This window comes from Ambystoma mexicanum, chromosome 10 (genome assembly GCF_040938575.1).
Source record: "Ambystoma mexicanum isolate Mex_15411 chromosome 10, UKY_AmexF1_1, whole genome shotgun sequence".
NCBI lineage: Eukaryota > Metazoa > Chordata > Amphibia > Caudata > Ambystomatidae > Ambystoma > Ambystoma mexicanum.
The window spans coordinates 448564707-448636795 of record NC_090932.1 but is presented as its reverse complement, the minus strand read 5'-3'; the positions used below and the strand labels follow the sequence as shown (position 1 = coordinate 448636795).

The window sequence follows — 72089 nt, the reverse complement described above, 5'->3', positions numbered from 1 at the left end:
CCCCGTACTCTGCAGGCAAGGCAAAGAGTGGCCGAGGAGCTCTATGATGTCACATAGTGTCAGTCTAGAAATCTAATTTGAGACCGCAAACGCATTTTGGTGGCCGTGGGCCAACCGTCTCATGCACGATACGACAGAATATAGGTTTTCGAGTTTTCCAATGAGCGGCCATTTTGATGTAACAAGAATCGCCATTTTGTTTTCTAACCATTGCTCATTGCTTTCTGTTCCTATTGCTTCGCAGTATATTTTCCGCTTACACTGCTCGACTGTAGAACATTGTTGTCTGTATATGAAAAGGACAAGGCCACAGGGCCGAGAGGATAACAAGAGTTTTGCTGAAACACAAACGTAGGCAGCGCCAGGAAGAATGCTCGGGTCCCTCCTTAATGTAGCCTTGAAGCAGAGCCGCAGGGCATTTAATCATTTCACAGCTGCCAGCCAGTCTCGTTATATGATAGAATATGTTAGAATAATACAGCTAAAGGCTTGAATTATGCTTTTCTAACGGCCCCCCTTTGCTGAGCCCGCTAAGAGCATGTCGGCTCCCAGGACACGAATAGCACCTGATAGATAGCAAGGTCCGGAATGCAACTCCCCCCTGTATGTAGTTTGCTTCCAAGAACAGAAGCGCCGTGTTCTATTCAATAACCGAAAGATGCCTACGCACTCACAAATTGCAAATTGTTACTAGAATAGATGTTTGAGGTCGGAGATGTCCATCATCACACCAAGTTCAAAGAAACCCAATGAAGAGGGGTGATATACATGTCATAGGTGATTGTTTGATATGCATTTTGTATATATGTAACTGATGTACGTAATTCACTCTCTTGCGTCCCTCGAGGTCTAGAGATACACGTTGCGGGGCGTGAGACCGAGTTGGCCAACTGAGACTTTTGCTTTGCAATAAAACTCTAGCTTTGGGAATACAACCTCGTGTCTGGCGTCTCTATCGTGTGTGGTGACCCGCCTTGTTTCCATAGACGTCAGGGTCCCCTAGGGGCCCCTGATCCTTCCGGGTCAGCAGAGCCTTGACTGCACTCATGTTGTGCTGCAACCCCCAGAATGATATCGCACATATATTGCAATTAGAAAAATATGCATTTCATCAATGTGCAAGTCAACTCCTATGCAAATGGCCATATAATGAATGTGAAGACCAACTTCCCCACATGTATGCATGACAGCTACATCCTATGCCAGTCCTACATACATCAGGGTCTGGTATCCGGGAATTTTGGGAACATGTGGTTCCTTGGTGAGTATCACCCATTACACACATCCAACTACACACACAGACAAGCACATGCAAAACAAACAGCCTCCAGAGGACCCACACTAAACAATATGTACCATATAATCATTTGCAGGGTACAGTGGTCCTCATCACAAGTTGTGTGGTATCTGGGCTGTAATACCCCTCTGCGCGGGGGTTAAAGCTCTGAGCTGGGGGTAAACACACAGACTCATGATAGGGCCAGCCCTTAAATGCGGTGGTAATATTGTTACTGCTGCATTTAAGGGCTACTGCCCAACTCGTGATGAGGCCCAGTGCCTATCTACTCTCAGCAATCCTCCTGACACCCATCAGCAATCCTGCAAACCCAGGTGAGTCCTGTTAGAATACAGCCCATATTGCTAGTAGGTGCACAGTGGAATGCACATTCAGAGTGTTCAAGTCACAATTCTGCTCCCTTGACCACTAGGGTGGTGTAGTGCTGTATACACCACCATTGTATATAGCAATATGTAAAATCATTCTGACCTTGTATCCTGAATAACATTGTTACACACCATGGCACACCTGTGAGGTGCAGGAGGAGGTGTGCCCCAATCCATAGGACCCACCTATACCGCTAGCGGGGCAAAGTGTGAACTTTTTTGCATAAACCACATTCTTTGTAGTGGACACACTACAAACCTGCATACCTGATGGGTTTCAATGCTAAAAGAGGGCAAGTCCTGTCGACTCAACTATAACAACCTCAAAATGCCTGTCTTAGAGCGGCAATGCGTGTGCTCAATATAACAGAAAAAACACACTGTAACTCCAACTCCCTCGACTTGCTGCAAACATACATAAACGCACACAAGATACTCACAGCATCACTACCCAGAAATAACATATGAACACATGCAGTGCCATCATCATTCATGCATGTGACCTACTGTCAAGGCTGCTTTGCTAACCCTACACCAACATTATTCCCTGACCTTCTTCCTCAGACATCATACCAACTTGTGTAAAGGGTTCCTTCCTCACTTTAGCTCTGTGAATAGCAAACAATGGGTGAGACAGCACCTTCCCCCACTGGGCATCACCTAGGCACATGCTAATCCTCAACAACCCCGCCCTCCTTTGGGAAAGACAGCCCTTAAAATCTGCATAAAGAAAGTATGGCTGTTCTTGACCCGGCTCTATTTATTTATGTATTTATGTATTTATTTATTTATTTATTTATTTAATTTATTTTTGCATTTATATCAGCACACAAAGCCCTGAGGCATCTAGGTGATAGAGAAAGTGCAGCGTACATATCATAAAGTGCATGAACACACAAATGAGTTACATCGTAATGGAAGGTAATGGACGCACACTTTGGCAAACAGGCATGAGAAACAAAATCAGTGTACTGACACAGTCTGGCAAAGCCTCACCTCCTGGGTCGAGGGACTTCTTCAGGCGTGCAAACGAGCTTGAGATTCCAGGGCTAAAAGTCAATCAGGTAGGGTGCAATAGCATTGCAAGTGTAGCGCAAGGCTAAGGGTCAATCAGGTAGGTTACAGCAGCATTGCAGGTGTAGCACAAGGCTAAGGGTCAATCAGGTAGGGTACAGCGGCATTGCAAGTGTAACAAAAGGCTAAGGGTCAATCAGGTGGGTTACATTGGCATTACAGATGTAGCACAAGTCTAAGCGTCAATCAGGTAGGGTACAGCAGCATTGCAAGTGTAGCAAAAGGCTAAGGGTCATTCGGGTAGATTACAGCAGCATTACAGATGTTGCACAAGGCTAAGGGTCAATCAGGTAGGTTACAGCAGCATTGCAGGTGTAGCACAAGGCTAAGGGTCAATCAGGTAGGGTACAGCGGCATTGCAAGTGTAACAAAAGGCTCAGGGTCAATCAGGTAGGTTACATTGGCATTACAGATGTAGCACAAGGCTAAGCGTCAATCAGGTAGGGTACAGCGGCATTGCAAGTGTAGCAAAAGGCTAAGGGTCATTTGGGTAGATTACAGCAGCATTACAGATGTTGCACAAGGCTAAGGGTCAATCAGGTAGGTTGCATTGGCATTATAAGTGTATCACAAGGCTAAGGGTCAATCAGGTAGGTTACATCAGCATTACAAGTGTAGCAAAAGGCTAAGAGTCATTCAGGTAGGTTACAGCAGCATTACAGATGTTGCACAAGGCTAAGGGTGAATCAGGTGGGTTACAGCGGCATTGCAAGTGTAGTAAAAGGCTAAGGGTCATTCAGGTAGGTTACAGCGGCATTGCAAGTGTGGCAAAGGGTTAAGGGTCAGTAAGGTAGAGAAAGAAACAATAGTGTACATGCACCATCTGGAAAGCCTCACCTCATGGAACGGGGGCTACCTCAGACGTAAGGAGAGGCGTAGAAGAGGGACATTTGGGTGGCTGCAAGGGTTATAACAGAGTTGTAGTGAGGGAACTGCAAAGAACGTGTGTAAGCAGAGATACTTGCAGACACAAGCAAGATAACAATGACGGCGCAGCACCAGAAGGAATCATGCAACTGCTGTACTTTAAGACAGGCTCCGCTACATGCATGGTAGCAGCAGGCAAGCCAAAGCAAAACAAGCAGTGGTGGATCCTTAATCCCTAAGGTGAGAGATTTGGGAATCGTAGCACAAGGGACGATAGCTCAGCGGCAACGTGCTCGCCTTGGAAGCGAGACGACACACACAGGTTCGATACCGGGGTCCGTGCTTAGAAACCTCTGGGTATTAAGTGCGTTATATATAACCTATCATATCATATCATATCGTACGGTAAAACATATCAAGACAAGAAAAAACTGGCAAATCAAGAAAAAAGAAACTGGCAGAAGCACACCCAATGTGAGTGGGGGCCACATCAGTCATGCTCATTTTTGGCGGTAACGAATAGTTGTATGTTACAGGCGTACTAAAGTCAGATAATGTAGTAGCAAGGTTCGTTTCAGGTGCTTTGTAGTAGGTAAAGCCGCGCTCAGCAACTGAGGGTTGAGTGCTATGTCCGCATTGAGAGTCAATATGAGTGTGGAAGGAATAGTACGGTGGCATTGGTGAACAGTCGTGGGGCAGTGGAAGGCATACAACAGGGTAATGATGCACTTACCTGGTGGGGCACTAGACAGGGTCTGAGATTTGTAAAGCAGTGCAAGCAAGTTTGTAGCAGCGGTGGGGTAATTATGATGGGGTACACAGATCGACACAGTAGAGGCAGGGTCAGGTGGACATGAATGGGTCCGTGGGCCTGCGGCCATTGCTGTACAGGGTCGGTCAGGAGCTGCATCAGGCCTTTGTCGGGGGCCGGCGTCGCCTGACAGCTCCCACGGCCAGCTCCCATGGCCATGATTGGTTGTAAGGCACAGAAGCCAATCGGCAGCGGTAAGGGGCGGCAACGTAGAGTCATGAATATCTGGGGCTGCAACAGTGGCCATCGTGGAAAGGAGCGCATGCACCAAATTTAGTTTGAATGGCCCAAGAATGGACATGACAAAGTCCAAATCAAAGAAATGAAAAACAAAGACATCTCGGGAAGGACTCCGAATCTTCCGACTCAGGTGAGAGTTTTGAGAAGTTTGAGACTTAATCAGTGGTCTTTGTTGGGGGCCAGCTTCCTCTGCCCGCTCCCGTGGCCATGATTGATTGTAAAGAGCAGCAGCCAATCGGCAGCGGGAAGGGGTGGCAACAGAGTCAGGCATCTTTGTGTCTGCAACAGCAGCCACCGTGGAAAGGAGCGCAGGCTGCATATTTAGTTTGAATGGCCCTGGGGAGCTTACCTTGGGTGTAAGGGCAGCCGGGGTACGGCTTGGTGGATGCAGGCCGAGATGATGTGATGGTATTGAGGGCCAGGCAGGAGCTGCATCAGGACTTAATTGGGGGCCTTCGTCGGGGGCCGGCTTTGCTTGCCAGCTCCCATTGCCATGATTGGTTGTAAGGCACAGCGACCAATCGGCAGCAGCAAGGGGCGGCAATGCAGTGTCATGCATCTTTGTGTCGGCAATGGCGGCCATCATGGAAAGGAGCGCAGACTCCATATTTAGTATGAATGGCCCAGGGGGCTTACCTTGGGTGTAAAGGCATCCAGGGTATAGCTTGGTGGAAGCAGGCCCTCCTGATGTGATGGTATTGAGGGCCGGACAGGAGCTGCATCAGGCCATAATCAATGGCATTTGTTGGGGGCCGGCTTCACCTGCCAGCTCCCGCGGCCATGATTGATTGTAAGGGACAGCCGCCAATCGGGAGTGGCAAGGGGCGGCAACACAAAGTCAGGCATCTTTGTGTCTGCAAAAAGCGGCTATCGTGGAAAGGAGTACAGGCTCCATATTTAGTATGAATGGCCCAGCAGGGCTTACCTTGGGTGTAAGGGCAGCCGGGGAATGGCCCGGTGGATGCAGACCCAGATGATGTGATGGTATTGAGGGCCAGACACGAGGTGCATATTTTTGCTGATGTGCAAAACCTTGCGGGACTTCAGCCAGAGACCCTTATCTAGCAAATTTCCCGAGAGACTGCAAACTAAAAAATTCAGTGTATTCAGGATGTATATGCTGTCTTCCCTGCTGCTGCAAAAACCTACTTTCTGTCAATGCCAGCATGCTCCTTTGCTCCTTCCTGCAACTTCTATTCTCACTGCTCTTCGTTTTATTGACAGGATCCCCCAAAGGGGAGCATCTTCACCATGATACCGAAGTTCTGGTGCCTCCTCTCAACCTGGTGAGTTCTGGCTGTTGGGGTATGTCCACAGTCTCTGGGAACCACCATCCAGTGGCGCATGCTCGACTGGCGAACCACTGATGCCACACCTCAGCAAAGTTTGATCCTCTGTATCCACAGCAATGCATGACAGAGAGGCATACATTAACCTCCAAATAGCAACGATGTCCTGGTGCATGCTGTCCCTAAATGCCTGGTGCATGCTGTCCCTAAATGCCAACATGTCCTGGTGCTTGCTGTCCCTCAATGCCACCATGTCTTGGTGCAAGCTTTCCCTCAATGCTAACATCTTCTGCTGCATGCTTTTTCCTTAATGCCAACATCTTCTGCTGCCTACTTTCCCTCAATGCACACCTATACTGGTGAAGATCCCCAACGCCTGCTACAGCTTTCACTGTCTGCTGCTTGCATGCTACAACACGCCCTCCCACTCAGTTTGTCTGGCAGGCAAGCGTGATGTCCACTGCCACAACTACTTCTCTGCCATAGTATATGCCCACCCATTGACAGTGGTCAAAGGTCCTTATTAGCTTTTCCCTCAAAAATATTCTGGACACTTCCTGTCAGGTCAACACAGTGCGTGGTTAATGTTCACCCATCCTCAGTCTGGAATGTGTTCTTCCTGCTGTTGACACACATTGGACAGGGGTCAGGGTAAGAGTAATCCAGAATGGCTACTGAGTAGCTGTACATCTGACATGGATATGTGGGTCGCTTGTATCCTGTCACATGAGGAAGCCTGGGGGGTTTAACAGGACTGGGCATTACAGCACAGTCAGAATGTAATGCTTCCCGTGATATTGTCCTCCTAAGGGCCAATCTGGGAGTGTCAGGTAAAATAAATTAATACCCCCCTGCCCACAGTTTGTAATTGAACAGGGTCGGCCTTTCACAACTTGTGGCAAACTCTTCATGTGTAGGAGTAGTCAATGCTTTGAAATGTTTTGCTACATTTGCAGCTGCACTTTGGTTCCTAATTCTGAGGCTGATCGGAATGTTGAAAGAGACTATGAAGAAAAAATAGTGGAACCCTTCACTGTGCGCTCATTTTCTTCTTGTATTTTGTTTTGTTAAATAAGTAATCCAGTTAGTCTTTCTTGATTTTTAAGTTAGACAACTTTTGTCGGTTTTCAATGACTTTATTACACAACAGTGGTTTTAGTTTCAAATGTATCAACAACCCTCTTTTACATTGCTTTTGAAAGAGAAATAATAGTATCTGGTTAACAGCTTTTCTCAGTTCTTTTGGCCTTTATAGAAGATTGAACATCTCTGCTTCTATGTTAAGGCCACTATAGCACGAGTCTACAATGCATATCCAGTAGGCTTCTCTCGCTCGCAGAATTTTCTCAATGTTGCCCGCTCTTGGTGGATTTATTATCTTTTCAATTCAATAGTATCTGATGTTGTTTTTGGCTTCTCATCGATGTTCAGTTTGGTGATGGTATCCTAAGGGGTATCAGAGATCTTCTTTAGTTATGGCTCTGAAATGTTCTTGTATTCTGGTCTTTAGTTTTCTAGTCGTACTGCCAACATATATTTTGTTGCAGATGCATTGTATGGCATATACCACTGATTTGGTATTACAGTTGATAAAGTCTTTCATTTTGTACACCTTGCCATTTGTTAAAGGGATATCAGTTTTTCCATTGGCAGAGTAAGGGCAACTTATGCATTTGCCACATTTGTAATTGTACATAGAGTTCAAGGTCAAGAAAGTGTATTGACTTTTTGCTTTGGTTGATGGTGAAATTCAAATTGTATTTGTTGCGGGTCAAATAGTCATAATATTGTTTGAGGGTATTGTTATTTCAGTTCCAAATTATAAGAACATCATTGATATATCTTCCCCAATAAATAATGCTATTTTCTGCAGTGAATGCTTCATGTTGCCATGCATGTTCCAATTCAAAGAAGCCAACATAGAGGTTTCCATACAAGGGCGCAAATTTGGCCACATAATCACATAACAAGTATCCAAGATAAAGCAAACAACCCTGCTCAAAGTGTTAGGGTAGGCTTTTAGAGAGATACCTGGAAACATACAGGTTACAAGTACTGGTTCACAGTAGGCCAGTAGCGAAGTAACTCCAAAACTCCATTACTGACCTATACAATTGTGTCTCATCAACAACGGTGGTCCTGAGCCATGGCAACGTAGGGTGGGATTTGGTCTATTACATTCTCGCAGCTTGGTCAGAGTGATGTGGTAGAGCCTCATTTCTTGTATCTGTTCAGGAGCTTCACTGGACAATGGGTGTGGCCTATGTTTGGCAGAAGACAGCGCATCTGTGAAGCATGGTGTTCAGCAAGATGAAGGTGATCAATCTTGCTGACCAGCATGTGACATCGATGTACATACCTTCTACTGTCTGATTCACCCGCTTCAAATACAGCAGCTCACTATCCGCTTCCAGCCTCTGTGAAGATTCCAGGGAATTCGTCCCTTCTTCCCAAGGGGGAGCCACCTCCTTTGGCACTAGGAAGGTGAGCCAGCTAAGCTTAATATTCCCTATGGGACAGGGCAAGCGGAATTCCACTAGCGTTTTACCCCACCTCCATTTAATACAGAGTCCTAATTATTTGCTGGTTATATGGGAAATGGGCAGATCAGTAATGCACAGGGCCCTTTAAAAGTGCATGGGTTGGTTTCTGACCTCTATATGTTGCCATCCTTGCATGACATTCAGAACCAGTGGAATATCATAACTCGTTCCAGGGAGGAACATAAAGGTCACAGACCCCAACACGAGAACAGAGAATAAGCCCGAAGGCGTGAAACGCCAGCCTAAGTCAATACGCAGAGGAGGGAATGTCTGCCATCCAGGAGGAGCCGGAAGGCAGCACCATGCAGACGGCATGGTGGGAGGAAGAAAACAGAGGCCCCTGGAGTTCTGCCACTTCCTAGAAGGAGAGGAGCCCAAGGAGCTGGGTCTGCCATAGAGAAGGAAAATATAGCCAGCCCTGAAGTGCGATACCAGTGTCCCCATAACCAGCACCGAATTCCTGTCCCTTGAAGGTAGGAGGAATTGCTGCAAGAGACTCAACAGTGAGAAATGGAAAGAGGCTGGAGTTGCAGTTCCATGCAGGCTTGCGAGACTGTCTCGCCAAGGAGCACTGCCACCGAGAATTAGGTGTGCAGCATAGACCAAAGAGTGGGAGGTGACCAAGGTGGTAAGAGAACTGGCAAACCCAGAAGGGCTGAAAAGCGGCATAGCCTACACCAGGCTAAGCAACAAGATCCCCCACAAGGGGGTAAGAGAACTGACAATCCCAAGAGGGCTGAAAAGCCACATATGCCACGCTTAGCTGAGCATCAAAATACCTGACTAAGGGGTCAGAGAACTGAAAATCCCAGAAGGGCTGAAAAGCCACATAGTACACACCGGGCTGAGCATCAAAATACCCCATGAGGGGGAGAGAACATTGATAAATTCAGAAGGGCTGAAAAGCCACGTGGCCCACATCAGGCTGTGCACCAAGATAGCCCACGATCGGGTGAAAGCATTGATAACTCTGAAAGGGCTGCAAATCCACAAAGGCCATGCCGGGTTGACCAATATGCCCTACGAAGGAGTAAGAGCAATAATAACTCCAGAAGGGCTGAGAAGCTACACAATAATAAAATGTTTGGTTTCTGTTAAGTGTCTTTGCAAGATAGTTTTCTATTTATCAGCCATGAGAACCACTTTAAACTATAAATACATGAGGACTGATAGCTTTCCCAATTACAAGCCCTCTTCCAGTATCTCCATCGTGACATACATGGAGATGGCATGTTAATCAGCTGTCCTACCCGCTCAAGTCCTGCTTCAAACCATGTCTGGAATCAAAGCAATTCTATTATATCATTATAAATCGGTGGGGCCTATAGTGGACTCTGAGGGGATGGCCATGTAGTGACTCCATGCATCTCGCCCTTTTTCCACAATAATATCCATAAGGGACCTAATATCACAAGTCTTTGCATTCTCATTGCTATAGCCTTCTTTGGGACCCACAGCCATTCCTCTACCGTGGCTGGACGTAGCCAGTAATTGTTTGAACATCACCCATTGTTTATCTTTCTCATTTTGCAAATGCGGAATAATGGCACTAAACTGAGCTGCCCTGTTATACGTATAGATATCTGGCCATCCTTCTCTTCCTTTATTCTTTGACATAATCAGAGTGGTATACACCAACCCTATGCTTTTGCCCCTGCCATAGAAATCTTAAAATCCTTTGCTTGAGTTCAGCTAACATCTCCTTTGGAATTTCAATGGGAAGCATCTGAAACAAATATAGATGTTTTGGCAACAGATTCATCTTGCCGCATTTAGATGGCCCATCCCCGACAACGTTAGACACTACCATGTCTCCATATCTTTAAACAACAGAGTCAACAGTGGGGGGTAATTGGCTTCATAGAGTTCTCCCAAGCCCCTCGTAATTGTGCCCCCCAGGACCTCATGCCCTCACAATGTTTTGGCAATTGTAATTGCTGCAAATCCTCAACTGACCGTATAGGTCCCATCCCTTAGGAAATAGAATCAATTTCACCTTAAAGCCTGCCATACATCCATATTCTCTTATAACCTGGAGAGCAAATGGAATCGAAATGATTGGGTTGTGTAGATTGAGAAGAATATCATCAGCATACCTCCCTATTTTATATTCTGTATTTCCAACTCTCAACCCTTCCACTTCCTTCTCTTGCCAAAGTTTAATTGCCAAGGGTTCTATAGCAAAGGCAATCAATCGCAGTGTCAGAGGGCAACCCCGTCTCATACCCCGGTCTAGTTGAAAGATTGGAGAGCTCCTCCCATTTACCATGACTTGGGTGGTAGAATTCACATTTAAAGCCTTAATCTCTCTCCAAATCTTTTCACCAAACCGCATTTTTCGATGTACTGCAAATTTAAAAAAATCAACCCAGTCAACTGCTTTTTAAGTGTCTAAAGGTAATAGTACTGGGTCTTCTCCTTTTTCCCTACTGAATTCCATACGGTTGAGCATCTTTTGAACTGTGTGCACTCCCTGTCGGTTCTGTATAATTATTATATTATACTGTATTAATAATCCTCCCGTAATATTCCAGTATTAACAGGATATCAGGCAGCCGAGGTCACCGCTCTACCAGTAACCTTGTAATGAGGGCCACTGTCTGGTTGAGCTGCATACACAATCCCGCAAGGGTGCTCTCTGATTATGGTTATAATGGACACTTTTTCTAAAATGACCCATTTAACTTCTTGAAGGCCTTGATGTCTTCTTTTGAACTAGCCCACCTTTTTTGTGGCGATATTTCACCACAATGGTTTTCGTCGAAAGGTCTTTTCTGATCTGGGCTGTATGTTTTAACATTTCGGGTGCAATATTTAAGGCTCTGGCAGTTGGGAGGTGTCGCCCCCTCTCACTAACAGCCAACAGCAAATGTCCAGCTAGAAAGATTCTGGGACAGTGTCTGCAGGAGTCAGTAATCCCCACTCAGATATGTTGGTGGGGTTTCTTCTAGCTGCTAGGCTTCAAAATAAGGTATCCAGTGATATTAACAAAAATGAAATAAATAACTTTTTAAATGAACCTTAAATACTGAAAAACACTGAATATTTCATTAAGTATAAATATGGCGGTGGGGTAAGGGATGAAAACGGGTGGTGAGCGGTCAGGGGTGGTGTGGGGTTATAATTATAGTGAATGGGAACGCTTTGGAGGGATCCCCAAATAAAAAAAAATAAAACAATTCCATATTTTGTTCAGTAATTAAGGTTCATTAAAAAAGTTTTAGATATTACAGTTTCTGTTAAAATCAAAGTGTACCCTAAATAATTATTGCGTGAAACCTGCTTCTCTCGTGATATGTGCCATTTTTGTGATAAAGAAACGTATGCTTCTCACATGTCTGTGCATACCTATTTGTTGTCTGTTTTTGGACTACTTGTTTTAATAGACACAGGGCCTCATTATGAGGGAGCCGGTCTGGAATCGAGGTGCCGGTAACAACGTTACCAGCACCTTTTCCGGACTGGCTCACTCCGAATCTGCCAGTAGGGGCTGTGAACTACCGGCAGACCTACCGGCGGATAAGTCACTGAAGCACTGGCACCCTTAAAAATGGTGCCCGTGCTTCAATGTTCCCGTTCCCATAAAGTCCTATGGGACTCAACGGGATTTGGGAACTTACCGTTCTGCCGCCTCCCGTCCAGTATTACCGGGATTACAGGCAGCAGAAATGGTAAGCCAAGGTTGCCCGTCTACCGGAAACCTTGTAATGAGGGCCACTGTCTTGGTGAGCTGCATACACAATCCCGCTGATATCCACCTGCACTTCTCAAGTAATAGAACAATGAATCGTGTTTTTTTTTTATGAAAGGTAACCCTTTGAGTGGAAAGTCCTGGAAGCTTGCTTCATGTGTTCATTCCTCATCCTCCGAGGTGCAGACTGTCAACAGTTTCCTGCTGAGCCTATGTCATAGGTCCACAGCCTCATTTTATAATAAATGTTAGTGGCATGCAGGGGAACAACAACAAGTACATGCTATCGAGTGCCTTGCTGTTCGGGTGGCAGAGTGGAAAAGGAAAGAGCAAAAGTGAGGCAAACTCGCTTTTACTCTTTCACATCTTCTCTGTCTCAGGAACAAGTAAACACTGCCTGCAGATGATGCTTTACAGACACCTGTGGAATCCACAAGCTTATTGTGAGGCGGATTCCGTATGAATCCATTTGTTTAATGCCTGCATGAATATGTCGTGCAGGCTTGGAACGAAACACAGTGAACAGAAGGAAGAGGAATGCAGGGTGGGGATCTGACCTCTGCTTTGTGCCGCGCACACTGTCACTGCTAGGAAATGGAACGGAGAGGTAAATCCAGCCATAAACGCATCACGCCTTGCTTTTGCACCCTTATTTACCAATCTGCCCCATTTAAAATGATGGTTAGCCAAGCAGTCCGCGCAATGCAGTACATTCTCACCTTAGTGGACCCAATACATTTTAACTGCTTTGAAGGGATTCAGGGCACCCTCTGGGATGCCTCTTTTCCCCCTCACATAAGAGGGGGAGTTGCAGATGTTCGTGGATAGGCAGAGCGACTGCACATGGTCACCATTTGCAACTGGGACCGTTTGCAGGGACCCTTCAGGAGGGTAATGTAATGCAGTGACTGATGCCAAAGGGTCCCCCAACAGGCAATAGGCCACAGATAAATCACAACATGGTGTCCTTCCCCGCTTGTTTCTGAGCTGAATATTGATTTGTCATAAAGCAAAACAATGCTTGTCAAATCCAACGTGTCTGTAAAATTATAGATCCCATCCCATGCAGATTCCTCATTTCAATCTAAATGGAAGTTACCTAGATAGTTAGTGGTTTTCCTGAACACCCGGTGTGGTTGAGGCTCCCGAGGACTGAACTTGGAGATCCATGGTATACCGTGCTGGTGAATTAAGGAGGCATTTAAACTCGGTTAGTTTTGAAGACGACAACTGGGAGGAGGGAGTTGCATATTGCCAGATGTTCCAAGGCAAATAGTCTATTCGTTGCTCAGGAAATGGGCTGTATCTATTGGTTGAAGAAGAAAGGTTACCGTTGTTTAGAGTTGAAAACCTTGCTTGTTCAAATATTCTTCATGTTTTAAACCACTGCTTGAAATCCTTGAACTATTGGTTTAGGAATTCTTGCAACCTCAAGGGAGAGCCCTAGTTAGGCTCATTATAAAGAACTTCTCCCAATAGGCCCTCTACAGAAACACAGATTTGTGCTAAGAAAGGGAAACCACACATTAAAAGAATAGAATTTTAATGTTGCAATTGTAAAATAGCAATGTAAATTGACATAACAATGGCTGCCAAAGGATCTTCCATTTCTAGTTCCACAGAAATTATGTTGTAAAACTCAAACATTTACAAATGTGTTGTTTTTTATTATAAATAAATAATATTACACAATAGCCTAGAATGCATACAATGTATACATGGTCTCAGCCATGCAATTATGAACTCATTCACTCAAAAACTCGTACACCCACAAAATAATACACTCACACACTTACACACTCACTCAAATATGTTGGTGACCAATGCAGACGTGTTAGATACTTAAACAAATGTTTAAACTCTAAGGGTTCTTTGATTACATAAAAAGGGGTCTGCAAACTGTGCCGCCCCAGGATGTTTTGGACAACAACTTCCATCAGCGCTAGTCAGCATAGTCAATGGTGAGGAATTATGGGATGCGTAGTCCAGAACATTTGGGTAGTCTCAGGATGCAGAGATCTCGCAATTGAATAAGAAGTATAAAAAATAAAAAAACACGCAAACAACTCTTAATTATCATGACATCACAAGTTAAAAAAAAAAAAACACGCAAGTTCCATCATTTTGGGATTTCAGGGGAAGATGAGCAACCCTAAATACAAATAGAATCTTCAAAAGGAGTGGAGGAGCATGGGAGGGGCTTCTGCAAAACCTCTTCTTTTAAACCTTGAAAAAGTGCCATTAAGACATACTATTAATGCAAAGCATAGATACTCTGAGTCGGTTCTCTGGTGCTAAGGGTAATGAATGCTCCCAATGTGATATTTGCTATCTCATTAATTGATTCCCAGTAAGGCATATGAAGTCTGTGGGGATGCATGCTGTGAAGGAAGATCTCACTGGGTTTACTGGGACCCATCTCACACAGACTACAATATCAAATTGTGGGGTGTTTTATAAAAGGGCAGTGTTTTGTGGCTGACTGAGTAAACAGACGTTTGATACACACGTCCTTGTGCTAATACTTTGAGGGTGAATTAAGTTGTCAAGGCAGGTTCCTGAATGAGTACGCCAGGAACTACAGTCATCCATGAAGTCAATGGCAAAGTGGCTGTGGAAGCTTTGTACAGACGTTTGCCAACCAGCCACAACAGTATTCAGAAGGCATTAACCACAGAGGAGAGATCTACCTTTTCCCTATGCGAACCCAAATCCACAGTGCTAGGCTGAAACAGTGAAACGGTAACCAACGCAGAGATGGTTTTTGCATTACGGACACCTTTTCCTGGGGCACAGATTGAAACTACAAACCTATGCCACATTGAACTTCCAAATTATCCAGATGGGAAGACTTTTAGTTATAAGTGGACCCGAATACTAGGAACCATAGGCGTAGAACTGAAAAAAGACGTTATAGTCCCCCCCCCCCCCCAACAGATGAGACATGCGTTTACGAGCTTCAGGTAACGTGATAGAGTAGACAAAGGCAATGACATATTGGGTCCTCCAATCACCCTTTTATCAGGCATCATTATGAACTCTGGATATTTGCTTTGCGGGCTCCCGGTGGCTTTGGGCGTCTCTTTTTTGGATTTGATGGTTTTCCATTTTTACCTTTTTTTCTAAGAACAAAAGAAAGAATAGCACATTATAAACTATGCCAACAACACCATAGGAAGGATATGATATGATATGGAGTGATCACAGCTTACGTTTGTGTATTGGCACCCTAACACTTTGCGGTTAAGAATGCCATTACACTTTTACCACATTATTAGAACAACCACAGCCAACAGAAGTTAAGATGTGCAACCATTCAGACTGATATGCCAGTGGGACACATGCAAATTAATTTGATTTTGAGTGGTGAGTAAAGTTACGACCTATAGTTCTGCATAACACACATACACATACAATTCTTCTGTTGATATTAAATGTAATGGTACCATCACAGCGATATTTATACTGGATAACATCATTTTAAAAATGTTCAAACTAAGGTTGGAAATGTTGCTATTGACTTTTCAACACTCTCACATCCATTGCCACATTTGTCAAACTTGTAATTTTCAATTTTTTCTGAAGACATTTATATTTACACCCACTGACCGGTCTGAGGTGTAATACTGAGGGAACAAAGGCATGATTTTCGGGCTGTTATTAATGTATGAATGTCCAAATCCGACCCTCAGAAGCTAAATACACTTCATGTTTTTAACATATCCACGTAAATTGTCTTTGTTTTTTGGACATGTAAATCCTAGTTATTTACATAGTGCTATCCCGAAAACCTGGTGAGTTTGAGTCTCTCTAGGGCAGAACTTGGAGACCCCTTCAGTGAATACTAATTCATCAATGAAAGTTTGCTAGGTTCAACCTGTACTCTCTCTGGTGAGTGCTGCCTGATGAGGTGATTGGAATGGGACATTAGGCCTTATTACGAGGTTGGAGGTAGACTTGCCGGTTTTATCGGAAAGGCTACCTCCAAACTCGCATCCGGGTCTGGCACCCATGTATGGGCAATTACTGGGCTATTCCGGCCCAGCCGGACCTGGTAATTGCTGTTTAGTGGGTGCCGAGCACCGTACATCCCCATTCTCATTTGAGCCCCATAGGGCTCAATGGGAATGGGGAGGGTGGTAGCACCAGTACCGTTATTAACAGTACCGGTGCTACCATCATGTTCTGCTCGTGGGTGCTGGTACGGCCACAAGGTCAGACCTGGTGGCTACAAGGGCACGCGCGAGCAGAACTCCTAGTATGGCTGCACGGTAGCAATGGTGCCGGTAGTGATACCGGCGTCGTTGTTGCCTTACTTGTAATGAGGCCCATTATGTACGAGGTTTCTGTTTATTTTGAGAATGGTCCTTTTGAGTATTTGATGCATCAGTAATTAATCACCAAACCCTTGATTGCTTTTGGGAGATTGGTTGTCAAGAGCGAAAGGTATAGAATGAGCTCAAGACCCTACTCTTCAAGAGATGGCTACTTCTTAACTCCTAGGTCCACACACCCTCCACTCCCTACCTAATCTAAGACTGGGTGATCTGCTCCCACGTTTCCTCCCCTGGTTGCTTGTAGCTCCTTTGCTGCCAAATGACCCCCACCCCCGACTCTTTGTTATCCCCCCACTTCCTGTAATTGCTCTCTTATGATCTGCTTCCCTCACCAGGTCCTTCCGCCTATAACCTGCAAAGCACTTTGCTGCTCACCAAAGCCTTGTCCACACTCAATAAACACACATGTAATAATAATATTAGTGGAGACATAAAGGGCCCGAAATGTGCAAATGTTTCCTGCAAAGACCGCGCATCGAGAAAAACTGTGCGAGTCTGCGGGCAGAATATAAAATGCACGCTCTGCGTATTCATGGAATTTTCTGAGCAAAGTAACCGTATATGCAAGTTACGGCCAGAACGCCCCCAGCACGCCCCCACGCAAAGGAGAAGCAGCCAGACCAGCTACCTTTGCATGCTCATCTGGGTATGAATACACTGACCCTTTAAACAGTGTGTGGGGTCCCCAGCAAGCGAGTCTTCATCTCGGGGACCCTGCGCGGGGTCCCCCGTAACTGTTACCGGCACCCCGACAACATGCAGATTATGTATCGTAACTCGGGTAAAACTCTGAAAATCTGCGTGCAAACCCTCGTAAACCATTCCTGCACCACACTGCACTAAGTATGTACACCCCTAGGTCCACTCGGATCCACGGCTGCGTACACACCCCGAAAAAACCTCTAACCCATCATGGTAACTTTTTCTGTATTACTGTATCTTGTAATAATTTCTCTTATACATATTAGGTTCTAGATTGAAAATAGTTTTTGGGGATATTTTGCAACCATGAATTTATATAATATGGTTGCATGAGATGCATATGGCGGAGGATAGCAGAAGTAACTGGAGATGTTGGAGAGGATCCAGAATGCCTAGTATTTAAGCTGCTGTGTCAGTGCAAACGGTGGTACAACATTAAAATAGCAAAAATAAAACACTGAGGCCAAAAACAACATTTTTTTGGGACGGTTTTCGAAAATGTATTTTTTTATGTGGTGGGAGACCATCCACTCCCCACCCTCACATCCTCACTCGTTTTCTGTATACCCTTACCCAACCCCCATCTATTTATTTGTTTTGAAAGGCGCAAGTTTCTCACACAAATTCGGCCTTAAAAATTATTTATTTTAGGCCTCTGTGGTTTTGCGCTCGCCTTTTGATGGGGAATACTCATATAGCAACCTAAGGAAGGTATGTCCTTCATGGTCATTCTTAGAGGATGGATGTTTTAATGAAACCTTGATAATGGCTTCAGTCACAGTCTCTATAACGGTTGGTTAGAGCAGCACATACAGTTGTCCATTCACAGCCTCATTCAGAGAAAGCTGAACCAATGAGAGGAACTATGGATTAGGGAGACCTATGCATTACTTCAACTCACATGGTTTGTCATGATGGGTCCAGTATCCAATTACAAATGTTTAACTTGTACTTTCAACAATAAACCAGATTCAATCTAGTGTAAGGTACAGAATGATAGGAGCCCAACAGTTTGACCCGTGTATGCCATGTAGGTAGGTAAAGTGCTTAAATCACTTTGATCCAGGTGTATCTAGTTGCATGATTTAGTAAGTGTCATTCCATCTGGGTTGCAGCAATTATAGTGGTACCACCTGGCTAAAAATTTAATTGTAGCCAGGTGGTTGTAGCCTCATCCCAGGAGGATAGCTCAGCGGCAACGTTCTCGCCTTGAAAGCAAGACGACACAAAACAACACAGGTTTGATCCCGGGTCCGCGCTTAGAAACCTCTGGGTATTTAAGCGCGTTATAATTACACAACTGAAAAAAAAAACAATTCCTGTAACAGCGCCTAGATGCCCGTGGGCTGTGTAAACGCTTTAAAAAATGCAAAAATAAATTAAATAAATAATATAAGTCATAAAGGGTAGAAAAAGTGGAATAAATATCAAGTTTACATAATATTTATTCTTACTTGCTCCCTGACCACCACCGGGCACTTTCTCAATTATTCTAAGACAGGAGTTTTCCGTGAATATGTGAGAAGAGCTTTATTGGAACAGGAAATAAATATTGTTTTAAAAACGGTATTTCTTTCACTGACAACAACGCCACACAGAACCAATGCATAGTATCTGTGAAAACCATGTATGGAGGAAAGACATGGAGGATGGGCAGTTTTATAGTAAGGGATCTACAAGCAATCAGGAGAGGAAACAGCGGGGAGCAGATCACCCAGTCTCAGGTAGGAAAGGGAATGGAGGTGTTTCGACTTTGGTGTTAGGAAGGAGCCACACATTCAAAAGGAGGGTCTTGAACTCCTTTCAGAAGCGAGTCGGCGAGTTTCATGTTGACGGTGTCGTGGTTCTAGAGTCTTGAGGTGTAAACAGAGAAGGCCTGTCTCCAGTTTCTTTCCTTCGTGCACCAGCGGAGTTCAAGTGTGCACATGTCCTAACTTCTGGTAGATGGTAAACCGCCAGAGATGGTGACTTTTTCAGTGAGGTAGCTTTGGGAATTCAGGTTGACATTCTTGTAGATGATGCAGCAGGATCTTGCTTCGGGAGCCGGTACATTTCGATTAGGCTCAGGGTGATGTGGTCAAATTTGCAGAGTCCTTTGATGAGACTTGCTGCAGCATGCAGGACACATCTCTGGGGTGCCATAGTAGTCGTTGGGAGGCCTTCCAAAACGGCATTGCCACCATCTAGGTGGGAGAAGGCCAAGGCTTGGATTCCATGCCATTTATATCTTTCTAGCTACGGACTGTTTGAAGGAGAGGTTTCTTGATATCCAACCAAGGGATTTGGTGCAGGTGGCCAGCAGGGGTGTGAAGCCCTCAAGGTTCATAGCAGAGATCTAGGTCGGGATGTCAGGGTGTTCAGGGCTGTTGGTCAGCAGTAGGAATCCATTCTTGGAGGGGTTGAGCTTCAGGTAAGCACTGGGCATCCATGATTGGATCAAGGTTTCCCAGGTGAATAAGAGTTGATAAGGACTGGGCAATTCAGTTATCCTACATAGTAGAGACATGCATTCAGTTTGGATTACTCCAACTCCACTGGCAGATGGGTTGGATGAGCAGATATCAACTGATCCAGGAGGTCTCCTGGGTGAAGAGGGACACTCAGGAGGATCAAAAAATGGGAGAACACAGCTCAAGCACCACCATGAACAATGGCTAACATAACCAAGGCATACACATGTTAAAAGTATATTGGACAGCGAGGTGTTAGGTGTAGAGTGAGTTCTTCTGAGGCTGCAATTGAAGTGTTTGACTCTCATGAAGGAGGGACAGAGAAAGTGCAATTGGGAGTTGAAAAGATAGCGCATTCACTTATACCACAATTTAGTATCAGCAAACTGTGGCAAAAGGCAAATAGAGTTTTTGCGGCAGTTGTGGAGAGCATGCTTTTTAAAAATGCTGTTGATGAAATACCCAATGGGGAATATCCTGCAGAAGACTAATTTGCATCCATGAGGCTGTATCACATGAGGGAGTGATGGCCAATAAGGCATATTTGTTTGTTTGTTTTTGTCTGTTTGTTTTATTCATTATAATGCGCACCAAACCCAAGGGTAACAGGGCTGAGCAGTACAGAATATGCTAAGCTTCAGGTTACATGGTTATAGATAACAATATACAGGCAATAGCAGTTACACAAATAATAATATACAGGCAATAGCAGTTACACAAATAAACAGGAGTGGAAATGTACTGATGAGGAGGGGGGAGTATATACAAGCAAGGTGGTAAGAAGATCTGGTAAACCCTGGCTACTTGCTAGAAGACTTCAGCAGGTTGATATAGCTGGATATAAATTTGAGGTAAGATTGCTTGATGCGTAGAGGGTGTGGCAATGAGTTCCATACTTGTCCCGCTCGGACGGGGAAGCTGGCACCCCAGGCCTTGATCAATTTGAATCTCAGAATATTGAGGCTGTTGACATTAGAGATTCTTGAGGGTCTGGAAGAGCTTCTCTTTACAAATCTATCTGTAAGATAGCGGGGTGCAGCATTATCCAAAGCTTTATAGGTGAGGGTGCAACTTTTATGAGGATTTTATCTTGGGTAGACGGCCAGTTGTTATTACGCCTTATCTTCGATATATGTGATCTTTTGGATATACCGAGAGCTGGTCTCAAGGCATTATTTTGTAGAATTTGGATTCTGCGTGGGATAGATTTGTTAGCACCAATGTATAAAGCGTTGCAATAATCGAGCCTAGACAAAATAAGGGCTCTAGCTAAGATAATGCATTTGTCATCAGAGATAAAGTGTTTACCGGCTCTGATGAGCTTACAAGTGTAAGCTGTAGCTGATGCTAAGGAGTTCACCTGTTTATTGAAGGAGAGGGTGGAATCCAGATAGAAGCCAAGTGTCTTCACCTCCTTGGCCACCTTGATAATATTCCCATCAATCTCGAAAGAAGAGTAGTCCTGGCCTAATTTCCTGAGATTGGAATGTGTGCCCAGAATGATTAATTCAGTTTTATCATCATTCAGGCATAGACCGTGAGTAGCCATCCATGCCTGGATGATGAGATACACCCTATTTACCAAGGCCAAATCCCTGTTGTAATCCCCTGAGAGTGGGAGGAGAATCTGGGTATCTGCATACTTATCTTACTTAGTGATACCAAGAAGGTCCAGATCATCAAAAAGGGGCTTAGTAAATATGTTGTATAGGGCAGGGGATACGCAGGACCCTGGGGAACGCCGCACAGAATGGGGATCGGGTCTGCTGCATCTGACGGGCAAAACACCCTCATGGTCCTGTCACTGAGGAAGGATTCAACCCAAGTTATAGCTTCTTTGGAGAAGTATGCAGCGGAATTGAGGTGGCTGAAAAGAACTTTGTGATTAACGAGGTCGAATGTAGCCGAGAGATCCAATAGTAGGACGAGGGCTGTGTGACCTTTATCTCGTAGCTCATCTATTTGAGCCTTCAAGTCGATGAGGGCAGCCTCGGTGCCATGTTGGGGTCGGAAACCTGATTGCCCTGATATTTCCTGGTGCTGCACCTACTCGGATGATACTGGGAATAATGGCCATCAAGACACTATTTTTGTGAGGGGGGCATGGAATGGAAAATACAGCCTACTCTCTTTCAGCTTCCAGCACTGCCCTTATAAAATGCCATATAAGATTCTTATAAGTAGCTCATAAGAATTTGTGAGAAACCTGTGGGATTTTTAGAACAACGAGAAGACATTATATGACACCCACATACTTATTGAATTCTTATAAAATCTTATATGTTTAATGTAAGATTTATGTAAGATCTTGTAAGATTCTAATAAGATCTTTATATAAAAATCAGGAAGGAATAGTTGTGTGGGTGTCTGGATGAGAAAATTGGGGACAGCGTTTTCTAAATTGTTTTGCACTTTCAATTGGCCCATCCAGTCACCTTGGAGGACATGAAGCAATAAGACTCAAATGTCCTAGCTTTGAACCTGCAGGGATGAGACTGGGAATGCGGGAGCACGGGCTGATCTTGTGTGGGGATTTCTGCAAGGCAAACCTGGACCTGTCCCATCTCCTAATAGAGGTCAGTTGACAAAAGGGGCACTGCTTTGTTTTAGAGCACTGCCCTCTTTTTGTGCTCACCCTTAATCTGAATTGTCTGCCTCTTGCTTAAGAAGCACTGCCATTTCTGATTACGGTTGCATGTTTATTTGAGGTGCACTGTTTAATATATACATTGTTCCCTTATGTTGATATGCATGCAAAAAGTTTTAGCTCTTCAACAAACATAAATCTATTGGCTTGGATCAGATTGACAGTCAGTATTATCAAGCACGCAATCCTTTCATATCTGAACTCATTATGTGACTGTGGCATTTTTTAACAAGATTTATCTTGTGCCTATAAGACTTGTTTGCCTGCGTCTTCCCCTAAAGGAAGTGTGTGCTGACGATGTTGAAAGATGGGTTACCACAGAAACCGAAACAAAATGTGTAATGCAGTGAGTAAGCATACTCAGACAGAAACCCGCGTGATGTGGAGAATAGAAACTGATTTAAGCACCAGCAAAGTCACGGTTTTGGCTGTCATATGTCAAGTGGCCCCATAATGACTTATATTAGCTGAGATGACCTCATAATGCCACCATATGCCTGGAATCGTTCCCACATGCTGAGCTAAAGCCAGTGGTGGCCTGGGAACCAAAAGAGGCCATGTTAAAAATGTTCAAGATAGCCCAATATTACACATTTTAAGCAAGCCCAACCCTTTTCCTATGAGAGTATGTGAAAATAAAATACAAAAGAGGCCCAGGGTGCAGAGGCCCACTGGTAAATCTCCAGGGTAGCCTCTAGGCCAGTCCAGCCTTGGATTTCACACAGCAGGGATTCATTTTCTATGAAATCGCCCTGCAGATCTCGGTTTTATCCAGCTGGTCAGCCAGTTCATTCCCAGTCTTATCTGGACCTTCTATATTTGAATGACCTCTTATCTTCTTCCAATAGAGGGTCATCTCATTCGAGGTCACCAGATCATCGATTGACTGGGTCAGTTTGGCATGCTTTAGGGGTTTGTGGTTGGCACAAAGCATGTCTCGATTCTTCCAGTTAATCAGGTGCTCCACAAACCCATTCCTTACATAATCAGAGTCAGTGAGTATGACCCGTTAATTGAGTTGGTAGTGCACTGCAGTGAAGATGGCTTGATAAAGGGCCATCAACTCTCCAACTTGACTACTTCAGGGTCCTATTTTATAACCAGTAGACGGTACAGGTGTATCATTCACCCAGACACTCCCAATGCCAGCCACCAATTCTTTTTTCCTGTTATTATCAACATGGTAGGAGCACCCGTCCACATAAACTGTGGGTATCCCCTGACACGTGTCTTATTCATAGACCTTGTGTGGGGAAGTAAAGTATGCCTCCATGTTGTTGTTGGTCATTAGACTTTCGTCCTCAAGACAATTTTCTTGAGCACAATCATGCAAGTCTGCCAACACTTACGCTAGGTAATTCTTCTTGTTTTGGCCACATCTGACCTCCACAGGAAAGCCTTGCATGGACAGAATCAGGAAGTAATTCTGAAATTACTAACGTTACCCGCCTGGATTCTGCCACTTTGTAGATACTGCAAGGGTTGGTGAGGGGTCTCGACAATGATGTGCTTACACTGTATGAATGGGCAGACATTTTTCAACGCCCACACCATTGCCAGCGGTGCCTGGTCGCAGTCATTGAATTTTTCCTCCACATAGGACAAAGTCTTGCTTGCGTATACGATCACTTTGTTGACATTGTCATGCTTTAGGTACAATACTGCTGATAGGCAAGTATCTGAGAACCCCGTCTCCAAAAATAACTCTTTATGGGGTAAGCCAAACAAGGAGGCTGGGAAAGGCTTCTTTTCAGTTGTTTAACTTCCTCGGATTGTTCTGTACCACACTACCACTTGACTCCGGCCTTTAAAAAATGGATGAAGGGTCGAGTGACCTCTGCGTAGTATTCAATGAACTTCCGACTATAATTAATAAGTCCAAGAAGGCTTCTTGATTCTCGCAGATTGGTAGGGTCTTTTAATTTCAATAAGATTTCCACCTTCTTCACCTGGGGATTAAGACCCTCAGGTGTGATTGCATTCCCTAAGAGGTTCGCTCGAATCTTACACCACTGTGCCTTCTGAAAGGACAGTTTTGCTACGGCCTTCTGCAACTAGTTTGGAAAATAGCAGATTTCTGCTATGTGTTCCTCCATAGTTGAGCTCTTGATCAAAACATCATCCACATAGGCCAGGTTTCCCCTTTTGTCCAAATCGGGCATGGCCTTATGTAGGAAGATGTTGAAGTCATTGCCGGAGTTTATGTATCCAAACGGGGTTCGGGTCCACGTGTACTGTTGCCCACCAGGTGTAAAGGCAAGCTTGTACTGGTCTTCCCTACTCACGGGTACTGTCCAGTAACCATTGGTCAGGTCAATGGCAGTGTACACCTTTGACCCTGGGATCTGTGCCAGTTCCTCATCGATGTAGTGAAGGGCCATCTTGACATGTGGACCCGTTTGTTCAACTCCCTCAGGTCTGCACATAATATCCACTGGCCGTTTGGTTTGAGTATCCTGAGTACCCGGTTGTTGAAGGTACCGTGGATCAGACAAATTATCCCATGGGATTCTAAACTCTTAATAATCTCTGTGAGTGACTCCATGCATTTGAGAGGTAACCAGTATTGTTTCACAAATACCGGGGCCCTCTTGGCGTCCGTGGGAATGGGGGTTGAATCAATGGATGTGCGTCCACAGTCATATGATTCCACTGAAAAGATATCTTGGCATTCCAGAAAGACCTGTTTTAGCTTTTGTCTTTGCTCCTCAGTCTCACAGGCATCAGCAAGATAGATTATTTCCTCAACCATCTGCTTGAAACCTGGAAAGACCTCGGGCTTGGCAATTTCAGGGGTGTCCTCCAGTTGGGTGGAGAGATCTCTTTTCATGGTGTTGACCTAGACAGGGGATTCAAAGTAGTGGTCCTTGACTCTGAATACTACCTCCTCTCTCCTAATGTCACAGGTCACCTTTTCCACACCGTCGGGGCAGCAAGAGTACACCAGGTAATTCCACCCATGCCTAGTAAAAATATTTTCTGGAGGAATACCATTGCTGATGTTGAAACAGTTGTTTGGCATTGGTCCCATGATTTCATTATCTAAATCAATAGAATAATGTTGAGCATGAACTGCTATTCCAATAAAGGTGTCTGCGCCCAAAGTGATACTTTGATGGTCACTGTTATCCCCCAATATTTGAATGGTGTTGTGTTCTAGGTCTACTAGAGGTGTTGGTTTTAAATATAGACCTTGTTGTTGGAGATGGGAATTTTGATTTATATATGCGTCCTGATGTTTGAGGTTCTGTCCTCACTTAATTTTGAGGGGAAGAGTAAATTGTTGCACCTGTCTTGGGATGGTAACCTCTTCTCGCACTTCAACCTCAACCACAGAAGGCAGCAATTGAGCTAACTGTAATGCTTTTTCAATGTTGTCAAAGACCATGGGGTTAATACCCATCCGGACCAGGCTGTATTCATAATTAGGTCCAAATTGATTGTAAATCGGTTGAGGATGTCACTTCTCAGATAAAAGGCGTAAGGGACATCTCTCACAACCCAACAATTATGGTCTATGCATTTGTTGCCAATGGACATTTTTAGCATACACCTGCTAGACAGGAGATGTTTGGAATTTGGGGTTTCCAGACCTACTGTGGGTTTGGTCTGATCTTTTGGGAGTTTCTTAAATAATTCTTCACTGATGAAGCTCCTTCCATTATTCAGGCATACTCTGGCAAGCACCGGTTGGTCCCCCTCATTTACCTGAATGGAGAAAAACAACTGTTTGCCTTTTTTCTGAATGTCTGTCAGACTTTGAGCAGACTCTTCCTTGTCTGGTTTCATGGGACTCAGGTTTCCTCTGATTTTGGAATGGGGTAACATTTTAGGGTGTTCACTTCCAGTGTGGATTGCCACTTAAAACTGGGAGGAAAGTTGATTTTCAAGAATGGAGAAGGGCTCCCATCACCAGTTTGTTTTCCTACAGAGATGACTGTGATGTCTGTGACTTGGTTATTTTTTAAATGGAACTCTACATTCTCAGAGCATTGATCAATTACATGACAGGCACCACTCAGGCTTACTCATTTTTAATTTGCTGGGGCGGTTAGTCTGAGTCCAGAGGACCGTGTTTACACAGTCAATCCGAGGTGATAACCTCCTCAGGAGATCATCCCCCAGTAAACAAGGTGTGCCCTCTGGAGACACAACGATCACTGGATGTTTCAGTCGGTGCCGTCCAATTTATATATCCAGATCCACAGTCCCTTTGACGGAAATATCATTCCCGTCAAATTTTTGGAGTTGTCTGGGAAGTGGTGTGAGTGGAATTTGGTGGTCCTCCACCCGTCCTGAGTTTACTTGGCCAAAGGCCCTTTTTGACAGGAGGGTGGCTTGGGATCCAGTATCCACCAGAGCTGATAATTCCCACTGAACTTGCACCTTAACCAGTGTATAAAATGATCCTTCTTTCTCCTCCAATGTGCGAAGAAAGTGTGAGTTATTTGACAGCACGGTGGTCATTTTCTTACTATTGAACTCTGACACTGTGTGATCCTGGGCAATTTTCTGTGTCGGAGTTCGGGAATCTGTAAAAATAAATGTGCAACTCGTAATGGGAGTTGTTGGGGAATCCTCCTTTTCCCCGGCTCCTCGGCTGTCCCTCGTTACCTGGCAACAGTTCTCAGAACCTGTTTGGAGAAAGGACACTCCCTCCGTTTCACTTCCATGTGACTCACATGTTTTGGGTTGAATAGTTTCTGGTTCTAGATCAATCTCCATGCTTAACCTGTCCCACTCAGGGTCTTTTGGGACCCATTTTCCTTTGGGAGGGGTCTCCCTGTTTTTGAAAGAAAAGGTCTTCTTACCTGAATCCTCCAGGGATTCTTCTCTTTCAAAGGGCATAATCCAGAGTTCCTCCACAAAGTGGGTTCTTCTTTGGCCTATCTTACTTACCCTTTTCTCTTTGGGTTCAAACATTCCAGGGGTAGAAGAGACTCTTTCAGGCTCAGAGGCTTTTAGGAGTTCTGTTTGGGTGAAAAGAGAAGCTTCCTCAAGGGCTTGTCATTTCCCCTCCACCCAGTCCCCCTCCTCCGGAACCTGTGGTTTCTCTGAGGTTTCCTCCCGTCATTTGCCCCGTGGGGCATCAGACCTGGGTGTTGGGGAATTCTGGGAAGCAGGGTTTAGTTGAGAGTTGGACTGAGCCCTCAGCATGCGCTCCAGGTCATTGGTCAGTTGCTGGACCTGTTGATCCAGTTGCAAGACTTTGTCTGGTTGATAGGGAGGTCTCAAGTCATACCTGTGCTGCTTCTGAAAGGGGTAACTGTCCCTTCTCCCAGACTAGCTCGGGTACTGGAAATCCCCCCCATAATTGTCCATCCTGAATCTCCCTTCACCCAGGTTCAGGGATCTATTGTCCTGGTTCCGGGGGAGAGAGAGGAGGATTGTTTTGGAAATTCTGGTTTGGGAGCTATCTGGCGGAAAGATCAGACTGGGAGGTAGAGTGATACTTCTCTCCTGAAGGAAGTTTGGAGGTAGGTTTCCTGGGGCAGTACTTACCTGATTAGTCCCCCCGTCCCTTTGGGCCGGTGGAGTGTATACATACCTAAGGAATGGTTTCGTACCCTTGTAGGTAGGACTTATATAGGTGGCAGGGTCAGAGGGATAGTTGTTCTGAGTCCCCACCTGACTACCATTCGAATGGGCCAGGTTGGGGGATCCCTTCTTCTTTCCATTTTGCTTGTTGGCAGGATGGTTACTTTCAGACCCACCTGTCTCCAGATCCAATGGAGGGGTCGTTTATTACCTCTGCCACCTTTGCAGCAGCAGGGGTGTTGTATGTTTTGGGGGTTTTGACGGTAGTTTTACTCTCAGCAGGCTTTTGGACCTCATAAATCCTGGGGGCCTATTCTCTCACCCAATCCAGGATCCTATGCTCGTGAAAGTCATGCACCAACAAAGTCATTATGTATTTAGGGAGAGCATGGAAATATGTTGTTATGAACTCTCTAGTATTGGTGTTTACTCACCAGGAAGTCTGATTAAATGTCCACTTTAACTCCTGCACAAACTCCTTAGGTGCCTTATCTTCCACACACTGCAAGTTATATGCAGCCTTACCAGCCTCTTGTGGATTCCTATGGGTGGACATTTTTTTCAGTATGGCCGCCTCATAAGTGAACCATTTATGATGATCTTGGTCCTCCAGTCTTGCAAAGAAACTGGAGTACTCAGGTGAGAACGTCCATTTAGCAAATGCTATACAATTCACATCATTCCTGACCTGGAATTATGCCATCATCTGCTCATAATGTTCCAGGTGATTCCATACCGAATACTTAGCATTCTTTTGGTATGGGGTCAGGATGCTCTTTATGGCTTTGATTTGTCTTATCGGGTCTTTCACAAAAACCTCACTCTGCTTTGCTGTCTTCTTCTTCCTCTGCAACCCGGTCCATTCACCTTCTGACACCTTCTGCTAGTGGTACTCCCTTCCCTGTCTTCTAGGTGCTCCCTGTCTCTATGAGACTGGGAATATCTCCCAGAACCACGGGATCTGGACTCCTCTTGCCTGGGCCAATGTGAACTCTCAGGGTCACTCTCCCTGGAGTTCCTTTTAGGCTCAGAATAGAACCCAGTTTCCTCATCCCTCCTACCAGGGATTCTAGGGAATTTCCCCCTCTCCCTGAATATACAGAGATTTTTAGAATGCCCTTCCTAGGATGAGGGTCTGGGTTTTCTCCTTCAGCGAAGCAGGCAAGGTGGTTTCTTTGTAATTACATCTTCAGCCAATCTTGCTCCCTGACTTTCTCCTTATAAGAGTTTTCATGGTCTGAAGTACTTACCGTATTATTCCTTACTGATCCGGAACACTGGTCCGGCCACTTTCCCTTCTGTGTGGTATAGATGAATACTCACCAATATCAGACAGGGACTTGCCTTCTTGTTCAGCTGAGCTAGGCCTGGGTAAGTCTAACTGCCTTATTTCACCCTGCTCTTGATAGGTGGCATGCAGGAGGTTGGTTCCCATTTGTGCACGAGAGGTTGTAAATGACTGGCATGAGGGAAGGGCACCTTACCTTGATCAGTGGGCCTTGTCCCATAAGCTGATTGGTCAGGGTGCCTCAAGTTCTGTTTATCATTTTCGATTTTCTTGGTGAGGCTCTCCCACCTGTGTCTCTCTTTATTGATTTGCTGTTGGTAGTCAGAGAGATGTTTTTTTTAATTCTGGCACTAGGGACTGATTAATCTCATTTACCCTGCTCTGAGCTACCAACCAATGCTTTGTTTGCTGCACCTCCTGCTGAAGTGATTCATTCTCCCTCTGTGAGACGTGTAGGCTGCATGCATATTCACTGCACTTTTCCTTCAGGGGACTAATATCTTTCTCTTGTTCATCCCTACATTTTGCTACCTCTAATAGTTCAGCTTCTATTTGCCTCACCCGCTCTACAATCTCATTCATGTCTTCTCCAATTCTTGTCAGTTCCTGAAAACCTGACTGTCCCTATTCTACCCCCATTTCCAACTGATTTATCATCTGTAATAGTACGCTCTTATCCTGATTCAAGAGGTCTTTTTCCTGAATTAGTTGTTTCAGAGTACTTACCTTCTGATAATCTGTTCAAAGTCATTTTGGGAATCAACCCTTTTGATAATTAATTGACTATTTTCAGTTTTCAAACGTTTTATTTCTGATTGGAATGAGCTAATGTCCTCCAAAAAGACTCTATTATGAGCAGACTGATCATTTAGCTTTTGTTGCAGTACGTTCAGATTTTCTACACACTCTTCTTGTGAATTGTTCAATGCAATAAACTGTGTTTCACGCTCTGCACTCTCTTGCTGCAGTGTTTGCAACTCAGCTTTGAGTTGTTGAACAAGATCCTGGGCTTGTGACAGTTCTCCGGCCTGATTAATCTTACTAGTCTCACTATTTTGCCAACGCTCTTCTATTAACAGCAAATGAAAATATAACTGAGCGGTTAGCTGAGCCTCATCACCAGCAGTTGTGGTCATATAAAATACTTCAAGTGCTTTGTGCAATATTCCAGCTTCAAGCCAAATATCATTGCTTACTGTGGTAACCCCCCGCACAATTCTGGTTTGCCAGATTCCTGCATCGTCCTCAGCACATTTTCCTTTGAGAAATAATTTAGTTCGGAGATGCTCCCTGGCTCCCCCATTTTGTACAGTAGTCATTTTCCCAATTGACTTTCCCTCCACCTTAATGCAATTGAATCAAAATGAATAGACTGTAACAAAGTACTTGTCATGGTTCAGGAACAGGAAGCTAAATCCCGGCCACAACCCGCCACTTTGTAACAGTTTATTGAGAAGCCACCCTCAACATGGGGAGTTCCTTCCCTCCCCACCCACGTGGTTATGCAACAAACTATTTAACAGATTATTTTTAGCACTATCTAAGACACATATCATGCATCTTGGATCCCTCTCCCATGGGATAACAATGAGCCAAGAACAAGGACAGTGTAAGGGAAATATATGGGTATTTATTTAAATTAAAAGTAATTGAAATTAACACAAAAATGGCAAAAACCACTTTATCTATGGCACAAAACAATTAACTTCTCTTAGCATAAATAAATCACAAAAGTGAGTTAAAAAGAACACAATCACAATTCTTCAATTTCTGTGAATTACACTTCACAAAATAATTACACTGATCAAAACAAAGGCACTAATTTTCCTGCAGGCTTAAAAGACTATCAGTAGGATTTCAAGATTGGTAATTATGATTTTGCCCACATTTTTGGTTTAAAATAAACACAGGGTGATTCATCAATTTGTTTTTCAGACACCCCCCCCCGCTTTGGTCTATGTTGGGAAGTCAGAAAAATGTGAATGCTTTGGGGAGTTTCGGATTTCCGACCCCCCTTACTGAAAGGCTTGTTTTGGGGTGAGCTAGAAAACAAGGATTACCCAATTAATATATAGGCTATAGTTTTCAGCACACACTGGGAAGTGAGCTTTGTTAATTTTGAATTTTAACACAGTTCACCCTGTAGTGTTCTGCGAATTGGGGAATTAATTAAAGTAATATTTCTGGTTAAATAGGCTAAGGATCTTCGTGCTTTTACCACCCTTCCCCTGCCCACTATAAAGGGAAAATATTCAAGCCAAAGCAGACTCCCCCACCTTTTCGTTTCCCAGGGGTCAGTTCTGCTTACATAGCAGGCCTCTCTTTAAGGTTCATGAAAGCCAGTTGCATCTCAGGACACTCTGGAAAGATAGGGCAGGAGTCTGGTCACTCCACTCTCAAAGATGGCCTTGCGCTCTCCACCATAGGACCCAGTCAGCTTGAGGCCTTCCTAGAGATAGACAGCTCCACCCAGATGCACTCTCAGCAATCTATTCTAGTTTCACCTTACAGCTGTCAGATGGTAAGTCTCAGCAATCTTCCTGATGGTCTGTCTCTTCTCTCTGTCCCTGGGTGTCTCCTTTTTCTGTGTGTCCCTCTCTGTTTGTCTTGTCCTAGTGCAGTCCCCCTTATATAGCAGCGATGACACCACCAATTTTATAATCTTGGCAAAGTACCCTGCAATAATCCATGCCACTATGATTGAACAGTTACCCTTCTCTCTCCTCCCAAACCCAGCCTCCAAGTCAGGATTGGTTTAGGGCTCTGGAGCAACATATGGCAATTCCCATTTGTCATCGCCCTTTGTTTTCCTTTCAACCTTTTGGCAAAAACTAGTTATGTAGCACAACTTCATAATTTTGCTAGCAACTGACATACTATGATATGATATGATAAGTTATTTATAACGTGCTGAATACCCATTGGTTTCTAAGTGCGGACCCGGTGATCGTACCTGTGTTGATCCGCGTCATTTTGCTTCCAGTTTTGCTTCCAAGGCGAGCACGTTGCCACTGAGCTATCCTCCTGAGACGCATATTTTCTGATTCAACTAATCATGGAGAATTAGATAAGCTGACCAGAAATCCGTACCATATAGCACGGCCACATGGCACCTTTCTGCCGTTTCCATAAAAGCACAACAGTTATGAATATGTAAGTTATTAAGCATATCCCTAATTTCATTTTCCACCTGCTCATCAACTCTCACATTTGGAGCATGTTCAGATCAGCCAGAAACCTAGTTTAACATCTTCCAGTTCGCAGAGTTACAGGCAGATGAATTCTATATCCCTAAAATCACCTGGAAATTACAGAAAAATGGTACAAACATGAAATCAATCTGCCTATGGTTGCTGGAAAAAAGGCCTAAATGAGAATAGTACTTTTAAATTGATTGTGAATCTTCATGTGGGACACATGGCCCTGACTCCTTCCTTCCAGCCATTTGTTTTCACTGGGTCAGCCTCTGCCCAGAGTATTTTTTTATCAGTCTACGTTGTGCTGGAAGCTTGCTCTCTTAAGTGGGCACCACCATTTTCACATGTATTAGTCATGCTCCAGCCAAGGCTGACTTTTTCTTGAGGTTAATGCTTTCAGAGCCAGCAGCTCTGGAGAACACTGAATTTCGACACCTATAGCAAGCCATTTTATTGTGGTTGGTCATCAGATGGGAGATCTGACATCCAGGTTGGAAGTGGGAGATGTCCCTGTGAGGTTTTGCCAACAGCCAGCAAAAGCGACTGACTTGGGCTGACATTTTCCATGAAGACAAAGTGGCTCTTCAAATGTCACTGGAGTTTTGTAGGTGAAACATAATATACATTGCTTTTGGTCAACCCGCACATCATATTTTGTTTTCCTGACATTTTTCTGTGAGCCGTGATATTTGTTTTCACTTTTACTTTTTAAAACCGTTTTTATTCGCACACACATGTGCAGGCCGTTTTTGTTTTCAATGTTTAAAAATCCTGTTTTCCATGTGACAGAGATCTTTGATTCCTCCGCCCTTTGTAAATAAAACTGCAGCTTATCAATTGGTGATGACAGGTAGGCCCCTTTACACATGGCTCTTTAATTTTACTTGAAAAACAGCAACAAAGTCCAGGCCATTTTTGTTTGTGTTTAAAATGCCTGTTCATGTTAAAGGGACTTCTGTTTGGGGTCTTTTAATGCACACCACACTGCATTCCCTGGCACTTGTCCACCTGGCCTCCCCTTAGCACTTGCCTAGCCTCTGGGGCCCTCTCCCCCCCACTGGGACCCTCTCCTACCCCCAACACGTGCACGCTCTCCACTCTGCTCTGCACTTCCCTTCCCACACTAGCATGATCACATTCTGCTTGGACCGGCAGCCCCACCCCCTCCACACTCCCCTTGCACTTTTTGTTACTGCACTTGCCCAATCCGAATGACACAAGGCCTAGTAGGGCTATTATTGTTATTTTTCTTCCCTGCTCCCCCCCCCGCATCCCCTTTTTCCTTTTTTCCTTGTGGCACCTTCAAACACCATTTGCTGAATGGGTGCTTTATAAATACCCAATACATAAATTTAAAAAAAACAGTGATTTGAACATATGTCTCTGTCCCTTGCTGCACATTAAAATTCACTTTGTGGACTTTGTTTTTCCTGACATGCTGCACAGCATTCTTTGCCAGGAGACACCCCCAAAACCAAGCATAACCCCCACATTTGAAAGCTACATTTTCAGTCATTGTATTTTTCAGAAGTCTTCATTTGGCAGCATTTAGTTATGTAATCAATAGTTACAATAGATACCCTCAGAGTAGCAAATGACCTGCTCTCATTAAGATCTACTGGTCAGATGCCTCAATAATGAGCAGCAACCGCAGGGGTTTTGCCTGTGCTTTGTCAAAGACTGTAGCAGCTGGGTGAGAGGTGAGAGTTACACATTAATTGAAGCAAAATATCATCTAGACGGTATTGCACCGAAATAACGAAAACAAATTCTGAATGCACATTTTCTGCGCTTTCGATATAGTTGAAAATGAGAAATCACAAAATGCCGGATCAAGGTGAGCAGGGTTTGCGGGGGTGTTTCCCGCTCCCCTAGTTCAGTATTAAGGGCTTCTGGGGTTGGAGGCGTGTCCCCCACATACATTAAAGGGAAAGCAGGGTACAAATTAACAGATTCCCAAAAGCTTGAGTTACAAAATGCGACCAAGTCGGCTTTGCAATTTTGAAACTCAAGCTCTTCGGAATGTGTTTTTTTTAACATAGATCCATCTAAGCTGCTCACTGCACCATTTTTTATAAAGTCATTGGTAACTCCTGCTCTTTGGAAGCCGGGGGAACACTTGCAGACTCAGACACAATAGGCATATGAAGTAAAATGAACACATTCACTTACTTTACTTCCCTCAGTTTCTTCTTAACCCAAGGTACTTTAGGATCGGAACAGATTGGCCCAGTTTCATTTGTGTAAAATCTATAACAGGGGATACAAAATGTATAGGTGAGGTCCTAATGATATCTTTTAAACTGAAAATATAGTTGTGAACAAATGCTATTTTTTATTATACTTGAGACCTTTTACTGGAGTACTGTACATTTTACAATGTTTTTGTGTTATGGCATATTCTATTATAAGGTGTGCATTTAATTGAATTGATTATTTATATAGCGCCTATACACAATGGGCCTATACACAATGGGCCTCATTACGACTTTGGAGGTAGCCATGGTGCTATTGGCGCCATGGCTGCCTCCAAAATCGGATCCGGGTCCGGGTTCCCTGAATGGGGAATTACGGGGCCATTCCCAGTTTGGAGGGCCCGGTAATTCCTCCTACTGGGAACCCGGGCCCGGACCTTCCCCAATTACCATTTGAGCCCCCATAGGGCTCAATGGGAATGGGTGCGGGAGCTAACAATGGGCCGATTACGACCGGCTCATTGTTAGCTCCCTTGTCCCCTCGCGGGACCCGCTGTGGACGTCTGGTAAGACCAGACGTCCACATCGGGTCCCGCGAGGGGGCCTCGTAATATTGCAGAATGGTGTTAACGGGTCCGCCTCCATTAGCGACACCCGTTAACCCATTCCGCAATACTTATAATGAGGCCCAATGTGTTTCATAGCGCTTCAAGGCAGGGAGGGAACAGGGGAGAATACAGTTTAGTTTAGTTTAGTTTAGTTTGTTTATTGTGACAGTGACATACTTACAGCCCTTGATACATTTATAATGTAAAATTAACTATCATAATCAGCCTGGCGACATTTCAAATAGTCCAAGAGCTTATGGCAATGATAAGGATGGAAGGGGGTGGGAAGGAGAATGAGACAGACAAGCAGCTACATTACTATGCCTGACGACAATTGAGGTAGTTCCGGAATTTAACAATAGGTGGGGGTAGGGGGCTGGAGTAACGGGAGAAGGAGAAGAACAAAAACAAGCAACTATCCTACTAGGCCTGATGACCTTTCGGATAGTGCTAGAAGGGGAGAGAGAGGAGAAAACAAATGATGGAGAGGGAGGGTGGGGAGAGGAGACAAAAAAGCTGCTATCAAACAGGTCAGGAGACATTAGTGATAGAGTAAGAGCTATTGACAATGATAAGGAAGGGAGGGGGCTGAGAAGAAGAATGAGACAGACAAGCAGCTACATTACCAGGCCTGATGACAATGTAGGTAGTGCAGGAATTTAACAATAGGTGGGGGTGGGGGTTGGAGTAAAGGGAGAAGGAGAAGAACAAAACAAGCGACTATCTGACTAAGCCTGATGACATTTCGGATGGTGTTGGAGGGGAGGGGGGAAGAAAACAAGTACAGGAAGGGGGAGGAGACAAACATTTGATGCTATCATACTAGGTCAGGGACAATTCTGATAGAGTAAGTGCAGTAAGGAGGGAGGGAGAAGGAGAAGGGAGAAGAGGAAAGAGCAGAGAATAAAACAGTGAAAAAGAGTAGAGAAGCAGAGAGGAGAGCGAATACAGTTGCAGATGTCAGTAAAACACATAATGCTGCAGAGAACAGAAAATGCAAGCAAGGATTGCAAGGAGCAAGGATACATATTGTTGGTACCTTTTTGCAGATGTGTTGCAAAATAAAAAAGAGAGAAACAACAAATCTGGCCCCACCCAGATAGTGTTAGATTATTTATTAAAGGGCAGGGTAAAATAATCAGCATCACTTGGTAGTGCACAGGAAAAACATGACTCTAAGCAATGTCTACGTCTTATACATATGAGGAGTTGGTTGTTCCAGATCTGTAGAATTGCGGGTGTCCTGGCTGCGGCATTCGGGTTTAAGCTGTGTACAAGACCCCATTGGTGGGTACTGAAGCAGCAGGAGCTATCAATGTTGCATGCAGGGGGCTAGCTTATCAAAAGAATCAACAAACAATATCTCCTTCACTCTACTGATGCGATAAGTGCTGCTCTTCAGGCACTTTGCCCGATATCACAGGACTGAATGCAAAAGAACCTATGCTATAGAAATGACGAAAGACCTGAAATTACATTTGAACAACTGGCCTTGATATTGACACAAAGACAACCTCAGGCCATATTGCAGATAGTCTGTGCTGGTGCAAGTGAACATTTACATGGTATTAGCACTGTGGCAAACAATGCTCTCGTACCATATTCTTTCAATGCATTTTGCAACAGTGCAATGTTTGTTCTTGTACGAATACAGAATGGTGTTAACAATAGGTCAAATATTGTTCTGATACAAGAAGGCATCGAAAGAACATTTCTTCGGCACAAGGGCAATTCTTGCCCAAGTATTAATATGGTGCAAAAGTTAACTCTCACTAGTGAAAAGTTTCTTTAATGAGATCCGAGCAATTATCTAGAGAAACAAATAACTATCACAAAACTTCACAAACCAGGAAACAAATGCTAACTTCTTAACCAATAAGAAATCTCAGAATACAACTGAACATGTAGAGCTACTTAAACACCAATAAGGTATAAAAATACACATGTATTGTCACTTATAACTTTAAAAAGAGGAGTACACAAAAGGGTCCCAAAACACACTGCGCCAAAATTACAAGAGTTTGAATACAGTAATGTATTTATTTGGAAAAGGACCGTCAGCCTGACACGAGTTTCGAGCCCAACTGGCTCTTCATCTGAGGCCGATGATACACAATCAAATATCGAATATGCAATATTAACACATATTGAACCCAAATAAAAAATAGGATGCATTTATGAAAGCCATGACATCATGTTTGGTGGCACAAGGAGCAACGAGTCAAACAAAAGGCAATTAAAGGATTCAATTGAAAGTGACATTTTTAACATAACATAGGCAAACATTCAAGCATATTTATGCATATGTAATGAAAAAGGTGATCCATGCAAATTCCAAAGGAAAAACAAAGAAGAAGAGGGAATAATAAGACAAAAAGAGACAAAAAATAACAATAAAATAAATAAAATGCACTATGTTTTATCCCTACTGTGTAATTGCAGTCTAAATATTACATGATTGCCTCGTTGTCTCCTGATATTGTATTTAATTGCCTCATCTTGATTGTGCAACTGTAGGTTCTAACTGTACAGGACAGCGCAATCTTTTGTACATTTTTCTGTCAAGTTCACGTCAATTCGGCGCCACATTAGTTTGAGTTCCTTTTATTTTTTGGCCTTTCCAATACATTTTTTTCTCACACATACTAACTCAGGCTATATTAGCTACCTTTCCATTTTTGGTCCATTCACCTTGTTACTTCAATCCTATCAGAACTCTTTTCTGATTCTTGAACCCCTTTTTTCCTCCTTTATATTTGCGGTATTGTCTATGTTTCATAATTTGCTTTATGCGCACTCATCATTAGCTAATCCATTCGTCTAACTCTAGTTTCCTTTCCTAATGTACTAGGCATGCCCTTGCATCCACCCTTATTTCCTTAGTACTCAGTTACCTCACCCAAGATGGCGCCCTGTTTCTAGTCATCATTGTCTTGCAGATCCGTAATGTCTAGCCTTTCATCCACCTTCAGACCTTGTTTTTAAATGACTCTCCAGCTCGCGTAACGCACTTGAGCCTAATCCTGTTGTTTTCTGTCCCGCGCCCAGGTAAGATGTATTGGCTACGATCCCTGCGGCTGCAGAACACGGACTCCTTTACCCTTATCTTTGCTCCCGTTTGTTTCCAGTTAATAATAGCTTCTCCTTAACATTTTGGCTAAATAGTATATACCTTTATTTCTTTAGTGCTAAACTTAATTCATTTTTGTAATTCTTCAATTCAACTCTCTAACCCTGTCCGTGAATCCCAGGTTGCTTAATTTGGTGATAGTGCTTTTTCGTTTTCTTTTTACATTCAGCCTCTGCCGCATCTGCGAAGCATAAGAGGTATGTTTTTACACATACATTATTTTTGCATATTACTCCAAGCCTCTCATTCCTCATTGGTGCAATTAATAATTTGGTTATACTTTGTTCTCTTTGAAGTACTTACAGGACATGTATGCCCTCATGACTTGAAATACCGACTTCAATAACAAGGTACACTCCTTGCCAACTGGCTTCCAAATTTTACTGCCACTTGGCACAAAATGTCATTGATCGCGCTGTTCTCTCATTCTCATCATTAATGCTTTGTTCTTTTTTGTCTCTTTTTGTCTTATTATTCCCTCTTCTTCTTTGTTTTTCCTTTGGAATTTGCGTGAATCACCTTTTTTTCATCAGATATACATAAATATGCTTGAATGTTTGCCTATGTTATGTTAATAATGTCACTTTCAATTGAATCCTTTAATTGCCTTTTTGTTTAACTCGCTGCTCCTTGTGCCACCAAACATGATGTCATGGCTTTCATAAATGCATCCTATTTTTTATTTAGGTTCAATATGTGTTAATATTGCATATCCGATATTTGATTGTGTATCATCAGCCTCAGATGAAGATCCAGTTGGGCTCGATACAGGTGTCAGGCTGACTATCCTTTTCCAAATAAATACATTACTGTATTCAAACTCTTGCAATTTTGGCACAGCGTGTTTTGGGACCCTTTTGTGCACTCCTCTTGTAACGTGGCAATGAATGGGCAGTACACCCACACTCCCCAGACACCCGCTGCCTTTGCCTTTTGCTACTCTATGTACAAGCGTGGTGGACACCCTTGATTTTTTCTGCCATTTCTTCCCTCTGACTTTAAAAAGACTCACAACTAGTATAATACACACACAATATACCCACCATGACAGCAACCTGTTTTACCTTAAGGAGAAACCAATAGAAAACACATGAGATGGTACCCCCTGAAGAATGTCCAGCATATAATAGCAAAGAGAACAGAAACATGTACATGTAGGGGTAAAAATGCAAAACTGGTTTGAGCTGTATTGAGACAGAGGACTATGGATTGAGAAAAAGTTGATGAAGTTACAAATCCCAAGTGGAAAAGATGCTAATGAAATCATTAACTGTTCAAGTTTATTCGGCAACTATGTGTGAATAGATGAATTGATGTACCTATGGTGGATATATTGTGTGTTTATTAGACTAGTTTTGAGTCTTTTTAATGTGTACCTGTAACAGAGCCTCAATGACCCCGGGTCGTATGCATGCTATACAAATGAAATAAATAAATATAAGTGACAATACATTTTACATTTTTTTATGCTGTTCATGTTTAAGTAGTTTTATATGTTGAGTTGTATTTCAAGACTTCTTATCGGGTAAGAAGTTAACATTTGTTTCCTGGTTTTTGAAGTTTTCTGATAGCAACATCCGAGTTGTAACCGGGTTTCCTTAATTCTGGAATCCCTCCTATAATTAGAGAATATTAAAAAAATAACTGTCATGGTGCATTGATGCCTGCTTGAATGCACACATCCAGCCAACATACATGGTAAAGAAAGTATTGGTTTGAAACAGAGATTTGGTGGGGGCGGGGTGGGGTAGCAGTAGGCAACTTGTGGGCTCCATCAAATAAACATAGAACTGCAATTATCTGTGGGCCTCATCATTACGATTTTGGTGACACGTTTCTGGGATTAAATCGCCATATGAACCCACTGATGTCAAAGAACCTTTGTAAGAAGTCTGACACACACTGCGCCGAAACCTAGCAACTTACTGAAGGACCAGACCTATGTAAGTAACCACCCAACTGATTGCAACAGAGCAGAACACTGCACCTCTACCGCCCACCATTGCACTGTGGGAGCACTGAGAGGCCTCTGGAGACCCTCTAAGAAGCTCATCCTGCCATGAAGTCAGAGACACTACAGACACCACAACTTTATATACATGCTGGGCTTCTGAGGCAGAACGTGCAAGGCAAGTAGGGCACTTCAGAACATTGGGGTCCGATTTTAGTCCCATACGCTTTGCAGCTGGGACTGAATTAATCAGTTCTGAACTGACCAGCCATATAGGCACATGGTCTGCCATTCTCCTCTGGGATCGCAGGGAGGAGCTGTAAGGAAAGGACACAGGCACACCTAACATCACACACACGCAAACTGCCACTGCTCCAGAGACAGAAGGAAATAACATAATGAAAAGACAAACCCAAGAGAAATGTTGGTGGCCAGGCAAGCTATCGGAAGTGGAATTTCTGGATATTTTCTGACAACCACGCTAAAGGAGTAACAAAAATAGGAAATTATGAAACACACCTGTAAGTGCAGTTAAAATGCACCAGTAAGTATGCATAAAAGTAGCGTTGGACATGTAGGTCCATTCGAAACCTTGTGACCCAGAACAGGTTTGCATCGTGGTAGCCATGAATTACAGCTCAAAATGAGTACAATATGGGTAGAAGGGTAGGATGTGTCCCCATCGAACCCGTGTGTACATTTTATGTTTTGAAGGTAGTGCTCCTGTGAAGGATTGGCTGTAGAGAACTGGAAAGTAATGTCTTTGATAGCAGCACAACCGTTCACACCGATCACCAATAGAAATGGACTATGCACTTGAGGCTGCCAACAAGGACACAAAATCTTAGAGTGTGCAATGAAGTGGACAGCTATCATTTGGTATTTGAACAGAAACAAACGTCTCATTTCCCAAAGGTGTCTGAAGAAATTTCCAGACTCCAATATCTTATGATCACCGCCCACATGGAGCCTACAATAGCGTGCATGGATCCGTAACCCTGCGATAAAACAATGATTTATCCAGCTGAGCAATGATAATGAGCAATTGGATATATATACATAAAATATATATATTCAAGGAAAAAACGTTAGTTGCAGGGACGTTAAGGTGAGCAATACATTGTAACAAAACCTATGAAATTCAAGGAAAAAAACTTTAGTTGCAGGGGTGTTAAAGTGAGAACCTAATGCAACAAACCCCCTGAAATTCAGGTAATGGCCCCTTAACTTCAAGCCCCGCTGTTGAGCAGCATATGACCACAATGATGACATCACCGATGACATCACTAATGACTTTATCTACGACATACACAAATGTGGGATGCTATTTAAAGATTACTTTTACTTTGTACAGTGTGTGTTTTATTTCAATTTTAACAAGTTAATCACTTACAAAAGACACACAGAAAGAAATAAACATCTATGGACATGTTTTCAAGCAAATGCTGAATTTTAAAACTTAATTTCGTTTCTATACATACATAAATTTAGAGCAATGATCTCCTTTTTTTCAATACCCATGTATGGAAATCTTAAACGAAAATATTGTTTTAAAGCACTTCTCATGTCATTTAGAAAATGATACGTGTACACATCTTTCTTACAGTAAAACAATTCAGTATTTACATATGTTTATTTTAAAATGTAGTAAATAATTAGGGTTCAAAATGTGTTGCTTTTTATTTATTTCTACTAATTTGTTTTGTAAATGTATTTACAGATTACATTATATTGAACATGTCTTAGATATATTTTGCCACAAATAGGAAAACTCTAAGTAGTACACTTTTTATAATTCAGATATCATCTTTTACCAAAGTACTACAAAGGAAAGTTTCAGAAGTAGTGATATGATGCATGTGTAGCTGTTTACTGTTGTAAATAATGTACTCGTTGTTATGAAGCATTCTAAAATGCTACTATCACCTGAGTAGAAACGTGTGCGTGGTCTAAATATGGGCAAATACGTACAGTGATCTTATGTCTGATGCCATTAGTTAAATAATCAGTGATGTCATATATGATACTATTAGCCATGTCACCAATGATGCCATCAGTGATGCCATCAGAGATGTCATCAGTGATGTGATTGATGATGTCATAGATGATGCAATTAGGGGTGTCACAGTGGTGTCAACTGTGATGTCATCATTGTGGTCATAGGCTGCACACCAGGGGGTGCTAAATTAAGGGGGCTTTAGCTGAATTACAAGCGTTTTATTGTGTTAAATTCATACCTTAATGTCCCTGCAAATAATGTTTCTTCCTTGAATTTCAAAGGTTTTGTTACAATGTATTGCTCACCTTAACGTCCATGCAACTAAAGTTTTTTCCTTGAATTTCAAGGGTTTGTTATTCCATTGTTGTTTTCCTGCAATTGGCTACAGCCTACGGCTGTGCCCACTGTATATTTTAGAACACTACCAGACCACTAGCCATGGCTGGTGGGCATGGCCTTCAGCCGTGCCCACTGTCTATTTTAGAACACTACCAAACCATTAGCTATGGCCAGTGGGCACGGCCACTCTATATTTGAAAACACTTTGCTCAAAAATGTTCATCAATCACAAACTGTTTTTGACCTGTTTTGACAGTGTTATTGTTATGTATAAAGGATTGCAGACTTTCAGAACTCAAAATGTTATTAGGTAATGCGCAGTGAGATTAAATAATTTGCCAAGGATCACACACTTTGGTTAAGCAGCGTGCTACCAGCCCCTTGTTTTATGACAAGTCTCTTGGTGACTGGTGTGATACATCACACAACCCCAACTAACTGCATTTAGGCAGCACGGAAAAGGTAAAAAAATGACCGGTTGCAAGAATCAAATATTCCCAGGTACTTTTGAGTGTAACTGATGCGAAATTAATGATGCATTTATGATGTCTTTTACTTGTTTATATTGTGATGCTGGTTTTTCATTCTGGTGTTAGTTGCATTGTGTCCATACACACAGGCATAACTTCTCACCATCTGAATATGGGCTTCCTATAAAGTCCAGTTACCTTACAGTCCCGGAACCTGAGTTAGGCACTCTTGCACGGTTTGGGAAGCGGACGTGGGGTGCCGTGACCATGTGGTCAGATGCCCCCATGTTCCACATTCCCTGCTGTGCTTAAACATTGTCCATCCTAGTCTGTAGTGCATACCACGTCCCCGACTAGGGAAATGTGGACAGCACACACAGTATCGACCGCTATATGTGGTATTCACAACTTACATGGACATAACGAGATCACTTGAAGTAGGCGATCGCTCATCACAGGGAATATAATTTTTTACATTGTCTGGTCCAGACGATGCACAAACACATGCAGAGAGAGCCAATTGTTACTGGGGCAACAGGTGGACGATGCTCGACAATCCTAGATGATGGGTGGCACGGCTCGTGCGTTGATACGCATGTGCTGGGTGTCTATGACAACCTATATAGAGGCCACTTACAAGCGGCCCCACATTCGGGAGATAGCCTTTGACGATATGGTATGTTATTTGTTATTTTGCATTTATATAGCGCCTTGTATACCATTGGTATGGTCTGAAGGCGCTGGTAGGTTGAACGCCCTTGAGAACCGAAGTTCAGATCACTAGAGAGAGTAGAGGGAGTCAACGGTGCGTGTGGGCACCGGGTATGTGTGCAGCTGGTGCGGTATTCGTGTAATAGCTGCTTCTTAGCGGTAGGTGTGGTGGTTGAGAGATCAGGAGTATGTGTTTGTTCTGGCAGGATTTATCCAGACCGAGTGTGGCTGCGTTAGGCCTGAGGAGAACGCCTGGCTGGGGGTATGTAACCATCACTGTTTACTTAGAATGATGTGTAGTATGCGGCGGATGTTGGTATAAGAACAGTTATACCGAATGGTGTCATAGTATCTCTGCGTTCTAGTTGAGTGGTGGTGTAGAGGGGAGAGTAAGCGTGGTGGGTTATATGCTTTTTCAAAACGTTCTCTGCATTCCAAACCATACAATATACGTCACACAATTCTATGCGCTCCAGCCCGTTCCATGCACTCCTACCCACTCCATGCATCCTTATCTGCTCCAGACACTCTGGTTCGCTCGACACAGTCGCGCACTCCAGTCCACGCTGCGCGCTCCAGTCTGCCCCGCGCGCTCCAGTCCGTCCCGCGCATGCACTCTTGTCGGCCCAACGCATGCATTCTTGTCTGCCACACGTGCTCCATTTCACTCGTTCCATCCGCTCTACGCATTCAGCTGCTCTACGTACTCATCCGCTCTACGCAACTCGTCCGCACTATCCGACACATCCGTTCCACCCTAGGCACTCGTTCGCTCTAGGCATCCGTTCGCTGCGGCACTCGTCCTCTTTATGCCCTCACACACACTATGCTTTCACCTGTTTTGCTCACTCACCCGCTCTACGCACTCGTCCCCTCTACGCACTCGATGCACTCGTCCCCTTTTCACACAGGTCGCCTCTACGCACTCGCCCCCTCTAGGCACTCTGCCCATCTAGGCACTCTGCCCATCTAGGCACTCATCTCCTTCTACGCACCCCTTTTTTCCATATGCACTCTTCCGATCATATGCCCTCGTCTGCTCTAAATACTTATCGGCCATACATACTAGTCTGTTCTATGGGGTCCTCCACTCTATATGTTCTTCCGCTCAGCTCATCCATCCCGCTCAGCTCATCCATCAGTTCCCCGCACTCATCTGTTCTATGCATTCATCTGCTATGCATGCATTCTGCACTCATCCGTTCTACATGCTTATTCGTTCTGCGCACTCACCCGGTTTATGTAACTCCTCTGCTCTAGGCATTTGTCCGCTTTATCCCCTCATATGCACCATACCTCCATCTGCTCTATGCATTCACCCATCCTACACAATCACGTTCTCCCCGCACTCGCTCGCTCCCCGCACTCGCTCGCTCCCCGCATTCGCTCGTATCTCCCCAGCCCTGAAATCTCTTCACTGGCTCCCAGTTCTGCAAGGATCAAGTTCAAGACCCTTTGCATTGTCCACAATGCTTTCTGGGCCTGCGGCACGCACCACATCGAATGCTCTCTTCCAAAATATCTTCCTTCTCAAGCCCTTCGCTCAGCTACTTACAACTCTCTAAGGGTCAGATGCTTCTCCAGGCAGAGAGTTGGGGTAGAACTCTCTCCTCTGCAGGTACCTCCCTCTGGAATAGCCTCCCTGCCCCTCTCAAACTTGAGCTGGACCACCCAAAGTTCCGGAAACAGCTCAAAGCATTCTTCTTCTCCTCCTCTGCTTTCTCTCTCTCCCTCCCCTGCTGGCCTACCTGACCTACCTGTCTGCTGTACTGACTGGTTGCTTGGCTACCCTCAAAGTCTCACTGAGTCCAGACTCTTTCTTGATCAGTCACTCTTGCACTGCCTCTGGGCCTACAATACACTTAGGGTCTGTAACTGTAACCCTACAGTCCCTTGTTCTCCTTGCACTACCCAGAACCGCACTGCATTTACTCAGAGCATTGCTGCCCTGTTTTTCCCTCCCCTCTCCCTTGCACTTCCCCCTCCCTTCCCCTTCCACTTCTCGTTCTCGCACTTGCACGATCTGAATGCCACAAGGCCTGGTAAGATTGCTTGTCTTGTCCGTCTCTATCTTCCCTGCCTTGTCTTGTCGCGCCTAGAAACACCTGTGTACAGGCGCGTTAAAAATTACTTATATCATATCATTTGATCACAGATGCCCAGAAAAAAATACAATGCCACAGTAAGAAACGGCTAGACTGGCAGCACCCAAATGGTAGTCTAGCCAGGTAATTCACTTAGCAGGACTGCTTTATCAGAAATGCCCAGTTAAAAAAAGTCATACCAAACTGAGGAATGACTAGACTGGCTGCACCAAAATGCCTCTCTAGCCACTAATACCACATATCATGCCTGCTTAGCCTGGACATGGACAGCCATTATGATTTATTGCACAATCCTGCCCCCACCCACACATCCCCTCTCTCTCCCAACCTTACCCCAACCTCCAAAATCAGTTCCTGGGCCCAGAATTACCTCCACGTCCCTCTTCCTTCTCCCAGAGCTTACATATGAGGCTCTTTGCCTCATAGGTAAGTAATGGGATGAGGAAGAGTGGGGCTAGGAGTAATGAAGATTACAGGTAGCTAAGTCAGGCATTACCTCCATGTATTATATGATATGATATGGCATTTATAACGTGCCTATACACAAGTGTTTCAAGGCGCGACGAGGCAAGGGAGGGGAACAGAGGGAAGACAGACAAAGATCCTACTAGGCCAGGTGTCATTCAGATCACCCAAGTGCATGGGAAGAGGAGGGGGGAGACTGCAGGGGGGAGGGGAGAGGACAGTGCAGTACATGGGATACGAAAATAAATAACAATAAGTAAAAGTACGGCCAGCTGGCGGCAAGTGCAAGGGTAATTGCAGACATCAGGTGTCAAGTGCTGGTAGTGGGACTGTCAGGATACAGAACAGTCCCCAAGTGCGGGGTTGCCAGGAGGTCTGTGCAGGAGTGCGACTGGTTGGGGAGGGGACCTGGGCCCGGGATCAGAGGGCAGCCAGGCAGCCAGAGCAGTATCAGTGTCAGTCAGGAAGTCATCTAGGGAGAGGAGGAGAAAAAGCAGACGCAAAGAGAAAGGTTTTGAGGTGTTTCCGGAACCGAAGATGATTCTCCTCAAGTTTAAGGGAGGCAGGAAGGCTGTTCCAGGCGAAGAAACAGATCTGCCACCAACTCGTTGCTTGGAGAAGCGACTGACCCTGAGGGAGTTTGAGGCAGATGAGCGAAGGGCTCGAGAAGGAAGGTATTTAGAAAGAGAGAGTTGAAGGTATTTAGGCCCCAGGACCCAGAAGGCCTTGTGGACGATGCAGAGGGTTTTGAACTTAATCCTCGCAGCCACTGGGAGCCAGTGCAGAGATTTCAGTCCTGGAGAGATATGAACCCTGGGCTTGAGGCCAAGGACAAGTCTCGCAGTGCTGTTCTGGATAAGTTGCAGAGGACGGAGAGGAGAAGCAGGCAGATTTAGCAAGAGGCTGTTGCAATAGTCTAGCCTAGAGAGAACCAGAGCTCTGGAGACAGTGAGCTTCTGGGGGAAGGAGAGGAAAGGAAGAATACCTCTGAGAAGGTGCAGTTGGTAGTGTGACATCTTAGAGACGTCAGAGATGTGAGAAGAGAAGGAGAGTATAGAGTCAAAGATGACCCCAAGGTTTTTAGCCTGAGAGGTGGGAGCAGGAAGAGGGCCCAGAGAGGCAGGCCAGAGAGCTACAGGAAAGGAGGGAGCGGGTGTGCCCATGAGGAGAATCTCAGTCTTACTGGCATTAAGGCAGAGGTCATTGGCGGCACACCATTCCTGGATAGCAGACAGACAGTCAGAGTTACCTCTACCTCATCCCAGTACTTGTGCATGAGACAGAGTGCCTTATACACAACTACTGTCTCATACTCTGGGATGAGGAAGAATAGGGCTAGGAGTAATGAGTAATCAAGGCATTAAATTAAACACAAGTATTGGTGCAACACCATTGAGTTGACTGGGATTCAGCACTCTCCCCCACCACCCACAGACATTTTGGGCTATGTTGACTCGACCTGGCTGACCTTCAGAGCAGTTGGCAGACAGAACATGACACAGATGTTAAATGGCACCTGGGTTTTGCTGTTAACAAGAGCCCAGCTATTACAAACCTAAAGCATTCCACTGTTAGTACCTGCATTCAAATGCCACATTTTTTAGGCAATCGAAATAGTGATGTGGGTTTAATACTTGCATGTCAGGGGAGTGATTGGAAGAGTAGAGAGGGAACAGGAGAACACTCATTCTCACAGCAGTCCATAAGTGGATGCTTTCAGTCTTAAAGGAGAGAGTTAACTGCTTGTAACATTGAAGCTGCACTAGAATAGTCTCTTTATAATGCATAAAGAAATTAGATGCCCCCAAACAAATACGTCTGCCCCTCCCCACCACCCATGAAGTTAGCACCTCTCCCAAGATTTGAAGGGTTAGCCCCCCGAAATGTAGGTTTTGTTGTACCCCTAAACGCAAACACACACACACCATTCACCATATACACACACGCACACCCAGCCATCCATACATTTAAGTGTGCACTCTTTCACCATATAGGCACACCCAGGCAGCCATTCATACATTTAAGTGTGCACCCTTTCACCATACATGCAAACACTCAGGCACCCAACCATACATTTAAGTGTGCACCCTTTCACCATACACTCACACAGGGAGCCACCTATACTTTTAAGTGTGCACCCTTTCACTATACACTCACACACGCACATGTCATGGGGTTGCGGGGAGACCTAATACTTCAAAAAGAAATTGGGCCTCATTACTACTATGCCAGTCTGGAAACAATGGTGCCGGTAAGCTAACCAGCACCGTCGTTTCCAGACCAGCATATTACAGCTCTGCGGGCGGTTGCCGTCCCTCCCGGCAGATCAAACCTGCTGGGCAGAACAGCACCCACCCGCAAAGTTTTCACAGAAGCACTGGCACCGTTCCGATGCTTCTGTGGTCCCCATTCCCATAGAGTCCGATGAAAATGGGGACTTACCATTTGTCATCGCCTGACTTCCCAGACTTCCGTGGTTGTAATCCCCCGGTGTTACCTGGAAGTTGGGCACCAATAAATCATTATGGGTCTGGCAGCAACCTGCCGGTAGCACTGGCACAGTTACCGCCCGTAATGAGGCCCATTGTTTCTTTTTGATGTCACTCTGACTTCATAAAGAAGTTATAACTGCTAAAGACCGAACCGTAACGGAAATAATTTCTTTGAAGGCAGAATGACTTAAAAAATGCAGAATGACAAAGAATAATGAAGGCAGAGTGACTTAAAAAATAAACTATTTTATTTATTTGCATTTTTAAAGCACTCACACAGCCCGTGGGCATTGAGGAGCTGTTACAGGAAAAAAAAAATGTTGTTACGTTATTGTTTTTTTTGTCTTAGTTGCAATTTATAATGCGCTTAAATACCCAGAGGTTTCTAAGCGCAGACCGGGGGATCGAACCTGTGTTGCTTCATGTTGTCTTCCTTCCAAGGCACACACGTTGCCGGTGAGCTGTCCTCCAGCCTACGGTTTTCTATTCCATGGGGAGGGTGGACCTCTTGGACTTCAAAAAGAACATTTCTTTTTGTAGTCATTCTGCCTTCATAAAGCAATGATTTCTGTTACAGAAATCATGTTTTATGAAGGCAGAGAAAATTCAAAAAGAAAAAATAAATTCTTTTGAAAAAAAAATATTTTTCTTTTTTTTTTCTCCAGTGGGGCCCCCTCTCAGGACATGTGTTAGTGGGCTCCTTGCAGGGGCCCCTGTTACGCCACTGATGGACATGTGTATATGTGTGGAATATAGACACATTACTGTTGGTTTTTTGGTAAAACATTGTTTGTATTAAAATTTTGTTAATGAATAACTTGAAGCTGGAACTTTTGCTTCACTAAAGTAATTTCTGCACTACTGTATGCAAATGTTGCAGGGTGACCACACACCCTAATTGAATTAAACACACGTTTACTTCATTTTTTGAAGTCTTTATATAAAGTCTGTCTTTTGACTAATTATTTAATAGCCTGTTGGCGATATAAGCCTGGATTGCTTTTGAATCACTGCTTTAAATATGCATACCGTTATAAAGAAATTTGATTAACAGGGCATAGGCTCATGGGAGTGCAAGAAGGTTGCACTGCTGGCAACAACAGGCCCATGTGTCAGGTAATTTTGGCACCATAGCGAAAATCAAAAGCTTGCACCCATGAATAAACGCACAGTAAGTGAAAATATATCTTAAAGTGAAATATACAATGCATTTCAATCGACCTTCTCCTTAGAAGAAACTGCGCAAGACAAAATAGCATTGGACTTTCTAAAAAAGTAATGGACACCAGAAACATAAGCTGAGAGAGGAAAAGTTCCAATAAATCCACTGGCAAAGTATAAAAGGTGCTCACCGTTTGAACCCAGCAATCTGTCATGAAATATTTCCTGGAAAACAAAATCCCAATACGAAACAAATGCTTGTGGTCTTGTGGGTAAGCGTCTGCAGTGGGAACATGAAAATCTGAGTAAAATTCTGGTAGCCAAATACGTGAGCAAGCTTGCCAACCTCAAAAGAACTCAAAAAAACTCAAGGGGATGAGTCCGTCCTCTGAAAAAAGTTACCCTGTCCTCTCACATGTGTTCTTTACTTGTGCCCTGAAAAGCAGCCACAATCAGGGGCAAACAACTGCATCAGTGTCCTGGATTGCAAACTCTCTTGGCAGATTTTGGGCAAATACTCATGGCTTTCTTGCCCTCTCATCATTTTCCCTCCTCACCCCAATGTCTGGCTTTTAACAGTACTCTGCTTTATAAAGATAGCTTGAAAAGTACACATACCTTAGTGTCACTCAAATATATAAAGCCTTGTAGAACTATGTTAGGCAAAACGTGTACAATTGCGGCATTATTCCCCTTCATCTTGACTGGGGCGTTACAAATACCAGAATGCAATTCAGCAAAAGGCAAAATAATGATCTCTGAGTGCAATACTTTCAAGCACTGACAGTAGCACAGTTTGAAAAAAATTATACGGATGTCCTCTGTTTTCTTAGTGTGTTATGAGATATTTTAATTTGAAGAAAACACAGAATCTGGGACGTTGGACTGTCTTCCATCCATGCAGTAACCGGGACCAAACCTGCTTAGATTCAAAGTGAGGAAGGGGCTGGCCCCCTTGGGCCATGTTGCTCTAAGTGGTCTTGTAGTGTTGGCTCACTTATGAGGCAACTTGGCATGAGGGGTTTGTCCTGTTGATCCTGTTACTGAATGGGTGGGACACCTGTGGCACTGTCCATGGCCTTCGACCATGGCCAGTGGGTTTTCACCTCCATTGTCACTGTAGCTGTACAACAAAATATATTTTTTAATTATGTATAAATGAGTGCAGGTTTTGAGAACTCACAATGTTTTTAGGCAATGCGCAGTGAGATTACATTTTTTCACACTCTTTGGTTAAGTAGCATGCGACAAGCCCCTTGTTTTATGGCCGGTCTCTTGGTGAATGCTGTGATACATCAAACAACCCCAACTAACCACATTTAATCAGCATAGAAAAGAGAAAATCATGACTGGCTGCAAGAATAACATATGCCCAGGTGCTTGTGGCCCCATAGTGAAAATCAAAAGCAGGCACCCATGAATATACGCAGAGTAAGTGAACATATATCTGAAAGAAAAATATAAAAATGGAGTTTAATTGACCTTCTGCTTAGAAGAAAGTGTGCAAGACAAAATAGCATTGGACTTAAAAAAAGTAAAGAACACCAGAAAAAATAACCGGAGAGAGGAAATGTTCCAATAAATCCGCTGGCAAAGTATAAGAGGTGCGCACCTTTTGAACCCAGCAAGCTGTCGTGAAATATTCCCTGGAAAACGAAATCCCCATACGAAACAAGTGCTTTTGGTCTTGTGGGTAAGCATCTGCAGTGGGAACATGACAACCTGAGTGAAATCTTGTTTGTTTGTTTGCTCTTTATTTATAAAGAGCACCGAACCCGGAGATATCTGGACGCGTCACATAGTTACAAAGTTACTTGGTAGCCAAATACATGAGCAAGCTTGCCAACCTCAAAAAAGCACAAGGGGTTGCGGCTGCATTCTGAAAAAAAAGTTACCCTGTCCACCCACATGTTTCCTTTACTACAATCAGGTGCAAATAACTGCACCAGTTTCCAGGATTGCAAACTCTCTTGCCACATTATGCCACATTGTAGGCAAATACTCATGACTTACTTGCCCCTTCATTTTCCCTCCTCACCCCATGTCTGACTTTCAGCAATACTATGCTTTGTAAAGACAACTTGAAAAGTACACATGCCATAGTGTCATTGAAATATATAAATCCTTGTAGAAGTATGTTAGGCAAAAAGTGTACAATTGTGGCATTATTCCCCCATCTTGACTGGTAAACTACAAATACAGAATGCAATTAAGCAAGTGGCAAGAAAATGGTCTCTAAGTGTAATACTTTCCAGGACTGATAGAAGCAACGTTTAAATAAAATAATAATGTGGATGTCGTGTGATTTCTTGTGTGTTATGAGATATTTAAAACTAAGAAAACAGGCAGCATTGAGGACTGGAACCTGTCTCCCATCCAAGCAGTAACCAGGACCAACCTTGCATAGCTTTAAAACAAATAAAGGGCCTGCCGCTCAGGCCATGTTGCTCTAAGTGGTCTTATAACTTATGCTCATTTATAAGTAACATGGCCCGAGGGTACCAGCTGCTACTTTGCTTTAAAGCTGAGCAGGCTCAGTCTCGGTTACTGCATGGATGGGAGTCCCTGATGCCTATTGCGTGCCAGTGATTTTACACCCCTGGCGTCACTATAGCTGTTAAAATATCTATATTTTGAAACCCTTTTTTTGATAGCCGCAGGTGCAGAACTACAGATACCCTCAACTATCTGTACTCACTTTGTGTAAGGACTACAGCTGCCACAGCTATCAGTATTTTTATAGCCACGGATATAAGAAAAAACGGTTGAAAGAAATGTTTTCTTGCCCCCCAGACTTCACCAAGTGCCTCTCTCAACTCTGCCAGCTCCCCCACTCTCCAGATGGCCTCCTCTCCTACTCTGCCCTCTCCCATTCCGCCCACACTACACGCTGTTTCTGTGATGCAGTTTGCTTTGAGATATCGGCTATTCAGGGATATAGCCTAAGTTCCAGAAACACTTAATGTTGCAAACTCTGTCCAAGTACAACTCCCAAATTTCACCTGGTGCCCGCTAGCCACCCTTCCACCTCTAGCCTGATGGCATTTGCATGTCTTGTGACCTGCAAATGGCTGTTTTCCTGCATTTCATTTTCCGATATCCTCGGCTATAGCCGCGGCTATCTCTTGCATCGAGAAAAAAAATAAGATGGCTGTTTCATTTCTAAAAACACCCAGTTTTGGCAATTTACCTGATGTATACCTATCTATTTTGAGGAAGGGTATCCCCCTTCTCCATCAAATATTTAAAAAACTACTGCACGCAATAACACCAAACCACAAAAAGGGCTCTAGTAAACACTTTGAGCCCAAGTTGCTTTGTACCTAGTCCAAATCTGTCCACCGTCCACCAGTTTGGGCTGTGTAGTCCTGCAAAAATGGACCTTTTTTGTCTATTGGAAAATGAATGGTAGGTAGGCTGCAATTTTGTGTTTTTTTATTTCTTAATAACGTTTTATTCTTTTTATTCTTTGTTGAAGTTTGTAATCTGGGGGCCCCTCGCATCCCTAATTGACTTCACAATTTCAGTCAAATCCGTCACATGAATAAAAAGCGATAGAATTTTTCGAGGTTTATATGGGAGACTGCTGCCCTTAATATATATGTAGTTATGGTTAAGCTGCTCAACTTATAGGAAGAACACTTTTTGGACAGCTTATAACTTTGCTTCCACTGGAAGAATCCTTACCAAACTTGGAAAAACCGTATATGGCCCCATCTGAAATTTTCTGACAAGTTTGGTGAGGTTTAATCTCGGGGGGCAAAGTTATAGGGGGGGGCATCATTTTTTTGATAGACACAATGGAAAACATTTTTTGCTCACGCCTACAGCCAAAACTGCTGGATGGATTTTCACCGAATGTGTGATGTCGTCTTTGATGTCCTGGGTGTTAGTCTAAGCGGTGCAGGGTGGTGATGCGAGTTATGGTTCCTTAGCTTACCATAACTGGTGAATCCCAGAGGATTTTCGGTTTTACTTGTAACCATAACATCCCTTTAACAACGTTTTTTCAGTGAATATATAAATACATTTTGGGAAGCTAATTGGTCCTGTTGAATATACTTACATGACTGCCTTTACACATGGATAGAGGGCGGCCTGCTGCTTCACACGTGTGATGGTGTATGGGAAACGGTGGGCGGACACAGACTTACAACAATGGGTTTCCACTTTGCTTGGTCGGAAATCTAGAGGAAGAGGAAAAGGAGATGTTTGAACCATGCATTTCAGACATTCTTATGCCTTTGGATAAAAACTGAGTTAACAGATATTTCGCAATGAGACAAAGGTACAAAAAAGTGAAGCTGGGAATCAGCATCCATTCTTGATGTTGGTCACTTATTTCATATGTTTCTTCATCATTAAGGTGGATGTACAAACAAACAACATTGATGGAAAAGTAATTCTACTTGGCTAGTTGTTGCTGCTGACCATGGAGCAAGATTTTTGCTTTTAGTTTTTGCTTTGTCACTTTTTTCGCTGCCACTCTGAACATATCTGGCTGAAATCTTTCTCCCCTTACAATTGTTCTCATTGCATCTTTCTTCCTTTATTTTTTCTACAATCATTCTAATCCTCCTGCCTCTCTTTCTCTTCTGCCATTCTTTAAACCTTCCTCTTCACCTTCGGAAAATTAGGGAAATGTACTACGGCACAATATCTGGTATGCTTTTCGCAGCTCTACAATTATACTTGTATTTTACGTCACTCTCTACGATAAGTCTAAGCTAATATTCCTCACAAATAAACATCTGTGACTATTTTTCACTCATTTAAATTTATTTTTTTCAAATATACTTCAAAACAGTATTTTTTATAAAAGAATAGTGGTTATGATTAATTACATGAGCAGTAATAATGGTTTGGGTGTGTTTGACCGACTTTTGCTTTGATTGCAACAAACTGACCGCAATTTATCTGCTCGGGGCCCAATTTTAATGTTGTTCCCCACCTCCATTTTTAAGGAAGCAGGGGACACCCCTGCACCCCAAACATTGGAAAATATCAAACATGGAGAACGGGGGACAACCCTGCAAGGTTGGTATTTTGCAATATATTTGACCAAATTGCCCCGATCCACAAATCACCCATGCAAAATTCTGTCAAATTGGTCATTAGGTCATTTGTTTAGGTCAAATAGGCTAATACCATAATAAGCAAGCATGTTCAATATTTTAAAAGTGTTTTGATGATTTATATATTTTAATAATAATATAAGTGTATTTGCCCAACTGTATTAGTTAAAAGGAAAAATCATGAATCATTACAAGGTTTTCCTCTGAACATAGGAGCTTGAAACTGAGCGGAAGCAACAACAACAAAGATCCCCCAACAGAGACACTGGGCCTAATTCCAAAAGCTGCTCCACAGGTGCAAATGGAATTGCACTCCACGAAAAGTGTTTCATGGGCGCATATTGTAGCTGATTCTGCAAAAGGCTATGGAAGCAAAGGTTCATACAAATGCAGACACCGAGAGTTTTAAGGTGGTGATGCATGTGTGAAATCTGTGCACGTGCACATATGCCACATGCACATATGCGACCGAATCAGACAGCTGTCTAATTGCAGATCTCTGCTAACAGTTACCTCACATAACGATACCCCCATTTAAGACATCAAAATGCTTGAATACTGATGGTGCCACATTTCCAAGGAAGCACGTGCACAATGTTTTCCTAGGGAACATACCGGCTGGTGTGGGTCTGTGCTGGACAGCAACCTGAATATAAGATGAAGATTTGAGCAATCTGCAGGGTTGGGCGATTCTGAGCCTCAGCAAAGAGGTAAGTAGGCTGGCCAGGATATCTTTTGGATAGCACTGGACTTAGACAGTCAAGCCATTCATAAATAGGCCCAATTCTACAAGCATTATTTTCTTTGCCCGTGGCCTCTGGCAACAGTGCACTGCAGAAGTCCCCACCATTTCCGCTTTCAGCACAAAGACATTTGTGATATGGCTGTTGTGATGAATCTGGACAATTTGTCCCTTCTCACCAGAGGGGAGCAACCCCCTTTGAGGATAGGGATGTGGGCCCGCTAACCAAGACCCTCCCTAAGGGCCTGGGCAAGTGGGACCGCACTGGGAGTGACCCGCTTCCAGGGGACACAGACTCCCGTTCCGATAAGGAACTTCCATTCCAAAAAAAACAATTTCTGCCTATATGGGTGTTGGAAAGACTTTGTATTTCCTGTTATGACTATAACAACCAAGGAACCTTTTTTCACTCCTTTGGCCTCAGGTAATGCTGAACGTCGTCTGAGTGCCATAATCAAAGAAGACGAACACATTTCTTTTGTTTCAGATTATGTACATAGGACCAGAAAGGACTTGAGTCGAGAAGAGATTCCTATGGAGGGAGGAGAGTAATCCCAATGCTGGGGCGAGCCTTGGTAGAGACAACGTCCTGAAGGGGCGTATCCACCCAAGGCCGCCGAGGCAAATCGGAAGAGAGAACCTCTAGCTGGAGGCTGGAGGCTGAAGGCAGGTGATCTGACCGAGTGAGAGACTCCGATCAGGAGAAGGATGGAGATGGAAAAACAACTGTATTAACTGGTGCGGGACCACGGGAGAGCAGTGGTGGGCCTGGTGCCCGGCAACCGACGCTGAGATCAGAGGGAAGAAGGGAGTCCGATCACTGAGCTCCACATGGCAAGTGCCTTTGCTGCGGAGACGAGCACCAACAGGGAAGCAAATGCTCCTGAAGTGAAAACGCCAGTGAGGGCAATGAACTTTGGTTGAATTATGAACATTGGGAAAACCGATGGGGTTACTGAGATCGGATAGTTGCAAACAGTTTATACCATAGCTGGGACAGCCAACAAAGGTACTAGAAGTCGAGAGAAATGAACGGGCACCCGTCCTTTGTAAAACAGAGCTAAAGAGATAAAAACACTTTATATCAAGGCTGGAAAAAACCGACATAAGTACGAGAGCAAGAGAGAACTGACTGGGCATGTGTCTTTCATAAAACAGAGTGAAAGAGATACAAACACTTTGTATTAAGACTGGATAAGCTATTAAAATTATTAGAGCCTGAGAGAAAGGAACAGGCACATGCCCTATGAAAAAAGGGTGAAAGAGGTACGCGTGCTTTATGCCAATGCTGGGAAAGCCGACAAAGGTACGAGGAACTGAAAAAGCCGGACAGGCATGCTTTCTAAATAAAACAGATTGAAAGGAGTATGAACACTTTGCAACAATGCTGGAAAAGCCCACTAGGTTACCGGATCACCCAAGCGGACAGACGCCCTACGTCTATAATGTTGATTGAGAGCCAGTATACCTACCAAAGAGTCACATGACTTTGGGAAGTCCAAGTGCCACGAAGGTTGGGCATAATGAATTGTGGTAAAAGTGATCCTAGAGCGATTTGAACATTTGGCAAAATCTGAGAAAAGTGATCTAAGGAGAATCCTTATTTTCCTAGGGGGAAGAGAAAACAGTACAGAGGATATTTGTCTTTTTCATCAACAGAATTTACACAAAGACTTAATTGTGTCATTATATTCTAAAGGAACCTTGACATTGAAATGAAGTCACCTAAGTGTGTGGGCCAGGCAGAAGCCAGAGAGAGAGGCGATTGCTCCGGCTTCTTTTTTTGTTGTTGGATTTTCGAAAGTGGTAGAGCCAGTTAATCAGCTGGGATTTGGACTCATGACTATTTAATTTGGACTTCGACAAAGTACCTTATTTATTTTTGGGAACTTCCCTCATAACGGTAGGGCCAGATAGGCATTTTTCATTCATTTCAAATAGTCACCCTTGGATCATGACCCACTGTATTCCGAGTCCTTCTTCTGGTTCACCAGACTATGTAGAACAGAAACCAGGCCCTGTCACAATGTCTCAGTTTGGTGGTTTTTACTTTTCTCCAATAAACATCATCCTAAGGAATGTGATATTGTAAGTGGAAGCAAGCACTGCATTCATCATCTCACAGACACCATGGCTGCTGAAAAGGAGTAAACCATACTTTTGAGACACATTTGATCGAACCCCATAAAAGCTGTTACACATCAAATATGCCAACTGAGCAAGCTCTACGAAATGATTGCAGCAAGGAGGCTGTTAGTAAAAAGTAAGTGGAAGAGTGATCTTTGTTATACGCCTGTCTACCCCCTGATAACTGGCCAGCCAGTTTCCTTCTTATAATGTAGAAGGTGGAATAAATGGGACCAACAAAGAATACCCAGGGCAGAAGCAGAGTGGAACATAGTGACAGAGCAGTGGATCCCGGTGTCTAAAGGTGTGTTGACTGGTGCAGAGTGCAGACATGGTTGCAGACACACAAAGGCAGAGTGGAAAGAAATATATCACAGCAGCGTTGGGGGCTACACTCAAAATGTATGCAGAGTGACTCCTGTATACCCTAGCCAACACCCCAATTAGGTAGCTGATACACTTTGGTGTAGGTTCCATCAATAAAACTGTTTATGGACAGAGAGAAAGCCAAATTGGATGCAATCAACATCAACCTTCGGATATTGATAAACGATTTAATGTGGTTGAACAAAGTCAACAAACACAAGACCTCCATGTCAAGGTTGCTCAAGCTTGGAAATTATGCAGGGATTCTCAAGGCACAGTGTGAGGAATTGGAGAACATGGGGCGCTGGAACAATCTTCAAGTCTACAGACTTCCTTAGGGTTCAGAAGATAATGACTTTAGCAAGTACTTCCAGTTCTTCCTCATACATCTTCTCAAAGCCTCACCAGGTCTTACCTTCACTATGCAGAGAGACCTCATTATTGACTCAGCTTCAATACATTGGCACAACCTCAGAGTCCAAAAGGGATCATCACTCTCTCCCTCGAGTAAAAACAGCTGAAGACAGTGTTCAAATATGATAAGCAGTCAGGCAGTCTGAGATGCACAGGCTATACGGATTTTTTGTCTCCATGCAATTCATAGCAGTCAAGTTGGATCTTAATGCATTGGGAGCTGGCTTTAAGCTGTCCACCCATGCTCATTCAAAGTCATACTTAATTGCAAAACATCTATGTTCAGTAACCCAGAGGTCCTGCATGTGTCACTCAAAGTAAAACTGAGGAGATGGAGGTAGCAGGTCCTTTGGGGTCCATGACATGATGTCTATAATGATTGTGGGTGGTTTGACCGAAGGGTCAGTTTGGTTAACGTGGCTGGGCGTTGGAGGGAGGGTGAGTCACCTGCATGCCAATTTGGAATGTTCAGAATGTGCATGAATGTAAAGTTGTAATAGAAGAATTCTAAAAGGGTTTTGTTGGAGCATTGATCTGCTCTTATCTATCAGGATGTGTTGTGTGTGGGGGGTCTATTACGACAAAGACTAATTTCTCTTATTAATGCAGCCAGTTCAGTCTATACATCTTCAAACTTCCATTTCAATGGAACCGTGAATTACTATAATGCTACTGCATGACTGAAGGGGGGGTTGTGCTTAATTATTTTCGGGAATTACTGTGTCTCCCATTTTGGTTTGTCACATCTTGGTTTGATAAATTCAATGTGAACTTGCTTAGAGGGTGGAAAAGATGATGTCAAAGAGTTGATTGGTTGCTGTAGAACAGTGTCTCCAGTCATATCAAACAAGGAATTCCTAAAAGCCCTAGAATACTGTAGAATAAAGGAACTGGAAAGGTATAATTAATGTATTAACCCACACTGTAAAGAGGTTGGGGAACCCTGCAAAGAGGAATACAGTGCTGTCACTATTGCCGAAATGTTGCCCCTTATTTGTTACAATACAAGAAACATACTGCAAATACATGTATTGACGATTGAATGTAATTTGCTGAACCAAAATACAAAGTGCTAGGATGGTGCCTTACTATATCTGAATATAATGTGCCTTCCGCTACTCCAGACATATTGTGCGATACCTACCAACAACATTTACCAAGACCAATGGCATCCCCATGTGATAAACATATGGAAACATATACCAAGGGATTGCTGCCCTGATTTTGTAAATCATTTGAAGAAAATCTGCCATGTATAATAAGAGAAAACTGTATTATTTAAATGTGCATGTTTTTAAGATCATATGGCAATAGAGAGAAAAGTAAATAATATGGTGACATTATAGACATTTATGTGATGCATCTATAAATTAAGTCATGCATGCTTTTTAATGGGCCAGACAAATAAGATTGCACTTTCAAATGTCAGAAATAATGCATACATTGAATTTACTTGGATGGCCTTTATGTGAAAGAATGTGTATGGCAAAGGGTACCCCAATCCAATTTGGTTTTTCAAAGCTATTCCGCTGGGAAGGTGTGTCATATTCTGGAAGTTGTAGTTACAGTGCACTATATTAGACATTAGGCTGTTTGCAGAGGGAGATGGATTGGTAACCTTTGGAACTTTGCAAAATAAATACAGGAAGCTGTATATTGATGTTTTTCTTTGTAACCCCTTTTGCAACTATGTGTGCAGGGAAGAAGTTGGGCTGGGGAGATGAAGGCAACGATCCGGGCATGAAAGGCATCCAGTGGACAATGCTCTGGATGGCAAGATAATGGCCTCTGCATTGTACAGCTTATTGATCAATGTCCTTGAGGGATTGATGGAGATCGAATGGAGGGGCAGATGGACGTTGGGCAGGAGACCTCAATCTAAGACAGTGGTCTTCTCTTGGACGATAAGAAGAGCATGCCTCATTGCCAGCAAGTGTTACTCAGGCAGCATCTACAACAGAGTCCAATGCTCAACAGCCACTGTGGCTTCATACGGCCTCCAGGAGCGGTGCCAGTGCTGGCCATGTAAATCTCAGGGTGAGGATCTAAAGGTCATGCGGATTGAAGGCCCCTGCATTAGGACGTTCTGAGTAAGGTTTGGAGAAACATAAGCGAGGTGGTGGGGACTTCGGTCTCATCGGCCCTCCCGTTTCCCATCACTTTTCTTGAGGGCCATGTTGTTTGGAGTAGGGATTCTTACTTCATTTAAACGGGCGGAAGTAGACACCTGATGGATGTCTTAAAAGTAGTCACATTAGTTATCTTGTAAAGAGTCATGGACGTCTCCTGCAGACCTTGATAGAATACATTTAGTAAAAGACACCGAAAGGAATCAGTGTGATGCAGGAGAGTTGGAGTGCAAGCCAAGCAAAGGCGTGTCTGGAGGACATTCATTGCCATCATTTGGAGGTCACCAGAGGTAGAGGTCGCTACCTCTGGCTCCCCCCTCTGTGACTCCTAGAACTGACCTTGTGACAGGGGTGTTGCTGGGTTTCTAAAAGATCCGGGGCTACGCTAATATCTGGACTGTCAGACTCGGGCTAGCTAGCCTTATGGCTGTAGCTCCTGAGCTCCTATCCGGTGCTGCAACCAAAAGATCTGGGGCTATAGCCCTCCTAGCCAATCTCACCCCAGCCCCCTGCAAACCCCTCTGCCTTGTGACAGGAGTTGCACTGACAGTGCCCAATATAGAAAGTGTGCTCACTCTGAAAGAACTGTGTGCTCTTCATTCATTAAGGTAAATAAACAGCAGCCACCTGAGAGCGGGTGAGGAGATGACTTCTCTAGATACAGAAATGGAGCAGCAGGCAGAGCACACATAATGATTCTGCCATCAGGCTTGCTGTGTCATCTCGCTGACAGACATAAGCAGGCAAAATAACAAATATTTCAAGTGTTTGATGTTGGTGGTGTAGACAGGGATTGACTGATAACCAAAAGACGCCCTGGAAATAATGCTCAAAGTGGCCCCATATTATACATTTTCAGCAAGGCCAAGCCTTTTCCTATGTGAACATTTGGACATTGTAAAAATGTTCCTATGTGAACATTTGGAAAACACACAAACGAGGTCCAAAGTGCAGAGGCCTACCGGGAAATCTCCAGAGTTCCCTATAGGCCAGTCCACCCCTGGTTGTACGTGTTTATTATAGACAAGTCGTTCTACTCTTAGTATTTCAAAGCAGTTTGCTCCGGTCCTGCGAGTATAATTGCACGCCAACCCGTCTTCATCAGTATGTTATTTACATACCATCAGGGGTGGACTACTGGCCCATAGGGAACTCTGGAGATTTCCCAGGGGGCCTCTGCACCCTGGGCCTCGTTTGTGTGGAATTTTCAAATTATCCCATAGGAAAAGGGTTGGGCTTGCTGAAAATGTGTAACATGGGGCCACGTTGAAAATTATTTCCATGGCCTCTTTTGCTTCCAAGTCCACCCCTGCATATCACACACCTCTGTGCAGTTAAATTGTGAGCATTGCCGCAAGCTCTATAGTCAACTCCTGCTTAAAATCTCCAGAGAGTGTGCGCTCTCTTCCCCCTGCTGGCCAGCTGCAGAAACAACAGCAGAGGGTGTGGCAGGGAGCACTGTACAGCTCTCTTATATACACTTTGGAAAGCGCCGTGAATCAGAGTGTTTATTGGCAGTGCAAAGTCACTTGCAGCAGTGCAAATGATTCCATGAATCGGGCCCTTAAGAGTTTGGTGGATGCTGACACCCACTGATTTTCTGTCGTGGAATGAAGGCTATTCAAAAACAGCAGCACCCCATCATCTTTACACCAGTTTTCTGCCAGCGGAAACCTAGCCGAAAATATTGCAATGGGGACTTGAGGATTTCCAGCTAACTTTCTGCCAGTGGGAAACTGCTGTAAAGCTGATGGCGTGCTATCCGGAGGAAACCAGTGGATTTGAGCATCCGCCGAACTCTAAAAATGAGGCCGAGAGTGGTGTATATGTGGTATTAGTAAAAACAAATTGTAAAAAAAAAATGTGTTTTTATTTATGGCAGACGTAAACTAAAACTACGGATCATCAATTTTAATGACCTTGAGAATGTTTAATCAAATGTGTTGCACCCCTGATTCTTGGTATGTGGGCCTGTGGGGGAACTTACCTATCCTGGATAGATTGCATCATGGAGTTGGACATCATAGTTAAAAGGCCCCTTCTAACTCTTCAGGTCTGTGTGTGCTCCCTATCAACACAACGCCATGCAACCTGAAGCACTCGCAGAACCTGATATTTGTTTTTTATCCATGCTCTGTACCGAGGATCTTTCAAGTGAGTGCATTTTTTGGTTGCCCTGGTGCAAGCTTGCTCCATAGTTTTCATTTTTGCAGATCAGTAGCTGTTTATTTTAGATTTTATGTAATTCACTTGAAGCTCAGATCTATTATTAATTTTACATATAAAGCCTTGGCTGCTGCTAGGGAGAATTATCAGAAATGTGCTAATTCCTCTCTACCTTCCCCAGCAACTTTGCTGGATTTTGAGGACTTGAATTTTTAACTTGGAGTGAGCGGGACCCTTTTTCCCACTCTCTCATGTATTTTAATGTGATTTCTGAGCTTTTGTGTTTCTTTTGGTTATGGAGTCTGACAAACTCCATAGGCAGCATATTTTACATTGTGCCACGCAGCACCTTCAGTGCAGTGGCACAGGGATGTCTTTCAGATTTCCCAAGGTGTAAATACCTTCTCTTGGATAAACTTCTGTTTCCCAGAGCAGTAAAGTGAAATTGACTTTACTTACGTTTGTAACTTTCTAGACCCAGCACACACTATCTTACAATAGGGTGCTGTAGGGGTTACTTAGTATCCACTTCATCTAACTTCTCATGTAACTTTTTTATGTTGCCCTTTCCTCAATGAATTGCTGGTGGCAGTGGTTAACTTTTAACTGCCGTGATGTGCATTTACTGCGGGCTGCGTTCGCAGCTGCAGTAAAGCACCCAAGGGTGCCATTTTTGTCAAAACGGCCCTGGTCTTTTTTCGCCATTTCTTTGTGGAAAGGTCCTTCATGAGATTTACTCTACAAGCCAAACCAGGATTGGTCCCTTTGTTTGTTTTGCCTTTGGTGGGATGCACAAGTGAAGCCTGCCTCTGGCTCCAGGGTGTCTGGCGGGGGCAGGAAGCAAGGGAGGTGCCCGAAATGCCCTGTGCTTAGTCTCCTAGGAGACAGGAATTCACTCTTAGGTGATTGGCCGGACAGCCACCATGCTTGGTGACTGACAGCTAGGCTGTAATGAATGGGAGAAACCTGCATACAAGGTGAAGCTTTTTCTTCCTTGGAAGGCAGAGTCGACCACTGGACGAAGGAATTTGAAGAAGAACTTGAAGAGGATGCCTGCTGCAATTCCTGGACTGTTGTTTTGCCGGTGAAGCCCTGCTGCTGTGCTGTCACTCCAAATTTGTATCGAAAGAGAAGCCCCTGCAAGGACGACTTCTCCCTTTGAGTAGATGGGACCAATCAACTCCAAAGTAAGCCACCTGGACATCCTCTCGGAACTGGTTGCAATTCCACTGCAGTTGCTGCTGGAACTGAATAGCCAGGAAGAGGAAAACCAGATTGTGTGCATTGCTTTTAAGCTGGCCAAGAGCTCCAGGACGATCCTCCAGACTCCCAGCAAGGAAACCCATCTCAACAGCCAGGAACCGCAGTGTTGCTATTTGCGGTAGACATGAGGAGCTGAAATACTGAAGTGCCACTTGTTTGAAGATTGCCGTTTGCGGTCGGTGACCTTCCCATTGCAGTGCAGGAGTCCCCAGATGTCCTCCCTCTTGTACCCATGACTGAGGCCCGGGAACAGCAGGATCTGTAGAGCTGCACAGGAACAGAAACCACCTGCTCCACTTTTCCTCAACTTAAAGGTACAGTACAGTCTAAGAAAACTTATCTCTTCTCGTGTAACCATTTGTCCTCGTTGGAGACTTGTCTTGGTTGCATCTGTAGAGTTGCTATCAGCTTCTTTACCTCACAAGCCTAATCAGCTTGTGGCCCTACTTTGATTTCTTCTTATTCTACAAAGACTTCTAAAACATTTTGCAAGACATTTACTTACCTGCAAGAAGTGCTTCAGTTCACCTTGACTTTTGCTAACTTAACATTGGCTGGCCTGGCTCCCTGAATGACTCTTCTCTCCCCTGCTTATTTGTTGTGTCTTCTTTCCAGGAAGGGGTTAACTAATTTTGCATTGGGGGTTACCAAAAGTGTTTACCTGCTTCAGAATATTTGTGGGATCTCTTGTGCTGTTCTAGTAACTTTTTCCTTTGACCTACTCCTAAGCCTGATTCTAAATGCAACATTGATATATTAATGTCCCCAGCATGCTAACTGTTGAAGTCACCTCAGGGTGTAGATAGTGTCTGTGGGCCATCCCAAAAGGGTACTTACTGGTTTAGAAGACTAAGGCCCTCATTAAAAAGTCATGCGTTAAGGGGTTAACGGCGCCGTTAAACCCTTAACGCCTGATTCACACTTTAACACCTGCTTTTTGCAGGCGTTAAAGTCCAAGGCGCTAAGCGACCTTGGTGCTAATTACGGCACCGTAATTTAGGGTGCCGTAATTAGCGCCTTCCCCATCCCCATTATGCCCTATGGGGCAAAAATGGAAATGGGGAAGGGCAAATGGTGAATGGGGAATTACCGCCCCACTCACCTTGGAATGGGGCGGTAATTCCGCCATCCACCATGGCGGAATCCGGCATGGACCATGGTGCTAATAGCACCATGGTCCACCGCCTGACTTGTAATGAGGGCCTAAGAGTGTATATTTGTTAAGTGTATTTGTGTGTTGCTTTATATTGCTCCCTTATGAAGAAGGCTTACGCTGACTGTTAAATAAATTAATAATTGTTTAATCAAGAAACCTTGTGTGTAAGAGTTTATTTGAATATGTGCCACTGTGAATCACTCTGTAACTCTCCTAAAGCTCACATTGACCCCTCTTGAGATAAGCCTGGCTGCTCAACACGCTACCAACCTGTGTAGTACAGACTTATACCAAAGGGTGGGTTCCTATGGCCAGGAGGTTAGGGTTGTTATAGTGCACCCAAAGGGTACTGCATACAATCTTGCCTAACAGCTGCATTTTGTGACATCATCATATTTCAATAGATTTGTTCAGAAGGCAGCTTGGCACAATATGCCACATTGTGCAAAACTGAAATCAACATGTATGCATAGATAGTGCACTATTACATGTACTGTCACACTAACAAGATGGTCAAATACTCCTCCGACTGCCATGTGAAACATGAAATGTGCATCATGTGCGTTGATGAACATTGCATTCTAATGGGCACCTAGCAGTGGAACCCATCACCCGGTGGGTAAGGCGATTAGCTCAGACTCTCATATGGGAGCCGGAAATTAAGTAACTATGACAGCTTTTATTATAGCGCTTAGAAGAGGAATCCATCATGAACCGGCACATAGAAAACAGCTATTTGTATCTCCTTGTACCAAAGTTAAAATGTAATTGATCATAAGACTGGTATTTGCTTTCTTCCAGGCTGGGAAGTGATGCAATTATCTACAAATAAAACATAATCAATGACTCAGATTTACAAAGTATTTGAAATCGCTTTAGTGCCTACTTATGCTGTTTTAGGTTTTGGTACTTCAGAATTAAGTTGAGTAGAATGTAATTGAAATTGAATATAAGATTGAACATATTTTTTTTTCTAGAAAGTTTAAGCTATCAGTGCTTTCACACGGGTGGACTCAAAGGAGAAACTGTTATCATAGCATTTCAAAAAACCCTTTCTAAGAGTCACCTGATGATGGTGCAGCTTAAAATAAATATTGGGCAGATGCGAAAGGGTTAAAGGGAAAGAACATAGTAAATGGAATGAGGGAAGTGACCGGGAAGATGGAGAAAGCAGTGGAAAACAAAGGAAAACAGTGGGAAAAAGAACATCCTGGGAAAGGCTGCAGCACATGGCTCCGTACGTGATCACTGCCCACAATCCTGCATTTGCGTGGTAGTAGTTTTAGATGAGTGCAGGCCGCCCATTTATACTTAGTGACACGAGTTCGAGAATGTGGTGACCCTGCATCCTCTGGTTTCAACTTCACTAAAGATGCGACACTAATAAGTGATTGATCCGGTGCTGACACTGGGCCAAGCTGTCCTCGCCACTGCGTGCCACCCTCAACGGGACGGTGGCAGCCGAAGTAGCCCCGGCGTAAGAGGTCTGGTGCCTGCAGCAGATGAAGAGCTGCGAGTGTGGCCACAGCTTTAAACTCTGGCAGGAATTGCACAGCCCTTCCTCCTTTGACATATAGATTAGACTATCTGAAATAACAATGAAACCCAATTAATCAGAACACCTGTTAATGTATCCTTTGTTTTAGCGTGTGCCATGTCAATGGTCAATATTATATTTCATAGTTGATACAGAGCATGACTGTACTTACAGGAGTCTCCCAGGACACTGGCATATTCGGCCAGCAGGAGCAGGAGTGCCAGCTTGGGCAGTCGAGCCATGAATACCTCCGCTTCTTAGCACTGCTGCAGGGTTCTGGGTGGCAGGGGGAGCTTCTGGTGTTCTCAGTCCTGTCTGGAAGTTAAGAAAAATCCTTCAAGCCCCCTCTTACTCTGTTATTCGGACTTTTTCATTACCTCAGAGCTTCCGTTTTCATTTCGTAAAAGGGGAAGAACCGGGGAAGGAAACTGCCGTATCTAGATGTGTGTGTGGTCAGTGCGCGAACCCGCTCGTGTTTCCTTTCTCAGGTCAATGGGAACATCTTAGATAATGGGGCGGGGCTAGTGGTTATTAATGGCACTGTGCCAAGTCCAACTCATGTGATTGGGCAAGTGTAGGTGTACATTGCACCTTTACGCTGGTAACTTCCTTGGGGAGGAAGGATAGCTCAGTGGAAACGTGTTTGTCTGCGAAACAAGAGAACGCAAAGCAACACGCGTTATAAACAAACATGTTTGCCAATGCTTGGTGAGTTAATGCACCTCCTTCAGACGCATCGTTTGTTGGTCCTGTCTTTATACAGAGAGTTCCAAATGCATTTAGGCGCAGGTGATTAGAAATATGAGAGATTGGGGATTAAGGATTTGGGGTGTACCAAATCTCAAGGCATTAGTCAACCGAATTTTGGCTGCAATCCATCTTTTTGGCTTTGCCTGAATAATTCCTGGTTTACTGTCTCAAAGCCAATCATAGCCAATCATAGACGCTGGTATCGTAGGCGGGGTTAAAAGAATGCTCAACATTCTGTATATATTATCATTACATGCCGGCCACCTCAAAAGGTCTACTCCTAAAGCCAGTAGCACATCCTGTCATGCCCTGCCCGGATCCTGCCTGGGCAATGCGGGTATTCGAGGAAACAGGGTAAGTACTTAAGCCTGCGATCATCCTCCGGCTATCAGTTCCCGCTACCTTACCATGCTCCCACTTGATCCCCCCATCACCCTTCCTACCCGACGCATTTTCACTCCGCACCAGTCCCGCCCTGGCCACCTCCCACGATCAGACACATCCGCCCGGGACAGGGCCCTGACACCCCAATGGATCCTCTCACGAAATGTTCACCTCTCGAGCCGACCACGGCCTGTCCTCACTATAGAGTCAACCCACCTCTTCAATCGTAAGAAACACCCGCATCAGCTCTAGAACTGCCGTCTGCAAGAAACAGCACTCTCAGATCCGCTCTGAGTCAGTCCATTATGCCAACTACATCCCTAGTCTTCCTTCGAACCGTCACAACTTCAACTCGGACCCCCATATTGCAATGCCTGCCTTCAGCCTCAAGAACTCCCGCCTGCCTCCCAGCAACGATCATCTATTCAGCCCCTCCCCTGCCCGCATGCAGACCTATAGGAATGTCGCCATATTGAAATCCATAAATGTTAGCACTCCAAATGCTAGATGTGTAGCAATACATAACACTAGCTCTGAACCTAAGCCAAATGCCAGCAATACTCACATACCTAATGTCGATATTTCCCCCCTCCATCTGCTAGCGCTGCAACTATGCAAAATGTTAGATCTCCAACAATCCCAAATGTCAGATCTGTAACAATGTCAAATGTCAGATCTGTAACAATGCCAAATGTAACAATTGCAAATGTCAGATCTGTAACAAGGCCAACTGTCAGATCTGCAACAATGCCAAATGTTAGATCTGTAACAATGCCAAATGTTAGATCTGTAACAATGCCAAATGTCAGATCTGTAACAATGCCAAATGTAACAATTGCAAATGTCAGATCTGTAACAAGGCCAACTGTCAGATCTGCAACAATGCCAAATGTTAGATCTGTAACAATGCCAAATGTTAGATCTGTAACAATGCCAAATGTCAGATCTGTAACAATGCCAAATGTTAGATCTGTAACAATGCCAAATGTCAGATCTGTAACAATGCCAAATGTTAGATCTCCAACAATGCCAAATGTCAGATCTGTAACAAGGCCAAATGTCAGATCTGCAACAATGCCAAATGTTACAACTCCAACAATGCCTATGTTTAGATGTGTAACAATGCCAAAGACCAGCAACGCCCCCATTCCTATTGCTAGCGATGCATCAATATCAAGCTTCTGCGTTGACTCCTTGCTAAACACCATCAACCTGAGCCTACCCTCCCCACCAAGAACACCTCCACACAAAACTCACCATCCACCCCTACCAAAGACCTTAATCTAGCACTAATCAATGCCCGCTCCCTGACCGCTCATGCCCTAGATATCGATGACCTCACTACTTCTAATAAACTAGATGCACTAGCAATTACCAAAACCTGGCTACACCCTGCATCCGGACCCATGCTATCCCTCGCCCTTCTTACAGGCTATACCATCTACAGTAGTTACAGACTTAACATAAGAGGAGGGGGCATGGACCTTATTGCTAAGGACCACCAGATCATTAGACAAGTACCCTCTGCTGTGAATAACAACTGTGACATCCTCTCTCTCAAGTGGACCACCTCCCCTACCAACACCATTACTATTCATCACATCTATCTGCCACGAGGGCCCACCCACACATTCGAAGAGGACCTACTCCTCCTACTAAATAACAATCTCAAGCTCACCTCCCAAGTGCTTCTTTTGGGGGATATCAACCTGGGCCTCGATGACCCCTTAAACTCACCAGCCAACTCACTAGCCACCGCCCTCTCGTCTCTCGGCTTCAACCAATGCATCTGATATCCTACTCACAACAAAGGTTGTGCGCTTGACTGGCTAGCCAACACTTATTGTCACATCTCCATTAAAACCAGGTCACCCTGCACATGGTCAGATCATAATGTGATCAACTTCTCACTCCCAGCAGGAGGGCCGGCCATAACATCTACAAGCTCCACTACTCCCAAAATGCTTGCCCACAGCTCCCCTAAACTCGCCAAGGAGAACTTCGACCCCTTTCTCAATGCCCTTAAAATATTGTAGGATTGGAGTTCATAATATAAAAGAATACCCGTCCTAGAATATTTGGGGAAATTATTTTAGGGGTCAGGAAAAAAAGTCACCAACCTCCGACTTTTTCCACACGACATTAACCATCTGCTCCTACCCTTTCCTGTGTGACTTTTTATGTCTGGACACCGGGCAGAGATGCTAGCTTTTTTCAAGCACAGAGCTGAGGAAAGATGTGGACTGGTGCTTAGACTCTGTTCCCCATCTCCGTTCATGGAATTCCAAGAAGTAAGACTAGTCCAGCATAAAAAAGAAAAACAGGCAGACAGCTTGTCTTTACCTGCCCATTTCGTTCTGGGCCTATTTACTGATATTTTAATGAACCCCATCCTGTTACTGACCCATTAATTAAAGCAGCACTGCTGTGAAGAAGGGTTGTAGCTAGGTCTGGAAAAGATCCGGGGCTCTGCTAATGTCGGGACTGTCTTGCCTCGGGGTTAGCTAGCCTTTCAGCTGTAGCCCCTGAGCTTCTATCCGGGGCTACAACCAATAGACTGGGGGATGTAGCCCGCTCAGCCCCCCCAAACCCACCAGCAAAGCCTCCGCTGTGAAGTGCTAATACTGCTCAATTGAACTTATAGCAGTCCTAGGGCCTCATTACGACGCTGCCGGTCCGGAAAGAACGGTGGCGGTAAAACCGCTGCCACCGTCGTTTCCGGACCGGCTGATTAAGAGGCCTGCAGGCGGGAGGTGTCACTCCCGCCAGGTCTGACCTGGCGGGATTTACACCACCCTCCTGCAGGCGCAAATGGAAACAACGGCTCCGTCATAGACGGAACCAGTGTTTCCATTGTGCCCATCCGCATGGAGTATGGGACTCCATGGGAATGGGGACTTACAGAATTCCGCCTCCGGAATTCCCGGGTCACCGGGGTCGTAATGCCCCGGTGATTACGGGAATCACGGAGGCGGAATGGTAATACGGGTCCGGCAGTAGCCTGCCGGTTTTTCCGGCACGTTTACCGCCAGACTCGTAATGAGGCTCTAGTCATGGTAAAGCACAATAAATGTTTCCAAAGACGGTTGTTTGAGGAGTCACAATGCTGAAGCCAGTGTAAGGGGGGCACAAATATATTCGGGGTGTCTTAATGAATTGAGTTGATATTTGATTTATATCGCGCTCGTACACAGGTGTTTCAGAGCGCCCAATGCCATAGGGCTGCAATCACACTGGCACAGCTGGTGCTGGCCGCACTCCTGGGATCAGAGTCCAGGTATAATTCTTTCTTTAGGTTGAACATTACCCATGAACTCTCACAGTCATGCAATCGGTATAAATCGTTGCAAGGCGTGGTAGGAAAGATCAGAATGCAGCGTGGAACAGCGCAGGGGAGAGGTGTGACACCACAACTCGAGAAATCTATTTCTCAGCAGGCAGAAGTCGGCGCCGAAAAGCAGCAGCGCAGGAAATGGAAAGACTTTACCCTGGAACCGCTGCATTTGTGCTGGTGGTTCTGGGCCAAAGGATCGGAGTAACTAACACCAACGAGGGGGCAATAGGGCGGGTTATATGGTCATGGTGACAGCCAGCTTGTAGCCGCCATAAGTAAAGCTCATGATGTCATAACCACTCAAGTACTAGCGCCTCTCTCTGTGTGCTTTAAGTGCACACACTTCTTAGAAGTCTTTTTTTTAATGCTTTTAAGGTGATGGAGCCAGCACTTCCCAGCCCTGCCAAACATCTGTCTCGCTTTTTCCCACTGGGGCTAGGAATAAGGCCGGTAAGATAGCTCAGCGGGTTGAGTGCTCGCTCTGCGATCTGAGCGTGATCTGTAGGTCGCAGGTTCGAATCCCGAGAAGGCCAACTCAGCCTTTCATCCTTCCGAGGTCGATAAATGAGTACCCATTTCGGTTGGGTGATATTGTATGTAAATATGTGCTCTGTAAAGCGCTTTGGATTAAGGCGTGCTATATAAATAACTTATCATTGCATAATATACCATCACCTCTCT

At 44.2% G+C, this 72089-nt stretch overlaps 1 protein-coding gene across 1 annotated transcript; it reads right to left on the bottom strand.

Moving 5' to 3' along the window:
- Positions 1–13706: 13706 nt before the first annotated feature.
- On the bottom strand, positions 13707–67290 carry LOC138491485 (eotaxin-like). Its single transcript, XM_069618002.1, has 4 exons — positions 67113–67290; positions 54032–54152; positions 34512–34589; positions 13707–15302 (listed from the first exon to the last, which is right to left on the bottom strand). Exons 1-4 carry the CDS (start codon positions 67180–67182, stop codon positions 15212–15214), a joined length of 360 nt encoding a protein of 119 aa, XP_069474103.1. The 5' UTR covers positions 67183–67290; the 3' UTR covers positions 13707–15211.
- Between the last annotated feature and the right edge of the window lie 4799 nt (positions 67291–72089).

Bases quoted from the DNA above. Each gene is read 5' to 3' on its own strand.
- LOC138491485 (XM_069618002.1), bottom strand. From the start codon at position 67,182: ATGGCTCGACTGCCCAAGCTGGCACTCCTGCTCCTGCTGGCCGAATAT. The intron at 54,153-67,112 runs GTAAGTACAGTC...CTCTTCCTCTAG, and splicing joins CAGTGTCCTGGGAGACTCCT to ATTTCCGACCAAGCAAAGTG. The intron at 15,303-34,511 runs GTAAGTGAATGT...TTTTGTTCTTAG, and splicing joins AAGAAACTGAGGGAAGTAAA to AAAAAAAGGTAAAAATGGAA.